The sequence below is a fragment of the Musca autumnalis genome, unplaced genomic scaffold, assembly GCF_047663935.1.
Source record: "Musca autumnalis isolate F117 unplaced genomic scaffold, ASM4766393v1 scaffold_2, whole genome shotgun sequence".
Lineage (NCBI taxonomy): Eukaryota > Metazoa > Arthropoda > Insecta > Diptera > Muscidae > Musca > Musca autumnalis.
In genome coordinates this window covers 62,171,896-62,243,984 of record NW_027411755.1, presented here as the reverse complement: position 1 = coordinate 62,243,984, position 72,089 = coordinate 62,171,896, and the positions used below count along the sequence as shown (strand labels likewise).

At 36.4% G+C, this 72,089-nt stretch overlaps 1 long non-coding RNA gene across 1 annotated transcript; it reads right to left on the bottom strand.

The window, feature by feature from the left end:
* Positions 1–46,654: 46,654 nt before the first annotated feature.
* Positions 46,655–48,015, bottom strand: LOC141392798 (uncharacterized). Its single transcript, XR_012409876.1, has 2 exons — positions 47,458–48,015; positions 46,655–47,393 (listed from the first exon to the last, which is right to left on the bottom strand). It is a non-coding gene; the product is annotated as an uncharacterized lncRNA (long non-coding RNA).
* Positions 48,016–72,089: the final 24,074 nt, after the last annotated feature.

Genomic DNA, 72,089 nt, shown 5'->3' with positions numbered 1-72,089 from the left:
AGTAACCTTAATTCCAAATTCCAAAATTCAGGTTTCTGGCTCTTTTCGATCACCCAAATCCAAGTTGTACTAAATTTAGTACCAGAACTATAACTGAATTTCTCATAATTTTCAAGAATATTATGTTGTTTTGTTTTGTTCAATATTTATTTTGAAAATTGTGAGAAATTCAGTTATAGTTCTTTTGTGGGGGTTTTCAGACTTAAACCACTATAACTTAGCAATTTGTTAACCGATTTAAAAAAATAATATTTTGTTTGAAAGATATTATTCGCCCCTTTAAAAGTAAGAAGGATCAATAGAAATTTGTTGTTAGAAAAAGATATGTCCGTTTAAATTTAAAAATGTAAGAAACCCAGATTTTCAATACTTTTACCGTTATAAAAAAAATAAAACGAAGTGACCCAAACGAACTAAAGGCATTGCCGTTGTCCATGTATCCCAACACGATATAATTTTGCATCAGAACACTTGAATATTTTTCGGGTCAAATTTTATAGCACAATGTCATTTATCGACATTTTCCGAAAAGTTTGCACATTCTTAAGGCCAAAACTGCCTGAAGGAGCGTTCCAATGCTTTTGCTATGTATTAGAGAGTTTTCAATTACTGTCTTGGCTACAATGTTTGTCTTTGTGTTGGATCAAAAGTCTCAATGGTTTGGCTGTTATATGCCAAAATATCCAAAAAACGTCAATAAAAAACTTAAAGTCAAAATCGGGAGGCTCGATTTTCACGGTAGATATATGGTCCAGTGGACTTTTTTGCTCAGTTCAATCCCAGGAATAAGAAACGCGAAGGGCCCATGAAGGTTTTCAAATCGCCCCGGCCTAATATAGATATTCTGACACCGAAGTGTGATAGAACACCAAAAATGAGAAGACACGTGTCTCTCCGTTTTTCTCTATCTCATCAACTTTCGCGGTTATAGGCCTCCAAAGGTTTGAGACTTTGATGTAGAAAGGGTCATTTAGTCAGGACTATATCTTCCAAACCGTTCGGAAATTTGAATTTATCTCGGAGGCAAAGTTGTAGCTCTTGTTTCAGGCTTCATCTGCAAAGTCAAAATCGCCATGGTAAAATTTCTTTTAAAATCTCATTTCTCATCTATTTTCATTTTACTATCTCTTTTTGGAGTCACAACTCATATATTTTCTAGTTTTATAAATTACTAATTTTTGCAATTGTCCTTTGTGGCAATTATGGTCTATAACAGAGAATTTATATATACATATTTTAAATATCTTATAGGATTAATATTATTCAAATACTTTCTACGTTATCTAACAAATGCAGTTGGTTTATTCTATATTTTATGTTTAAATTTCTCTGAACCATGAGAGCGGGTGTGTTAATTTTTCCCTGTATTCATCACTTCATCATAGTTGCAATGCATACAAATGATGAAAGCCAAAGCTATGTGTATTGCTTTGCTTCAGTAAAATTGTATTTAATAACTGCAAACATGTATAAAGCTATGGTGAAAATCAAATATCTTTAGAAATCCCATTTGGACAACAGCTAAAAGGAAAATCCTTTTGAAATTACACATTTATGCCAAAGGCAAATTTCAAAAACTGACATATTTACACTGTACTTTGCTCTCTGGCTATGAAAACGAAATATTCTTTGGAAGTTACATGAAAATTTTAAATATCTAAATGTTGGATAACGTGAAATTCAAGTGAAAATCAAATAAAGTATTTACTTAGCAGTAGTAATATATTTATTTATTTACAAAATTTGTGAATTACATTTTATAACTTACTTTAAGGTTAGTTTGCAAAAAAGAAACAATTGATTTAAACAGGCAGTTTTAAGAATAGCCGTCTGCCGTTTATGATTGTGCGTTCATACACAGAAAAAACAAAAGTATGAATTTGTTTACTAATTCCGTTCATAATTTTTGTTGTCCATAATTTGAACGTCCCCTTTTTAAAGTGAATGGACAAATTTTTTTACTCATGCACACAATACTATTTTTGCAAAAGTATGAATGCTTTTCTAAAATACAAAAATAAATTTCATAGTTTCTCCTACTTTAACCACTATTTTCTGGCAAAACCGGTTTTTGTGCTTTGCCTACAAAGATATATATGGTGGATTTGCTTCTATTGTTTTTGTCTTTCCTCCCCTCCATCGTATCTACACGCACATTGACTGCGTGTCAACAAATCACAACAGCCTAAACAACCACCACTACTCACCGCTACCACACTAACTAACCACCATAGATTTCGTTTGTTTTCGGAAGACACTCACCATATCAATAGCATTAATTCGCAAATACAATTTTTGAATTACTTTAATATAAATGCAACATCTATAAATTCAAGCTAGTGTTGATGGACTCAGTATGTATGTACGTATGGTTCACATTGTTGTGATTTACAAGATACATAATTAATTAGGAAAATCAATTAGAAGAGAACCCTTTAAAAGAACAGGAATTACAAAATTAAATAAAAAACAACTAATTTGAAAATAAAATAAAAAAATAGTTTCATAATAAAATAAAATAAAAAAACAAAAATTTGTATAGAAAAAATAAATTTTTGAAAATATAAAAAGAGTTTTGGAATATAAGCAATTTTTCTTTTTCTTTAAAGAAGATTATTTTGAAATAAATGAATTTGTTCATATTTTGCAAAATAGAATACATATATTACATATTTATGATTCATTCAAAAAATAAACCGGTATTTATTGCTTTATGAACGAGGTTCATAAAATACAAAAATCTGAACATTGGAAAATTTTTTTGAACACTATTCATATATTGAATGAATTTTTTTTCTGTGTATACTTGTATACGGTGTTATATTCTCATATTAGGAATTCTCTATAATTTAAACAAGTTTTCAAAAACTGTCCTGCAGTTTAAAAAATCAATCAACGACTACTCCCACCATGGTTCTGTCAACATTATATGGGTACCAGGACATAAAGGGATTAGGGGTAACGAGATAGCCAACTCCTTGGCAAGGCAAGCCAGAGAGCAAGCTACGATAAGCCTAGATAATGCTAAAAGCGGCGCGTCTAGAGTTAAAAGCATGGGCAGAAAACGCCCATACATCCCTCTGGAATACTGAAGAGAAAGGGAAAAATACAAAAATCCTCTGGGGAAACCCAGACGAGGATAAAACAAAGGAACTCCTTCAAATGAGTAAAAAAGACATTAGTAGACTGACAGGCATCCTTACAGGACACCTAGGGCTACAAGCACACCTGCACAAAATCGGTTGTGCAGAAAGCAGCGAATGCAGAGCATGCGGAGAGGACGACGAAACGTTGGAACACTATCTCTGTCATTGCCCAGCCTTCGCGACGCTAAGAAACCAATTTCTAGGAAATAACACTATACCAGAACTCCACCAAATTAGGGCAAGCGAGTTCAAAAACTTAAGAGATTATGTCAATGGCACAGAATTTCTTAACTGATAAATTTATTTTCTTTTTAATAAATTAAGCAATAAAAAATTTATTCCCCTTAGGCTTCCGAAATTAGAGCGCACAACAGGCCTATACTGGCTTAAGTGTATGCCCCATACGGGCATGTGGCGATTCTTATATTCGCCCCTCTTTTTCAACCTAACCTAACCTAAACAAGTTTTCAAATACATGACCATGATATGCTTCACGACCGTCCAAAATGTTAATAGCATCTTCTTCTGATAGTGTTGCAGATTGAAAAAATCTCGTTCTAAATTCTCTGAGGACATGACACTCTCCTAAGAAATGTTGCAATGTATTATCCCGGTTGAGATTGCATAACGTACATTTACGTTCTGTTAAAATGTTAAAACTGGTTGTATTAAATTTGATCAGTCCACATCGTGCCTTAAAGATCCATGAAATTTGATCACTAGTAAAAGAATCAGTAAAGTATTTTTCTCCCATTCTACAGTCTAACTGTTTATAAATTCTATCTTGGCTTTGATGTTTTAGCCTCAAGTTTTCTTGTATAACTAATTTTTGTTCGCTACCTATAATGCATCTACTAAATAATATCCACTCCTGTTCGGTTGAGGTATTTGGCCAACGTTGAATCGTTGAGCAAGATTTTTAATGTTTTCTACCCAGAATCCTTCTTTTTCGAACAATATATTTGTTAGTTTCTTCGGTAAACGATGTTGTTGATATTTGTACATTATCTGGTGTACATATTGTAAATGAAGATTTAGTGTATATAAGTGACAGCATTGAACTTTAGTCTCGAGCATAAGGACGAGAAACCAAATAGACTACATCCGAATAAATAAAAGATATTTCTCCAGTGTTACAAAATGTTCGACATATCCAGGAGCAGATGTGCCATCGGACCACAACTTACTCGTCGCAAATATACGAATTAAACTTGCATCGAATCGGACAAAACTGCCTCAAAATAAACTGAATATAGAAAAACTTAAACACTCGGCAATTAAAAACGAGCTACAAAACAATATTAATAGACAATTACAACAGTTGAATGAAGAAAATGTGCACACATTGTGGAACAAGGTGAAATATGTTATAAACACGACTGCAAAGAACATTCTGGGAAAGAGAACATCGTCAAGAACATAAGAATGGATTACCGACGAGATTCGAGAACTATGAAATGAACGAAGCAAGTACACAAATAAAAATTATGAAAAATACTGGGAGATAAACAGGGAAATACGATCCGCGACCCGATCAGCCAAAAATGCTCTATTGAATGCCAAATGCCAGGAAATTGAATTCTTACAAAGTATACATGATGATTTCAACCTCCACAAGAAACTAAAGGAATCCGTCGGTGTATATAGAAAGAAAATATCTAATCCAGTTTTAATTAACGAAAACAATGAAGCTGTCTTTGACTTGGATGGAAAGAAGAAGATATGGGAGGAATATATTACCAATTTTTTTTCTGATAACGAACGATCACCTTATGGAGAGGTTTTGCAAATTTCAAGAAGGGGAACACCTATAACACGGAACGAAGTAGAATGCGCTATAAAATCCTTGAAAGATAAAAAGGCTACAAGACCGGACGAAATCCCATCAGAATTGCTGAAGCTTATTGATTCCAATAACGTACAAGTATTAATCAACCTTTTTAACCACATATATAACACTGGAAACTATCCAGAAGAATGGCTCAAATCCACCTTCATCGCAATTCCCAAGATAAATAATGCAAAGAAATGCAGTGATTTCAGACTCATTAACTTAATGAGTCATGCTTTGAAGATATTTCTAAAAATAATTCATAGCAGAATATATACTTCATGTGAAGCACACATGGGAAATACCAATTTGGGTTTAAAGAAGGAATGGGCACAAGAGAAGCATTATACTGCATTCAAGTTGTAACACAGAAATGTAGAGATGTCCAGAAGGATGTGTTCATGTGTTTTATTGACTATGAAAAGGCATTCGACACCGTCAAACATGACAAATTAATAGAAATCTTGAATACTATTGGAATACCAGAAAACGAACTCCAGTGCATTAAAAGTCTTTATTGGAATCAGTCGGCACGAATTGACGTAAGTGGAGAACCCACAAAAGAAATTACCATATCAAGGGGTGTTAGACAGGGATGCCTTTTATCTCCCCTGTTATTCAACGTGTATTCAGAGAAAATATTCCAAGAAACACTCGAAGGAGAAAACATCGGAATCAGAATTCATGGGAAACTAATCAACAATATAAGATATGCGGGCGATGATACGCTACTGGCAGGGAGCATATCCGGTCTACAAAAACTAGTAGAGAAACTGGCACGTGTAAGTGAGAAATATGGTCTTAAAATCAACATGAAGAAGACGAAGTACATGATCATTATCAGAAAAAATCACCATGCTGAGGTGAACTTAAAAGTACAAGGTACAGAAATAGAAAGAGTGAGAACCTTTAAATATCTTGGGATGTTAATAAACGACAAATGGGATGTCTCGAAAGAAATAAAAAGTCGAATAGAGATGGCGCGAGATGCTTTCTGTAAATATAGTAAAACCCTGAAAAGTCATGACATAAACATAACAACAAAAATACGTTTTATAAAATGCTGTTTGGTCAGTGCTGTTATATGGAAAAGAAGTTTGGACGCTCAAATCCTCTGAAGAAGGAAATTTGGAATCCTTTGAAATATGGATTTACCGGCGAGTACTGAAAATACCATGGACTGCGAAAATTTCTAATGACGAAGTACTAAGAAGGATGAGTATAAGCCGGCAATTAATAACAACTATAAAAAGGCGCAAAATAGCGTATCTGGGACATGTATTAAGGAACAACAAATACATAATTTTACAAGCAATTCTGAAGGGAAAAATTGAAGGAAGGCCAGCTAGAGGAAGGAAAGAAACATCCTGGCTCAAAAACATCATGGACTGGACAGGTTATACCAACGAAACTGATCTGCTGAATGCTGCAAGACACAAAGAGCTGACAACCATTATACAATAAGATAATAATTAAAATGCGATAAATATTAAAAAAAGATGAATTGTACGTTCACTTATATCCGAATAACGGATGAGTAAATAAAGAAAAATAAGGACGTACTTCGGTGCAAAACTTGGCACTTTGAGAATTTTCTTCAACATATAACGGTGCATCCTATTGACTTCATCAAAGTAGGAAAATCCTCACACTTGTGCAGCATATGTTTGTATTGCCCTACAAACAGCTTCATAGACCTTTCACTTCATTGGTATATTTACATCTTTCTTTCCCAGGAAATCAATCCATGTTGAATTCATTGCTATCTTTGACTGGCTAGTTCGTTTGCGAATGTTTTTCGTAAACGAGAGCTTTGGAGTAATAGTGACGCCTAAGTATTTGTATTCATTTACAATTTTAATTTCATTTCCGTTGAACGTCCATTTTTCATTTCGGCTCTGCCTTCCTCCTTTTCTGAATATGAGTATTTCAGACTTGTTCGTATTGACTTTCAGGTTCCACTTTTCACAATAGGTTTCAAGGTTTGAGATCATTCAGAAGTCTAATATTCATATTTTGAATAAAAAATACCTCCTTCTAGGTGTTCATTTATATAAAGCGAGAATAATAACGGCAATAAGAGGCAACCTTGTTTCACCCCCGAACTAGTTTCAAAGTATTCCGACACTTCTTCTCCTGTCCAAAACGCATATTCTGGATTGTTGTATATACATTCAAGCAGTTTTAGAAATTTATACGAAACACCAAGTTGAGCTAGTTTGTATATTAAATATTTTCTGAAGACATTAACAAGAGCCGCTTTAAAGTCTACAAAGAAAGCGTGTACTTTTTTATTTTCCTTCTGTTTAAGGTGCACAATTGAAGCCAGATTATATACATATGTTATCCACCCTTGAATAGCCTTTTCGGAACCCTGCCTGGTATTCAGAGAGCACATGATAATGATCAACCCAATCATATAGTCTTTGCTTTCAAATTCCCATCATTATTTTAACAATGCTATTCAAAAAGCGATTCCTCTATAATTTGACGGTTCTGACATATCCCCTTTTTTGTGGATTGGGAAAATTATGGTTTCCTTAAAAGCATTATCGATGCATCGATGTGTATAAAATTTTGTTGTATCTAGCGACCAACTGTTTGTGCTCATAGGGAATTCTGTCCTCTCCAGCCGTTTTGTTTATTTTCACCTTTCTAAAAATACTTCTTAGCTCCCACAAGGTAATTTCACAGTCTAGAATCGGATCGGAGATAAAATTTTGAGCAAGAGCTCGTGGAAGTAGTTTTTAAAACTGCTTGAGGATATTGATGAGCTTATTTGAAATGATTGGTTCCTTATCGTTTTCACTGCTTTCCACCACTGTTTTGAGTCACTGACATTGTTAATCGTATCCCTTAAGTATGTGTTATGATTCTGTTTGTTGATTGTGGAAATAGTTTTATATTTCTTTCCCGACTCCATGTAATTTTTTCTCTTGCATTATGACATTTAAAGTTATACAATAGTTGTTTTGGTGTAAACACTCTTCTGCTCGTTTTAGTTTTTGCTGACGCTTTTATTATGTTTCCAAGCTCGTTTAATGTGATTTCATCTGATCTGCATATAGTTTTATTTAGATTCTCTTGTACACATTCCTGGTATTTGTTAATATTATGTTTATCCCATAAGAGCTTATGTAACAAGTTAAGTTTCTTAATGTTTGTGTTTTCTGTAGGTAGCTTAAGTTTCAGTTTTATTGGTAAATGATCTGACCACGTTTCATTTTCTACAGCAAATTCCTCCACAAGACTTAACATTTCCTGGGATACTGCGCATATGTCATTTACGGATTCTCCTGTTCTATTTATAAATGTAAGATGTCCTTCATAAGATGTCCTCCACGCGTTCTACCATTTAGAATGAGGAGATTATTGTTTGTGCATAATTCTATCAGCAGATTTCTCTTTCTATTTTTATGTTTGTCCTGGGATTTTCGTGTGGCCACACCAGCAGAAAATATCTCTCCGTAAACTCCACTAACTTCTTGTGTTAATTCCCCTATCCTTACATTGAGGTCTCTAATTAGTATAGCATTAAAGATATCGTTTTCTTCAAGAAGTTTACGGATCCTATTGTAGTCGTTGTCCCATATGGTGGGTCTCCAGTACTGAGGGATAATTGTAAATAAGGGTCCCTGTTTAGAGTGAAACTGATAGCAGTTAATATTTTCATGTTCTATAATGTTGTGCTTTATTCCCAATTTTGAAATTGTTTCACTGACTGCCACCAATTGCTCGACCGTATACATATTCTTTTGTTGCTGCAATATTATACAATTGAAATCCTCGGAAATATTTTTTATATTTTCGAATCTATTTTCAATTAAATGGGTTTCAGTAAATATAATTATATCATTATTATGTAAAAAGTTAAAAAAAGATGGGAAAAGATATTTGTTTTCAATCCCGTTTATATTATATGCTAAGACAGAGAGGATTTGAAAATATACTTTTGGGAATGCATTTAGTTTTTTGACTCTGTTTCACGCAGTAGGCAATCGTAGTTAATATCCACAGATTTTATAATATCACCATAGATCTTTTGCAACTCATCTTTTACTAAGGTGTAAACAGGAAAATGAGGTATTTGTGCAGATAGTGTATGGACTGGGATATGTATTTCCATAAAATGTGTACGAAATGTTAAATTTAGGATATGAAATTTCAGTTTTGTAATGGTCTCTCCCGGCTTAAAGTCGATATTGAAGATGACCCATTTATTTAAAAAATATTTTTTATTTAAAGGGAATTGAGACAGAACCCATGTTATATTAATTTTGTTTTTTTTATACCCTCCACCATAATATTGAGGGTATATTTAAATTTGTCATTTCGTTTGTAACACATCGAAATATTCTTCGGAGACCCTATAAAGTATATATATTCTTGGGTAAAATTCTAAGTCGATATAACCATGTCCGTCCGTCTATTGAAATCAAGATACAGCTCGCAATTTTTAAGATAGAGCATTGTAATTTTGTATAGAAGTTGCTATTACTCCTAGGATGTTTGGTATTACAAATGGGCTATAACGGTCCAAGTTTTGATACAGCCCCCATAGAACGGTACCTCCCGATTTTCGGTATTTTGAAAATGTTAGCATCATTATCACACCGAAGTGGCTGAAATTTGGTACATAGTCTTCATTTGGGGTATAAAACTTTCCACATGAAATTTGTCGGTATAAGTCCACGTCTACATATAGCCCCCATAGAACGGTACCTCCCAGTTTTCGGTATTTTGAAGTTTGTGGCCTCAATATTCCTCCGTAATGGCTGATATTTGGTATTTAGTCTTCATTTGTGGTATAAAACTTTCCATACGAAATTTGACGGTAAAGGTCCACGCCTTCATATAGCTCCCATAGAACGGTACCTCCCGATTTTCGATATTTTGGATGTTGTGTCCTAAATATTCCTCCGAACTGGCTGAAATTTGGTATTTAGTCTTCATTTGTGGAATAAAACTTTCCATATAAAATTTGTCGGTAAATGTCCACGCCTTCATATAGCCCCCATAGAACGGTACCTCCCGATTTTCGGTATTTTGAAGGTTGTGTCCTCTATATTCCTACGAAATGGCTGAAATTTTTTATTTAGTCTTCATTTGGGGTATAAAACTTTCTATACGAAATTTGTCGGTAAAGGTCCACGCCTTCATATAGCCCCCATAGAACGGTACCTCCTGATGTTCGGTATTTTGAAGGTTGTGTCCTCAATATTCATCCGAACTGGCTAAATATTGAGGACTGGTATTTAGTCTTCATTTGTGGTATAAAACTTTCCATATGAAATTTGTCGGCATAGGTCCGCTCCTTCATACATATAGCCCCCATACAACGGCCCCTCGCCATTTTCGGTATTTTGAAGGTTCTGGCCACAATAATCCACCGAAATGGCAAAATTTGTATTTCATTTGAAGAATAAAACTTTCCATATGAAATTTGTCGGTATAGTTCCAAGCCTTCATATAGCCCCCATAGAACGGTACCTTCCAGTTTTCGGTATTTTGTAGTTTGTGGTCTCAATATTCCTTCGAAGTTGCTGAAATTTGGTATTTAGTTGTTGTTGTTGTTGTAACAGTGTTTTATTATTATGTTTGTATTTTCGTTCTCCTGTTCAATCTGACTCTGGGTCTATCTCCAGTTCTAGGAAAGTGGCTACTTCGATGGGATGTAACCACAGATCCACTGGAGTTAGATGAGTAGACTTGGCGGGGCAGTTGAATAGGTGCTTAGTATCTTGCGGTCCCTTGCCGCATACTGGACAGATGTATTGCACTATGCGATCGATTCCCGTCCAATAGGAATTTAGGCGACTGCAATACCCCGAACGTAACTGAGCCAAAACGCTCTTGACGCTCTTCAGCTGCGATAGATGGGGGATGTACTCCGGTGACTGCATTCACACAATAATTGCTTATGGCCTTAGCAACTGTGTCCGTGTGAATGCTGGTTCTCTCCTACATATATTGTTGGACCTCCGTCTCTAGAGCATGAATATCCTTCTTGATATGCCTGGGTGTATCGGTGGCCAGCAGATAGTGATTGGGATGGCTCTCACGGTAACACCCGAGCAAGTACTGCAACGATAGCACCTCATTATGTTGTCATACCGGAAGAATCTTTGCCTTCTCATGTAGATGGTCCACTGTAGATTTGAGGAGGTACCCTGTTGCTGTTCTCAGGGCGGCGTTCTGACAATTTTGAATCTTATCCCATTGCGTGTCACATAAATTCGGGGACCAAACTGGCGCTGCATAGCTTACCACAGACCGACCTATCGCTTTATACGTGGTCAACAAGGTTTCTTTATCTGCACCCCAAGTTCTGCCGGCTAGGGACTTGAGGACCTTGTTCCTACATTTCAGTTTATCGCAGATAACTGTGGCATGCGAGGACAACGTGAAAGTGGTGTCGAATGTGACCTCTAGAATTTTGGGGCAGTTTGTGGTCGGAATTCTGCTACCATCGACCCTGAAATTCAGCTCTCTTCTATACTGCGCCGTCCATGCTTGACAGTATCAAAGGCTTTTGATAAGTCAAGCGCCACCATCACTGTTCTATCACACGGCCTATCCTGGTTGAGTCCTCGACAAATATGTGTGGAGATGGCGTGCAGCGCTGTTGTCGTGCTGTGCTGCTTACGGAATCCATGCTGATGATCGGCAACTTGATAGCTATTTCTAATGCTGGGGAGGACTAAGGCCTCAAGGGTCTTCGCTACAGGTGACAAAAGCGAAATCCGCCTGTACGATTCACCTTTGCTGGCATCCTTGCCTGACCTCAGTAGCGGGAGCACCCTGCCCATTTTCCAGACTTCAGGAACAATAAGGGTGGCTAGCGACTATTGAGAACTTTAGTGAGATACTCCACTCAAGTCTCATCCAGATGTTTCAACATTACCATGGAAATTCCGTCCGGGCCCAACTCTTTGCATGATTTAGCGTTCCAGATGGCATTCGCAACATCATACATTGTAAACTATGGTGGTTCATCCTCGGCAGGAAGAGATCTAATGCGACGTAACACTCTTCTCTTCGCCCTGTCACTCTCGGGGTGCTCGGCAAACTGTCGATTAAAGTAACTTGCACACCTCTTCGGGTCAGTCAACGTAACGTCGCCAAACGTGACTGAGGTCCTGTCATCCCTCCTTCCGGGGTTCGAGAGTGACTTAACCGTTGCCCACAATTTACTTATACCGGCTCCAATGTTGCAACTCTTCAGATGATTTAACCACATGTTCCGCTTATGTTCGCCGACCAGCCTGTTAACTTCCAGTGTCAGCTCCCTGATTCTGGGGTCGTCGGGGTTGGTTCGACGAAGCTCATCACGCTCATTTGCTAAACCCGTCGCCTCTGCTGGGAAATTTTGTCTTATTTCGGGTATTCGACCAGCAGGTATATGGAGAGCGGCTGTAGCATTGATGATGTCTCGGAACGTCCTTTCCGCTACCCGAACATCAGAAGGATTAAGATATTCTCTGAAGCGGTGATTGGTGAACTCTCTGAAACTCGGCCAATCAGCTTTCCCATGATTCACGAATGTGCGGCGTTCAGAGTTGCTAAAATCTGGTGGTCTGCTGATGGAGACAATTATGGGGAGATGGTCTGATCCAAGGGAAATGACGGGCTGCCAGGTGACGTCATTTGTCAGACCAGGTGACACGATGGTTATGTCTGGCGGACTGTGACACGCTTCTCTAATTCTGGTAGGGGCGTCAATCTGCTCAGCCAGTGCTATACCCGTCTGGTCGTTTCGGAGGGCCGAATGCCACATCTCACGATGCGCATTAAAGTCCCCCAGGACCAGACGATTATGACCTACTAATAGCGGGCTAATGTCAGGCTTATAATCTGAGATACAGCTATTTCTCGGCGGAATGTATACGTTCAGCAACTCTATCACAGCAGTTCCACACCTGACTGCTATCCCCATATATTCCATGTACGGGTCGTTAGATGCAGTCTCAAGCGAGATAGGTCTGTATTGAACAGACTGGTGCAAAATGAAAGCTTATCCCCCACCTCCACATCTGGTGCGATCCTTCCTTATTACGTTGTAACCATCATAACGTACTGAGCTGTGGTCGTTCAGCATGGTTTCCTGCACCGCCGCGACCTTGATCTTCTTCCGATTCATAAATTCCACTATTTCATCGATCTTACCTCGGAGACCATTTGCAATTAAATTGCAAAAAGGATGCATTTCCTGCGATTGGAACAATAACGGCTTGTGTGAAATGCTGCGCGTTCGGCTCCTGTTGGGGGGACTGCGGGGAGTTTCGTAATCTGACGACGAAGGAGTTTCGTAATCTGACGAGGACGACTCACTGAGGGCTGTGTTCGAGCAGCATGCAGCAATATAGTCCCTATCGTAGTCTCTCGCGTGGGCAAGTCCAGAGTAACCCCTTAAATGCACCCACTCTTGACATCTATTGCATCTCACCGAAGATTAGATCTGGGTGAAGATGCGGATGTGACAAACCGAGCACAAATTTATTGGTCCTGGATTTTCCTCCGTTCCGACACGGCCCAAAAGAATCCAGAGCAGACATCCCGGGATATGCTGTTCCCAGCACAAAAAACGAAACAAATACAAACACATGTACACTGAGGTGGCAGCCGCTGGCCGGAACGCTTATATTGTGTGGTCCCGGGTCAATCCAGTACAGAGAACCCGCTGCCGTGGGATTGCAGGTACAGGTCCCCGCCTTCATATAGCCCCCATTGAACGGTACCTCCCAATTTGCGGTATTTTGAAGGTTGTGACCTCAATATTCCACCGAAATGACTGATATTTGGTATTTAGTCTTCGTTGGGGTTATTAAACTTTACACCTAAAATTTGTGGGTATAGATCCAGGCCTTCGTATAGCCCCCATTGAACGGTACCTCCCAATTTTCGGTATTTTGAAGGTTATGGCCTCAGTATTTCACCGAAATGGCTGATATTTGGTATTTGTTCTTCGTTGGGGTTATTAAACTTTACACCTGAAAATTGTGGGTATAGGTCCAGGCCTTCATTTAGCCCCCATAGAACGGTACCGCTCGATTTTCGGTATTTCGGAGGTTGTGGCCTCAATATTCCATCGAAATTGCTAATATTTGGTATTAAGTCTTCGTTAGGGGAATTCAACTTTCCCCACTACATTTTTCGGTATAGGTCCACGCCTTCATATAGCCCCTATTGAACGGTACCTCCCAATTTTCGGTATTTTGAAGGTTGTGGCCTCAATATTTCACCGAAATGGCTTATATTTGGTATTTAGTCTTCGATGGAGTTATTAAACTTTACACCTGAAATTTGTGGGTATAGGTCCAGGCCTTCATATAGCCCCCATAGAACGGTACCGCCTGATTTTCGGTATTTTGAAGGTTGTTGCCACAACAATGTACCATAATGGCTTTAATTTAGTATTTAGTCTACGTTGGAGGTAAAAACCTTTCCAAATGAAATTCTTCGGTATAGGCACACGTTCCGGTATAGCCCCCATAGAACGGTGCCTCCCGATTTTCGTAATTCTGAAGGATGTGACGTCAATATTCCACCGAAGGGACTGAAATTTGTTATTTAGTCTTCCATGGGGTTATAAAAGATTCCAGACGAGAATTATCAGTATAGGTCCACGCCTTCATATAGCCCCCATAGAATGGTACCTCCCAGTTTTCGGTATTTTGAAGTTTGTGGCAACAATAATCCATCGAAATGACAGAAATTTGGTATTTAGTCTTCTTTGGGGTTATTAAACTTTACACCTAAAATTTGTGGGTATAGATCCAGGCCTTCGTATAGTCCCAAAAGAACGGTACCTACCAAGTTTCGCTATTTGGAAGGTTGTGGCTACAGCAACCCACCGCAATGGCTTAAATTTGGTATTTAGTCTACATTGGAGTTAAAAACCTTTCCGACTGAAATTCGTCGGTATAGATTCACGTTTCGATATAGCCCCCATAGAACGGTGCCTCCCGAATTTCATAATTCTGAAGGATGTGACGTCAATAACCAACCGAAGTGACTGAAATTTGTTATTTAGTCTTCCATGGGCTTATAAAATATTCCAGACGATAATCATTTCTATAGGTCCACGTCTTCCTATATCTCCCATAGAACCGTAACTTTTGATTTTCGGTATTTTGAAAGTTTTAGCCACATTATCTTACCAAAATATCGGAAATTTTGTATTTAGTCTTCTTTGAGTCTAAAAAATTTCCACCAGAAATTTGTCGTATTGATCGACGTTTTGATATAGGGCCCGTAGAACGGTACCTCCAGAATTGAAGTATTTTGAAAGTTAGGCACAATGTTTTACCGAAATTAGTCTTCTTCATAAACGAAAGAAAACTAATTGTTCCATTTTACTTCAATGCAACTCGTGGTAGAGGGTATAACAAATTCGGCCTGGCCGAACTAAACGCCGTTCTAACTTGTTTTTTATTCCGAAGGCTTTTTGGAATGACAAATTAATTTTCTTAACACAAATCTATCTCAAATAACCTTTATATCCTCAACTTCCGTGCATTTAGACTCCAGTAAATCTGTTCACTTGTTTTATAAAGAAATTCCATATCATCCTCACTCCATTCCACTAGAATTCCTTTCCACACAAAAATTCTCATTGTTTTTTCTCCAAGAATGATAATACACATTAATATGATTATAACCTCACAATTTCTCACGAAGGCATTAATCACGAATTTAATTTATTTCCTGGTTTCTGTGTTGAAAGTTTTTTTCCTGTGCCTTATTTACGCAGCCATCCCATTTGTATGATTTTCATTATTCCCAGGATTCGAATGGCTGCCATAATTAATTTTCGTGTTATTTAAATTCTTGATTCATTTATGAGTGCTCCGAACGCTTGCTTTTGTTCTCCATGTTTTTTTCTCTCTCTCCGATGTTATTTCAAGTGTCATCATCGTCATTATTTTCTCAGCCATCAAAATAATAATTGGGATTGTGATGATAATGATGATTTGTGGGAAACAACAGCGTCACTCACGGTAGTCAGTCACATCCTCAGCATCATTCTCATAGATAACTCCTTTTCTTGCGATAAAACACACAGAAGCCATGTGGCACTACTGTTCGTGTTGTTGTTCTTTGCCGCCAATTATGAGATTCATTCAAATTGGATGAGTTTTTTGTTTCTCTTGCTGTGCTACTCTTTTGATGAGTGGCCAGCAAAAGCTACAAAAGCATTGTGTGTAAGTAATTTCTGTAAAAGGATATATTTTCGCATGAGCTTATTCGAGTGCCTGGTGTGTGTATGTATGTGACGGGGGGAGGGGGATGTACGCATAGTCCCTGTAGCACAAAAGATTTCAGTTTCATATCACTTTTTGGCCGTTGATAAAAACCATAATTCATCAGCCATGATATGGTATGGTACTGGCACAGCCTCGCAATTTTCCACTCTTAATGAAATACCAGCCAACAGACAGCAGGCGGCATAACTGGTATCATGGGCAGAAGCAGTTTTTCCCCACACTGGAAGTTTATAATTCGTATAATTAAAATGGTACACAGACGAGTGCTTGAGGCATGAATTCTTAAATTTCAATGCGTAAACTACGAATTTTAAGCAATTTGAATTTTCATTAATTTTTTTTTTTTTTTTGTATTTTGAGGTTTAAGATAATCAAAGTGCTTTATTTATAAATATAATTAATGCCTTAGGACAGACTTCATTACTATGAAAGTAAAAGTTTTAATTGATGAAAAGTTTAAGAGAGTGTTTTTGCGTTTTAAAAATTAACAAACAAATTTTTGGATTACTAACAGCCTGGTTATGGCTTCACCAACATTTATGTACCACCACATTTTAAAATCTATTGATTAGTGCCCTATGCGAAAAGTTCAACCAGGAAGCGAATTAATGTATTTGATTATTAATAAAATATGAACAATACAACGCAAAACAAAAGGCCCTCAGTCTTCGGCCAAAAGAGGGAGCTAAGAATCTCCGTAGGCAGAAATAATAAAAACTTGTGATTGTGATAAATCGAAAAACTGCATAACAAAAAAGCGGGATGAACAGACTCCTGACGTTGGTGCTGTAACAGTGTTTTTATTATATTTTTACACCCTCCACCATAATATGGAGGGTATAAATTAATGGAGGTATAAATTTGTCATTCCGTTTGTAACACATCGAAATATTCATCGGAGACCTTCAGGGTAAAATTCGATATAACCAAGTCCGTCTGTCCGTCAGTCCGTTTATTGAAATCATGAATCTCGCAATTTTTAAGATAGAGCATTGTAATATATTAATCCTAGGATGTTTGGTATTCAAATCGGCTATATCCGTCTACGTTTTGATATATGCCCATAGAACGGTACGGCCCTAATTTCGGCATTGTGAAGGGTTTAGCTTCATCATCACACTGAAATGGCTGAACGATACTGTGACGACGTATTTTCACTTTGAAGCTGGTTCAGCGGGGCCAGGGTCGTCACAAGAATTTATTTGTTATAGGACATTAGAGCGAGGAAAGGCATACAGTTGATTTTTCTTTAAAACGTTATAAACAATCCTTTATTTATTAGTAAAAATTACACATAACAAGACACTATATTGAGCATTATTATACGATGTTTAGGGCATTTCGGCTGGAGACGAAGTTGGGCATGAAGAGTAGTAAAAATTACACATAACACGACACTATATTGAGCATTAGTATACGATGTTTAGGGCATTTCGGCTGGAGACGAAGTTGGGCATGAAGAGGGTAAAATGTTGATGACCGAGCGTTTGTCGCCGGCTTTTTGGCAGAATAGCGCCCCGATGAATGCTGATTACAGATTTGTTGGCATCGTCATTGGCAAGGTAGCGGCTCGATGAATGCTGACGGAAAAATAGTTGGCGGCGGCTTTGGAACGTTAGCGGCCCGATGAATGCTGATGGAAAATTAGATCACCGTGGCTTTGGAACGTTAGCGGCCCGATGAATGGTCAGCAAACTAGTTGACTCCACAGTTGTGTATACGTCTGAAGCCAAGGGCACGGCAATCCTGCACTCAACTCCAAACACACAAATATGTCTAATGCCACACGCAGAGAAAAAATATGATTGGAACAATCATATTCTAAGAGCAAGATAGTGTATTTTAAAATTCCTAAAATATGTATTGTTGGCGCAACAATATATTTTGTGTCATAATGTTTCCTAATAAAAAATATATGGTTGAAACAACAATATATATTTTCAGATTTTTAAAATACACTATTTTGCTCTTAGAATATGATTGTTCCAACAATATCTCTTCTCTGTGTGCAGAGGCACGGCAAGCCCCCTCCGGACTCTGAACACACACACACACTTTCCATAAATATGTCTGGGGCCAAGGGTACGGCAATCCCCCTCATGACTATAAACACACAACACAAACCAATTTCTGCTTCGTTGAGGGCTCGGCAATCTCCCACTTAACTCAACAGACTAATGCTACACTACTTCCACTTTGGCCGCGGGTACTGCAATCCCCCACATGACACAACAGCCATCAACAGACGACTGTCTCGAGTGTCTGTTTGCACCCTCCTTTTATACATGCTGGTGGTGGCTGGTCATTACACCAACACAGCTAACATAGCTGATCATACGCTGACGTTGTCTCGCTTCATTCCCATAGCTGATGACTTTGTTTAATTTAACTATTGAATGCCAGGGTTACCGATGGTCGTTTTACGTACACGCAGAGAAAAAAATATGTTTGATCCAACAATATTCCAAGAGCAAAATATGTATTGTTAACATATTGTTGGATTCCTCATGTAGTATTGTAAATCCAAAAATAGTTTGTGTCAACTGAACAATATTTCTCTCTTTTCTTCGAAAATTTGTTTCTCTTCTCTCGCTATTCGATGCCGTGTTGAAAAAACAATTTTGGTGAGTTGTGGTGTGTTTGTATGACATGCTGCCTTTACCTTCCCAGCAAACCAAATGTCGGATGTCCGACACGTCTGAACAATATCGGAAGCAACGTCGTTCAGATTTCGTTCCGATTTCTAAACGATTTTTCGGAGCGGAAATAGTTCAGATTTTGTACCGATTTCGTTCCGATTTCGGAACGAATGTCGGAAAGAAATTTCCTTTCCGAATTTCCCAAGGATTTTCTTCAGATTTCGTTACGAAATCGGATCGAAATCGATACGATGTCGCTCCGACATTTCGTTCCGAAATTATGTCAACCACTTCATACAACTTTCGTTAAGATATCGTTACGATTTCGGATCAGACATCGGAAGTATCGTCCGAATTTTGTTCCGATTTCGTTACGATGTCGGTACGAATGGTTTGCTGGGTTTGTTTTTGTGTGTATGTACTTGTGAGACTCTTGTTTTTATTTGTTTCTGTTTTGTTTCATTCTTCTTTCCTTTTCATGTTTGTTATGGTGTTTAATTATTCCTTATGTTGTGGTGGGTTCTTGTGGCTTTTTGTTTGTCTTTGTTGTCAGCCAATGCGGCAAACCATGTATTGTGTTCATCAATGATTGCAATATTATACGCGACATTTATATCCAAGTTATGCGAAAAGTGTATATGAGAAGTATATGCACTCAAATCAAAAATTTCTGGGCTGGTTTTCTGTATTGACAATACTTTTTGTAAACAAAATTAGATTATGATAGTTCCTACAATCGGTATTGTTAACGATTTTAACAATATTGCGGAAATTCGAAAGTTGTTTTTGTTTTCTATGTTTGGAACAAAAGATGGTATTTTTGGATTTGGATTACAATGTTTGAACAAAACAAATACATTTTTGGAACCAAAACAGATATTTTTGTTCCAACAAAAGCGAAAAATATTTTTTCTGTGCGTGTAGGTTCGTTAATTTTAATTTTTAAATACAAGTTTATTTATTTCAATGTAAATAATAAATAAAAGATCTTGTAATCAAAAACGAGACTACGATTTTTGATCATTACAGTACTTAGTCTTCGTTGGGGGTATAAAACTATTCCCCAGATTTTTTTTTCGTTATAGGCCCACGCCTTCTTACAGCCGTCATAGAACAGTACCTCCCGGTTTCGGTATTTTGACCGTTGTGGCTTCAATATACTATTACCAAAATGGTTGAAATTTGGCATTTAGTCTTCGTTGGAGAAATAAACTTTCCACCTGAAATTTGTCGGTATAGGTCCACGGTTTCATATAGCCCCCATAGAAGGGTACCACCCGATTTTCGGTATATTGGATATCCAACCGAAATGGTTGAAATTTGGTATTTAGTCTTCGTTGGGGGTATTAAACTTTCCACCTAAAATTTGTCGGTATAGGTCCATGTAGCCCCCATATAACGGTACCTCCCAATTCATGGTATTTTGAAGGCTGTGGCCTCAATATCCCACCGAAATGGCTGAAATTTCTTGTTTAGTCTTCTTGGGGATATCAAAGTTGAAATTTGTCGGTATAGGTCCACGTCTTTTTATAGCCCCTATAAAACTGTATGCCCCCTTTTTGGGTGTTTTGAAGGTTGCGGCATCAATATCTCACCGAAGTGGCTGAAATTTAGTCTTCGTTTGGGGGTATCAAACTTTCCACTTTGAGATCAAAAAACGTTCAGTCATAAATTGGTCAGAATAAGTCCACGTTTTGATACAGCCCCCATAGAACAGTACCTTCCGATTTTCGCTATTTTGAGTGTTGTGACCACATTTTCTTACCGAAATGTGTGAAATTTGGTATTTAGTCTTCTTTGGGGCTAAACAAACTTTTCCCGGAAGTTTTTCAATCTAGGTCCACGGTTTGGTATAGCCCACATATAACGGTTCCTATCGATTTTAAGTATTTTGAAGGTTTTAGCCATATTATCTCATCGATACGACTGAAATTTGTTATTTAGTCTTTATTTGCGGAAAAAACTTTCCACCGAAAATTTGCCTGAATAGGTCCACGTTTTGATATAGCCCCCGCAGAACAGTATCTTCCGATTTTCGGTATTTTCAAGATTTTATGGAGAGACATGAGTAAAATTCGGTATATAGTCTTCGTTAGGGATATACAGCATTACTGTCAGGAATTGTCGGTATAGGTACATATATGCTTTGATATAACCCTGTAGAAGGTACCTCCTGATTTTTGGGATTTTGAAGATGGCTGATATGGTATTTCGTCTTCGTTGGGGGAACAACATTTCCCGATTTTCATTATTTGATGGTTTTAGCCACATTAACCTACCGAAATGGTTGAAATTTAAAACATGTCTACAGAGAATTGTGGGTAAAGATGCACGTTTTAATATAGCTGTCATTGAAGAGATATAGCGGGTTCATAAAAATGGGTAGAAAACTTCCACGCAGAAAATTATCAATATAATTTTATATATTGGTATGTACGCAGTTACCTCCTGATTTTACATATTTTCAGTTTGTGCACGCATCGTGAAAATTGAACGACAGGAACATGGTATTTCCGATTCTGAAGGGGAATAAAACATCGATGTCTCATTGGTATTAAACCTTTTCTAAAAGAAAGTGATATATAAACTCGAGTTAGAATATTTCACTTCTCCTAAGAATAAGCATTGACGTGGCGCAGAATTTAGTACTTTCATAACCGAAAGGAACATAATAGTTCCATTTGACATCAATACAACGCATGGTGGAGGGTATAAAAAGTTCGGACCGGCCGAATTTAACGCCGTTCTTGCTTATTGTTAAACCTTTACCGTTTCTTCATCCTCGTCTGTTGAAAATAATTTGTCAACTAATGTTGTTGTTGTTTTTCTATTGAGTTCCTATAAATCTGCGCACAGTGTTCCGTGTCAGACCTATAATTTATTCTATTTTCTGCAGATACATTGACAATGTGCAACGTTTCTAATATGAAACTACGTTTGTAGTTGTCCTCCTGAACTAAAATATCTGTGTACATCTCTGAAATTAGGTGTGTATCTTTCTTTGGCACATAGCGATTTGTTTTTAGCTTTTTGATCGGATTCGTGGGAAATGAGTCTGGTTTTATGCTTAGTTTTTTGTTGTTCCACCATATTTCTGTTTATATATGTTGGATCCGTCACCGTTGCATTTTATTTTAAATTAGAGTGTCAAAACTCTCAGAAAAACCTATACGAGGGGAACTAGAAAAGTTTGCGGCCTAGACAACACGCAGTGTCGCCAGGCGTCATTTGACATTTTTTTTTTTTTGGAAAGTTCGACAGTTTTTAGTTAAGCGTACATACGACCAATACTTGTGTAGTTTACAGTGACTTGAAGAAATTAGTTTGCAAAGAAAAAATGGAATTTACTTGTTTCACAATTTTCGACGTAGATAATCACGGCAAGAGTACATCGATCAAATTAAATCTTTGTATGTCGATAAAGGACCATCCTATCGCACTATGAAAAACTGGTTTAATGAAATCAATCGTGGCGACCACTCGCCAAAAAAAACGAAGTTCGTGAGGGTCGTCCAAAAACGGTCTTTGTGCCAGAAAAAATTATGCCGTGCGTGAACGGATAATGCAAGATCGCCAAGTTATGTACCGTGAGATAGTGGCATCCTTGTGCATTTATTCCACCAACTAACATTTGATATTGTATGAACACTTGGCGCCCAAAATACGGGTTTTTCTGTCGGATCCCGTGTTGATCGGTGCAAAAGATTTCGAAAAAATACGATCGCGGTGCTTCAAAAGATGGATCCAGGTGACGAATCATGGAACTATGCGTATGAGCCCCAAAAATCTCAGCAATCGCCAGAAGATGCCAGAAAAACGTTCAAAAACCATGTTTTGGAGGTGTCTCAATCAAGCCATTGTAAACTATCCAACATATGGTAGTATGTCAACAGTCCCGAGTACGCTTAGGCTAAAACTGTCAAACTATGCAAAAACAATGTCACATTACGCTTGGCGACACTGTGTGGCCTATCCTTATTTGCCAAAAAAACATTCATATCCTAATTCTACGACCTTTTTATTTGCAATTTTGAATATATGGTATGGTGATATGCGCCAAATTTCATAGAAGGATATTCACTTTTTCATATAATGTTATAAAAAATATAATTTATTGGAAACATTTCGAAATTGTCCAATAACAAATGGGTGCGTCTGGCCAGACTCGTGTGTTACGAATGTGATATGTAATTATAAGTTACATTTTGATTGCATTTTAAAAATATAAATAGACGCATTTGGAGGCCTTAAGGTCTTAAAATTAAAATGTTACATAATTACGAGTACCCGTCATCCCATTAATGTGGCCAATCTTAACTTCAACATCCTTCCGAAAAATTAAATCAATAACAAAGGAAAGTTATAATAATGGGAGTAAAAGTATAAAGCTATCGATAAAGGCAATTGATGCTGATTTATTTGTTTATTTGAAGATGTGTTACAGATTATATTCTAGTCAACATCCTTCGAAAGATGTGTTTTTGTACATAGTTTTCAAAGTTTCTTTCAAAATTTTTGTGAATATTCCATAAATTCAAAGAAAAACAAAACTACGCATAAAAGTTCTTTTTCACATTATTCGAAACCCCTTTTCCATCAGAAGTATTCATTCAATATTCATTGGAAATGAATGACTTCTATTCAACATTATACAAAGGAAAGCTTATAAATAATTTATAAAGGAATAAAGGCTAACCGAAATTAATTACATTTAATGCAATATAATGTTCTACAAAATGATGCTTTGAAAAACATAATTAAAGCAAAAGGCTTCAAAAGACTCAAAACTTTAAATCAAATACCTTGGAATTAGCGTAACTTTTGGTATTTTAATAAATGTTTAAGCCATCAAAGGTTGTTTAAATTTGTGAAATAAAATATTCAAATGATGCTTTTGAAAATATAAACAAAATTAATTATGGCAAGAGACATTTAATTAAATATTCATGTTAGATGACGATATAATTTTTGTTTGATTGTCTTTATATAAATAAATACTAATACTTAAATGCATGCATATTTAATTGTATTCTTTGGTTGCAAAATATTTAAAATTATATGCAACACTCTTTTGAACAAAATGCTTGTAAATACATACATGGTCTGCTCCACAACTGCAAGAATCTTCTAATTTTAACTATTTTTTTTTTTTTTTTGTTTTGTTCTATACCATAAAAGATTATAATTATAATTGTTATCGTAGTAAAAATTTGTAGATTCTTGCAGGTTCTAGAATAGACATATAAATTAATATATACATACATATTTCATTTAAGAAATTGTTTTTTTTTTCCTATTCGCCAAAATGTTTATTTATTACATTTCACGACTCACACTCAGCTGGCCATCCTTACTGCCAATGAATTATGTTCTACAATTAAGTGAACAACAAGAACAAACTAAAAAACAATACGCCAAAATGCCCATAAATCTTAAAGTGGCATTGTTTGTTAAACAACGAAACGCAGTAAAACTTTTCCATTTTCCATCCACTGAAAGACTAATGAGAAGGCAACTGAAAGTAAATCCAACTGACGCTTATTAAAAAATAACAAATATTTAACAAATAACTCAAATGCTTAAGTTTTTAGTTTAGATTGCAACACATGTTTTCAACAGTCAAAGCCTAAAATAATACAAAGTTTTCGTTAATTATACCAGAATTTTGGTATCGCCATTCAATACCAGGTCAACGAGAAATACCAGCTGGACGTCAATTTAGGAAGCAAAGTTTTTTAACACCAGTCTCATCTGCGCCCATGCCCCAACCGAAAAGAAAGCTGAACAGACCAAGGATATATTCTACGAGCGCCTAGAGAGAGCATATGACCGCTGCCCTGGCCATGACATTAAGATTGCTCTAGGAGCTATTAATGCTAAAATTGGGGGGCAAATATCTTTGGTCCCACAGTCGGTAAGCTCAGCCTTCATGAGGTAACATCCTACAACGGAATGAAGCTGAAAACCTCGGGTCGTAGCAGTCCTCTTATAAACCCACAGAACAGAAAAACTGAATTCGATCTACCACGCAAACTTTGGTGTAATTTAAATCGCCCCCGCTCTGTAGGAAAACCTACACAGATTATGTTTCGCCGACGACGGAGCACAAGCGTTTTAAGGACCATGATATGCGAATCTGTACCTGTAATGTTCGCACTCTTTATAGAGAAGGTGCAGTTTACGCATTGGCAGATGTACTTGAAAAGTACAAGGCCGACATTGCTGCCGTACAGGAAATACGATGGAAAGGAAAAGTCGTCACAACAACACCTAAAGGTGGAGCGCATAGAAGGAACATACGACCCTGTCCTGCCCATGACATTAAAGTTATTCTAGCCGATTTTAATGCCAAAATTGGTATGGAGAATATCTTTGGCCCAACAGTCGGGAAATTCAGTCTCCACAGTAAAACATCTGACAACGGAATGAGGCTGAAAGACTTTGCTTCGGCAAAAACATGGTAGTTAGCAGCACCAGATTTAAGCATCTCGACATTCATAAGGGCACTTGGCTGTCTCCGGATCAGAAAACAATAAATCAAATTGATCACGTTGTGATAGATGGGGGACATTCATCGAGCGTATTGGATGTACGTTCGTTCCGAGGAGCAAACATAGACTCGGACCACTACCTTGTTGCAGCAAAGGTACGTACCCGGTTAAACGTAGCGAATAAAGTACGAACAGACACAACATAAAAGTTTGACATCGGTAAGCTGCAATCACAACAGATAGCCACAGTATATTCCACTCAAATGGTCCAATTGCTTAAAAGCAAAGCACTCCTCGTACCGATAACATATCAGCACAATGGCAAAGTATCGCCCACTCCATGCAAACAGTCGAAAAATCCATACTTGGATACCATTGAAAATATAGAGCTACTCTACAATCTTTTCCGCAGGAAAAAGAGAGAAATGGAAAAGCGGGAGTGTGAAAAAATCGAGATGCACATGAGCCAGAATGAAGTCCGAAAGCTCTAAAACATCAAACTGATGGCTTTGGCACAGGCACATCCTCCTGTAGAGACCAACAAGGTTATTTTGTTACTGATACAGATAGTGTGCCCAGGATATCGAAAGAGCATTTTTCCAAACTGTTGGTGTCCAACAGTAGCGAAGACGAAGATAACACAGATCCAATCCCAGAAAATGGTATTGAAAGTATACCGCCCAGCCAAGATGAGGTAAAGTCAGCAATAAACCGGCTGAAGAATAATAAGGCAGCAGGAGCCGAGGGCCTACCAGACGAGCTATTCAAAACCGGAGACGACACGCTGATAAGGTCAGCTAGTTAGCACCATTTGGCAGGAAGAACACGTACCGGAAGATTGGAACTTGAGTATACTGTGTCCATTCGACAAGAAATTAGACTGTATGCTCTAACTATAGGGGCATAAGTCTTCTCCCTATTGCCTACAAGATAGTCTCAAGGATATTATGCGAACGACCAAAGCTTATGGTCAATGAAATAATTGGACCAGACCAATGCGGCTTTAGACCCTGCGGCAAATCCTGGAGAAGACCCAAGAGATGCAGATCGACACCTACCACCTTTTTGTCGATTATAAGGCAGCCTTCGACAGTCCCCTACGCCCAAAGGTATTCCAAGCCATGTCTACATTTGGCTTTGTAAGATGACTTTAACTGATACTAGGTCCTCAGTTAAAATAGGAAAGGGCCCTCTCCGAACAATTCAGTACCAAAAGAGGTTCCAGACAAGGAGGCAGTCTTTCGTTTGGCCTTTTCAACATCCTGCTAGAAAAGGTTATACGAGATGCAAATGTCTAAAGAAATGACACAATCTACAGCAACAGCCACATGTGACTTGCATATGCTGATAACATTGACATCATGGGACGATCAGTTAAGGAAGTAACTGATACCTTTAAGGTGGTCGAAAGAGAATCAGCAAAAGTGGGTCTGGCGGTAAACGGCGAAAAGACAAAGTTGATGGTGTCGACACGCAATGCGTCCATAGAGCACGGACCAACAGAGGAAGTTGGTTCCTAAAATGTTGAGGTAGTAATAGACTTTGTCCACCTTGGCACCGCCATAAACACAACAAACAACTTCAGTTTTGAAATAAAGAGAAGAATTGTGTTGACCAACAGATGCTACTTTGGTACTTGCGCAAGCAGATAAAGCAGTGTTTGTTGTGTTTGAGAGAAAAATTATAGGCTACATCATAAGAATGAGCGATGATGAACCCTCTAAAAAGGCGTATAAATACGGGCCACATGGCAGTACACGCAGAACTGGCAGGCCAAAGCTTCGATGGAGCAAACAAGTGGAACAAAAGATGGAAAGACGCGGTATTCCAAAAAACGAAGCAACAAACCGAGAGAAATGGAGATCTTTTCTTCGTTCGGCTTATGGAACAAATGTTCTGTAATGGACCGGCTAAGTAAGTAAGGTTCCCAGTGCTCACAAAACTTCTCCTTCAAAAATTGGCTACATGAATTAACACGTTTTGATATAACCCTCATACAACGCGAAATCAACATTACTACGTATACGCCTTTGTTGCAACAACTTCAAAACACATTCAAAATGTTGCATGCACATTTCTTTTGCAAATAAAGACATAAAACATTATGTCAAAATCAAAACTTATTAAAAACGACATACATACAACACAATAATTCTGTCGTTATAGTATTATTCCGACTGCATTTGATTGCCATAGCCATCGCTACCACCACCAACTAATTACAACACAAAGTTTTAATTACAACTTATTACTGTTGATTAAACACACTTGTGATGGCGAACCGTGGTTGTACAATAAGAATGGTAAGTTAGGAATGGGCAACCGGTAACACTAACAAACGCCACCGCCTTCCTCTTCCTCTAAGTAATGGATCTAACTTTAACATATACAAAGTAAATGTGGAAATGTTGCTGTTGTCGTTGCTGTATAGTGTAACTAACAGTCAGTAGAACTTTTATTACCCAAATTATGTGAAAGCAACATAGTTCGGTAGCTAGTTTGCCTGGTCGCTTGTTGCTAATTTTATACGTTTGTATTAATGTACGTGTGAGTTAGTTTGGGAAAAGTTAAACAGGAGATTAGTTTTGTAGAATGGTTAAATTAGCTGTGTATGTATTGCAGTTTTGGGGGCTTATTATTGTGTTAATGGAATTAGTCGAGGCTGTAAACATTTTTAAGAACAAATATTGACAAATGTATTGTATTATTATAGCATTTTTCCTTCTTGGAGATGTATTTACATCCTATATCGCTATACGCCCTATACCAGGAATATGTCACAAAGGACAAAGAAAACATTTTGTTAATATCCGAAGCCTGATTTTATATTTTTCTCTAGACCTTCTAGAGCGGAGTTCGTCCTCGTGCTATCATTTTGACTGATGTTCCCAATCGATTCGGGATACTTTGAGACCATTTTGCGAAATCTTGCAGCGGCTTTAACCCCATATATTGCCCTGCTTCACTCGTATACTTATTGAAACTATTCTTGTATAGATCCAAATCAAACTTTTCAGAAGTCTGAAGTCTGCCACCTTTCAGAAATGTGCAAGTATTTCCCGTATAGCATACTTGCAGATTACACTGTGATACAAACTGGAACTCAAAGTCTGGGGGGTGGAATATTTCTTTTGGAGATGAAAGCCCTTGATGAGTATACTAAGAACCCAACAGGATATTTTCGCCATAGGTCAAGTTTCTGAGATATCGCGCGATGAAGTTTTCGATTTTTTTCCTATAATACTTGGGAAAATAGTTCCATATCTCTGTTTGGCGTTGTTGTAGCTTCGTTTTGAGGTGACATGTCTTCAGTCAAATCGATTGGCGAATCTTTTTGTAGAACATTTCATTCTTCAAACTCAATGCCTTCCATGTCCTTTTCGTCCTTTTTTCTGGAACCGTAATGAAAGTACCACAAGATGAGAATTTTCAGCATCCAAATATTCTACAAAAATGTTGCTCAGAAGATTTTAGGTACGGTTCTCTTTGACAACTAATCGACTTTGTCCCGCTTTCATTGTCATTTTTGATATTTATTCGTACTTGATTCAGAATTAAACTATGTTTTGTTTTTCTGTATATTCGTTATTTGTTATGTGTAGGTATGCAGACATAACAATTGGTTATTGCTTATGTAAACATCTGGGGTGCTTCTGAAATATTTACCACAAATAGCTCTTCTAACGATGAACACGTTAATAACAAATAGATAGAGGATAGATCCGGTTATCTCAGTTTTTGAACCGGATATTCCGAGATGAATGGCGAAAATATCCTTTTGGGTTCTTAGTATACTCATCAAGGGCTTTCATCTCCTAAAGAAATGTTCCACCCCCAAAAATGCTGCTGCACAGTGTTATTAATTGAAATAAAATCGAATATGGACTCACCTCTCACACTGCTTCTCCAGTGGGAGTAATGAGCATTTGTATCACAGCCCATTACCAAATGACTTGGTGGATCTAGTACATCATCCGTGAAATTAATGATTTAACACTATCGAAAATCGCTGCCCTGGGGTTTTTCTGTCGTCCAGATCGTCGGAAGTTATGAACTTCATCAGACCGACCAAAGTGCTGGACTTGTTTGATGCCACCATAGGTGTAGGTATATCTATTTATCTGATTTTGTCAAATTCCGAGCTCACTCATAGTTTCTTTAGCGGCAATCGCAGTAGAGCTGGTAAAAAATACTTTGAAATAAAATATCGAAAATTTCTAATGTGGGCAATATCCATAGTTTGCAGGCACTAAGCCGCAGGAGGAGATTAGACTGGTGACTACCTCCAGGCCAGGGAACAGAATCTATTCGATAGATTCCAGAATTCCGCCTGCGAAACATCTCTTGATTGAAACAACAATTTTTTTCCGACTTGGCTGGATCCTGTGTAGTTATCGCAGCTTTTAGACTGTTGACTATCTCCAGGCCAGGGAAAGGAATATATTCGATAGGTAGCGAACGCTTCCCAATGTGAGTGGACTTCCTCATGAAGCAAAGATTCAACCTTATCTCCCGGAATTCCGCCTGCGAAACATCTCCTGGGGATTTGTCTACGTACTTGGAGCAATAATTCACCGCTCTTTTATATCTGTGTTAGGCCTTTCTCCCTCTGGCCTTACTTTTCTTGATGGTTGGAGACGTGAGAAAGTGGCCCATCTCTTTAACCCCAGCAACATCTGTTAAGGCATTCTACCTTGGAAGAACACTGATCTGCTATAGACTTCCATTTCCCTTAGGGAGTTGCTCCCTGATCATCTGGCTTGGGGGAGGAGGACGCTTTTCTGGTTCAGAACATGAAGATCTTTTCTGATGTGTCTGTTTGGCGGAAGCCTATTAATTAAATCGTGACACGGATGCTCACAGCGACAACACCCAAGCGGGTACGACAACACTCAAGCGGGTACAACACCCAAGCGGGTACATCCAAGCAGGTACTGTATCGAAAACATCCTGTGGTGCTGATGCACCGCAGATGGTCCACTTCTTCTTATATGGCGTGGCACACTCCTCAACATGCGTGCATCTTCGGATCTATCACTGTATCGCTGTTGTTGATAAAAGCCGTTCTATCATTCTTCTATCTCGGATTCCAGAGTGACTTAAGCGTTGCCCACAATATACTTAATTCTGTACCAATGTTGCTTTGTTTCAGGTGATGTAGCCATTTTTACCGCTAATGTTCGCCTAGCAGCTCGCTTGCTATTCTCTTTGCCTCTGGTGGGTAGTTTGATCGGTTCTCTGGTATTCGGACAACAGGTATGTCCGAATACAGTGATGATGTCCCTGAAAGTTCTGTCAGCTACCAGAGGATCTGAGGGAATGGGCAGCTCTCTGAAACGGTAATTGGTAAATTTTCTTGTCAATCAGCTTTCCCATGGTTCAGAAAAGTACAGCGTTCAGAGGTTATGAAGTCGGGTGGTCAATGTACGCAGACAATGATAGGAACGGGGTCTGAGCCAAAGAAAATGACGGGTTGCCAGGATACTACATTTATCGGACCCGGTGCCACAATTATGATATCTGGCGAGCTGTGGCAATCTCCTCTTATCCTCGTAGGAGCGTCTTCATTCACCGTGCAAAACGTGGAGCTATCAATTTGACGGCCAGCGCTGTACGCCTCTGGTCATTACCTAGGATGAAATGCCAAACCTCATGATGGACTTTGCAAACTAATATCGGGCATATAACGCAGGGTACAACTATTCATCGGCGGTATGTACACATGAAGCAGCTCTTCCCGGGCAGTACCACTCTTTGCTGCTCATCAATCTCAATCGAGATAGGTCGGTACTGGACAGACTGGTTTATTAGGGATGCAAGTCCTCCTCCTCTTGTGCGACCCTGCCGCAGAACGTTGTAACCATCGCAACGTTGCAAGCTACTTATGACGGTGAGCCTTGTTTCCTAGATCGCGGCGGCTAAGATATTTTTTCGACTTTTCAGAATTTTGCTGACCTTTTTGCGGAGAATGTTGCAATTGATATTGCGGAATGATCTATTTCCTGGCAACTGAAGAACAACTTGTGGTGGTAGATGCTGCGTTTTTTGTTGTTGGGGAGACTGCAAAGTTGAACACACGCTGGGAGATGTTCTGGCGCAGCAAACAGCAACATACCTATCGAAGTAATCCTGGGTGCGTCTAAGGCCAGAGCACCGTCGAAAGTGCACCCATTCCCTACAGCCATAACATCTCACCATTGTTGACATGTGGTGGATGTGGATCTGGCAAGCGGAACAGATCCATACTGGTCCGGGGTTCATCTGTATTCCGTCACGAACCAAAAGAGCTCTTAGCAGTCATTCCGGGATAAATTTACCCTCCCATGTTAAATAAAATACACGAACACTAACACATAATTGTTGAGGTGACGACCCCTGTAGTGCATTTCTCTAAAACATTTTTGTGTTACCGAGAAAAATCGTTAAAATTAGAATGCTTCTAACTTCGGTAAAAACTGAAATTGTTCGGTAGGTTAGTGAAAAGTAGTCGTAAAGTTCTACCGATAGCAACTTTGTCATTGAACTTTTCATTCATAATTTTCGTTTTAATTTTAACGATTTTCGTCGAACATTCCTCAGAGTCAATACGGTGCATAGAACCGGCCGACATGGGATTGATTGTGTCTTTGGGGCTAATGGAGTCAAGTTGACTGACCCGTCGCAGACACCATAGATGTCCGCAAGGGATCCGGACAGGTTGGATGTGGTTTGGTCATGCAGCTTTTGGACTGGTGGCTACATTCGGCCAGGGAATGGAATCGATTCAATAGGTAACGAATGTTTCTCAATGTGAGGGGAGTTCCCCTAAAGGCGGAATTAATTCTGATAGAAAAGTGTGTTGAAATCTTTAACATACCTGAAGTTTCCGAAGTTTCCGTTATAAGGGAGCTATAATTACACCTAGACCGATATGATAGTTTTCGGGCTTTTTTAGATTTTTACAGCCTTTGAGTAATTATCTCAGAAAGTATGGACTTGACCCCGAACAAATATACCGACGTAATAGGAGCAGGGAGGACAACCTTGATGTAGGTTGTCTGAGGGCTGGCCATAAACTTAACATTAGCGAAATCTTCTATTAGCGGTACCTGAAGGTTTGGACCGAAATGTGGACAAGTTCAATTTTATGTATATCTGGAAAAATTTTACGATGTACATTATTGTGAACAAATCAGTTACTCCCTTCGAGAGTTATGGTGCTCAGAAATTATACTGTGCGACAACAAAAAAATGACAAGGAAAACTTAGTAGAATATGAAAGAAGAGCTAAAAATATGAGACACTTGTATCGGCGTTTTTAAAGTTTACATCAGAAAGTAACCAAAGAAGGCGGGGCAAGTTCCGCCAATTTTTAGTTTTTTCGAAATATTCGAGTTAAGATATCTTGGAATAGTAGCATTTTAGGTATATATTGTCTTTGGCAACTTTACAGAGAAGGATGTGAAGAAAATTCTTGTGAAAAATTTTAACCCTAATGCGTTTCATCAAATGGGCCTTTTTCGTCCTTTTTTCGAATATCTTTCGAAAACTCCTTTCATTTCCATTTTACTATATGTATCAGAATACACCTAACCTGTAAATCTTATCTAATCGCCAGGAATCTCTAAAAATGAAAAACACATTTTAGAGTTAAAGTCTAACTTCATCTGAGTTTATTCAAAATTGTCCCACAAAACATAATTTTAGAGAGATGATGTCAAAGACAAAACTATTCTTTGTCAAATTTCACTGTGGAACCCCATAGAAATAAAATGTCTATTCACTTTATATATCATCAAAATATCAGTATCAATTTTGCTTAAAAACATGAAAATTTTCCCATTTTTTTGATGACAATTTGTACCTTCTTTTTTCGAGTTGATACATGAAAGTAATATGAAACTTGGTTCTAGGTGAAAAGTGTCAAAAGAAGAAAAATTCTACACCAAGATTATGGCCAAAGGTGTCACGATTCAGACTTTTACAAGACTGCCTTCCTTCTGACTGCTACACTGGCTACTTGTCGATAGGTGTGCGGCTTGAGCTCGTCGGCATTGGGGGGTGTTCGTTGCAGCCAGGAGAAGAAACATCATGGTCAATATATAATTTAGTTGAACCAGTGTGTTCCCAGAAACAATAGAAATTAAAAAGAAACGGGGCTATGAATCAAAGTTCTCTTTTCAGTTCAATCATTCGTCACTCGCTTTATCAAACATCCGTACCAAATCCATGGTGAAAATATTTACTAGTTGTAAACCTACTGTGACGTAAGATGTTATTTGTCTACCGGCTACCCTCCCACGGTTACTCACCTATAACCTTCCATGACAATCCTTGGCCTGATTTAGGACTGTCCCAAAACCTAAACGATTGATTCAACCACTCACCAAATACCTACCATCCGTTGTTCCTACCCAACCATATTGAAGTTATCTTCAGACATCAAGAGAAATTTCAAATTCAATTTTCATTTTATTCTTATAAAACAATCTTAGATTATCTTATAAATGATTATATACTTATAAATAGGTAATTATATCGATATTCCTATAAATCTTCATTTTAAGTTCGTTTATGCGTTCATAACGAAATCTTAGTTCGACATCATATTTTAAGGGGGAAGAAAATCAATGTGGACCCTATTATAGCGCTATATTAAGGTATTCCTGTCAATAAATTCATAGATAAACTATATCCATCAGGCGAAACTAAAATCTCGTATTGAAAGAAAATATTTATGAATGAATTATTTAAAAACAAATAGGTTTAATTAAGATTTTAATCAACGTTTACATTTAAACAATTTAGAATTTTGGTAAACTTCAGAATTTTGAATCGCTTTTTAAGCGTTGTAACCATGTAGATTTTTTTTGTAAAATTTAGAGTTACGCAGTAATTTGACTGCGGTATAAAACCACCCACAAAAATTAATAAAGCTAGTGTATAATTTATAATTGGCTTATAACTTTAAATTGTAGAATCAAGTATAAATATAATTGAAGAAAATTGCAGGTAAACAAAACATGACATCATATAGGCTGCTCTCCAAATGACCGCTTTGACCGACAGGTCTCCATTTGGTCGCACTCGGCAAAAAAGGTACTTACTCGAGGCTGGTATGACAATTTTAGGTACAGAATATTTGCAAATGTTAAATCAGCTGCTTTGTTGAATGTTGTGTGACGATGAACTCATCTCATGAGGTGTTATTCTCGCAGTTAGTTGATTTCTAGATGATGTCTTTCTCGATGATAAGTGTTGATAATTGATGAAAACTGTATTTTGTTGCGCTCTTCAATGATTTAACTTGCAATTGGTTCAACAACACAACGATGCAAAACGAATCTGGCAAAAACATTTAATTGTGGTATTTCCGTATAAATTCGATGTCAGCGAATCCGATCGCTGTTTCCGTCTTGCCTTCGTCTATTAAATTTGTCGATTTTTATTTTATATAACCGCACTAGCTCATCAGGAGTATTAAGAAAACACTGTTTATTTCTTTTTGTTTTGCTGATATTTGGATTTGTTTCCCAAAAGCTCGGTTTATTTCTCTTTTGTATTGACACTCTATTTATGGTGACTTTGTCATAGAATTCGTAAGAGTGCAAAATCTTTATTTCCAACCGATTCACGTATATTTGTTTTCTTGCTTATGTTGCTTTACGTCAAAATCGAATCACTAATTTCTTCTGTAGTCCTCGTTTTATTCGCTTAATTTTTCTTATAGTGGGATGTGACAATCTAAGTGAAACAAACACAATATCAATGCTATTTACTTTGGAACTTTTTTTTGTTTTGATTTGTCGTATTTTGAATCCGATAGTATATCAATAATTATTCATTTAATCTGACACTTTTCTTTCTCTTTCGTTTTATTACTGAAAAGTTCGTTACTTGTACACAAAATCGGTTCAATTATTTGTTTTGTTTAATGGTGCTCTTGTTTTTATTTTGTGTGCTTTAGCTCATATTTGTACTAACAAAACAACTTCACTGCTTTCGTTTGATATTATACTTTACTTTTTCCTTTTGTTTGTTTTCAGCAGTTTTTTTCAACAACACAAAATCTCTCTCTTTTTCGTTTCTTATTTTCTCTTCGGGTTTGCTTGGCGTTGCCAACTAGATTAATCGATACTAATCACTACTCCTTTCTCACATTTTCGTTAGCTTTGATGGTTTGTTTTGGTTTCTTTCTTTTTTTTTCTTTTTTTTTGTAGTAAAGAATTTGATCACTGTTGGTGCTTATTTTCTTTCGTTGATTTCATCTTTTTCTTTGGTGTTGTTCAACTGTGTTTCACAATCTTTAATCACTGTTTTTCAATTCTATTTCTTTAATTTCTTTACTTTCTTTGGTTCGAGTGATGGATAAAATAAAAGATGTTCACTGTTTATTTCGGCTGTTTGTTGGATTATGAATGTTGCTTCACTATGCACGGATTGTTATTTTGGTTTGCAACGATGATGGCCTGTTGGCTTTATAAAAACACTGTCTTATTTTGGTGGCTTTTGGATGTTTCATAGCATGTTTCTTTTTTTTTGTGTTTTGATTTTTGTAAACATTGAATAATAAAAACACCCGAAATTTCTGTTTTGGTGTATTCTAGTTTTGGTATTGGAGATTATGATGTTATTTTTTCCTATTTTTTTCGAATTTCACCGTTGGAAACAAATACACTTAACCACTCTTTTCTCTCTTTGGCTATTTTAAGTCGGTCTACACTAGCACTGACATATATGGTGTTGTTGTTGTTGCCCTTTCGGGGCAATTTTCTCTTGGCTTTGCTTGAAGTAGACTAATGATGGTTGTTGAGAATCCGTTAAAGATGATGTTGCTGGCTCGCTAGCGGGCACATGCAGTGGTGTTTGAGTCTGTTTGAAAAGAGCAAATTGGCTTATGCTATGGCCACAGACGGTTTTGATGGCTTGACGCTGATGTTGTTAGGGCTCTTTCATTGATGTTTCTGGATAGTTGTGGTGAATCATAGAGGTGTGTTCTGCGGACGATTTTGTGATGCGGCTTCCGTTGAATGTGCGTGTGTGATGTCTTGTCGCTGAAGAGTCGTCAAATCAAAATCTGTATATGAAGGTAATTTTTATTTTAGCGTGCTGATGCTAACTTATGACAAAATGCAACTTACGATAATTTGCGTTTATGAATCTGAATATATTCAAACTGGAACAATGGTTTTGCATATTTTGCAATAAAATATAATTTCGCCGTTCGTATTCTTCTTAAAATTGCAAAATCTGCTTTTCCAATATTTTTTTGATATTATTTTTGCATCCAGAAAAACACGAAATATTTAGTTTATCGTCGTTCTTATGCAGTTCGGTTTATTTATTTGCGTTTACTCCTTTGTCCTCGGACAAGATTTTTATGTTTTTGGCCGATTTGAGTACGGCACATGGCCCTTCCAATAAATCAACGCCACACTTTATTAATTTTCGCCGACCGACAACGACCTTGTTAACACGACCTCGATTCAAACAGGAAAGAAAGTTAAGTTGGTCGTGATTGCTAAATTTTGCAACTCTTGTCCATTTCTCTGTCCACTATACGAACTGCAACCAACTTCAGGTTTGCTATAATTCAATTTTTGCAGAGTCGTATGTAGTTTTGTGATTGCCATTTTGCAATTACTGGATGATGTATCGTTGATCTTTGCGAAGTGGCATTTCACATGACACGGTACACACATCCAAAGTCGGTTTGGAAAAGTTTATCATATCAGCAAACACGATTTGCTGATATGATAAATCTCCACATTGAGAATCTATCATCACCAAATGATGAATACAGGTAGTTGGTCCGGGTATTATGCCTTCAGATCTTTGGCGTGGAATACTCCCTGAGACTTTCCTTGTAAATTTTCGACTTCGTATAGGTTATTTCCGACCTTACGGACTATTCTGCATTTTATGAATTTCTTGCAGAGTTTTGCTGAAACTTGTTTTGAGAAATCCGACAATTGGAAATTCCTCCGGAAGACTTCTTGTCCGACCAAGAATCTGGTTTCTTTACATCGCGTGTTGTATCTTGTCGCATTCTTTTCGTAGGCTCGATGCAAGTTCTTCCTTACTCCATCACGAATGATTTCTAAATATTCATGTCTGCTTTCTATCCGATTTTCAGCATCCTCTAGCAGGTCAAGTTGTCTGGCGAGTTTATATGCCGAGGCATGAGTTATCATGTTGGTTCCAAATAAAATGAAATAGGGTGTAGCCCCAATTGCGGAGTGTACTGACGAACGAAGCGCACATTCTATTTCACAAATGTGTAAGTCCCAATCTTGTTGATTATCATTCAGATAGGATCTAATTGCGGCAAGAACCGATTGATTAACGCGCTCTGCTGCGTTAGCTTGAGGCGCATAATTCGCTGTTCTAATATGCTTTATACCGAATGTGTTTGTCAAATCGGCAAATTCTTTGCTCACAAATTGAACTCCATTGTCCGATATGATTGTTTCAGGACAACCGAATTTATAAAATATTTCTTGAATTAGAAAGTTAACTACATTTCTGGCATTTGCTTTAGCCATTGGCTTTAAGAAAACATATTTTGAGAAATAATCCATCGCAATAAAGATACAACTATTTCCTCTCTTGGATCTCGTATAAGGTCCTAAAAAATCTATATATAACCGCTGAAACGGTCTGCCTACATCAGCTTCACGTCCCATTGGAGGTCGTAAAATTGTATTAGATGGCTTAGATTCTTTACAAGTATCACATCTATTTATAAAATCTCGAATCTGAACATTCATGTGTGGCCAATAAAAATACTCTCTGAGTCTACGAATGGTCTTTGCGATGCCTCCGTGTGAAGTTTTCGGTGGCTGATGCGCATTTCTAATAAGGTCTCTGGTAAGCTCAGTCGGAACCCATAGCTTCCAGGCATGGACTTCCTGATCTGCATTCCCCGTATACGGAGTAGTTCTTTTATAAACGTATTGGTCCACTATTTTAAGATCTGGCAACATACCTTTCTCATTTAAAATTGATTCTCGAAGATTCTTATAATCCTCAGAATTAAAAGCTGGGGATTCTAAATCAATCATAATTCCTTTCTCAATGTCTATTTCATCTAAGGCATACCGCGACAACATGTCAGGTACGACATTTTGTGTTCCTTTGCGATGTTTTATTTCAAAAGTGAATGCCTGGAGTTGTAAACTCCATCTAGCTAAACGTCCAGATAAATCTTTTTGTGACATGAGCCACTTAAGGCTCGAGTGATCAGTAATCACTACAAAATTTGATAACTCAATGTAAGGGCGAAAACGCTTTATAGCTAAGACGACCGCTAAACATTCGCGCTCTGTTACTGTGTAATTTCGCTGCGATGTTGTCAACTTTTTAGAAAAATACGCTATAGGATGTTCTCCTCCTTCACTATCTTCTTGAAAAATAACGGCACCTACGCCTACATCAGATGCATCGCACTGAATAAAGAAAGTACGATCAAAGTCAGGCTGCGCTAAAACTGGACTATTTATTAAACAATCCTTCAACTTGTCGAATGAAGTTTTTGCTTCTTCATTAAATTCGAACTTTTTAGACTTCTTTAAAGTTTCTGTGATGGGCGCTGTGATGGTGGCATAATCCCGAATGAAACGTCGGTACCATCCAGTGGTCCCTAAGAAACTCCTAACTTGTTTCACATTAACTGGATAAACGAATTTATCAATGGCTTTAACCTTTTCGGGGTCAGGTTTAAGTAAACCTCCTCCAACTATATATCCTAAGTATTTTAGCTCACTACAGCAGAATTTAGATTTGTTAACATTTATGGTAAGTCCGGCGTCTTCTAAACATCTAGCTATTTCAGTCAATAACGCTATGTGTTCTTCAAAAGTTGGTGACACTATCAGTAAATCATCTAGATATACAAACACTTTTTCTCTCAGCCTGGCAGGTACGACCCTGTCCATAAGACGGCATAACCTTTGGGCTGCGTTGCACAGCCCAAAAGGCATGACCGTAAAATGGTACAGGGGCCGTCCTGGTACTGTGAACGCTGTCTTTTCTCTCGATGCTTCTGACAAAGGAATTTGCCAGAAGGCATCTTTGAGATCTATACTTGAGATAAAATGAGTATCTCCTAAACGACTCAATAAACCTTCTATATGGGGAAGAGGATAGGCGTCTTTCACTGTAAGATCGTTGAGCTTACGAGCGTCTAAACAAATTCTAACTTTTTCCCCTTTCTGTACAAACGTGACTCTATTGTTCCATGGACTCTCACTCGGTTCGATCACTCCCAGTGAAAGCATCCTATCCAATTCCCCATACATAAGTTTTTGAACTCCTGGCGAAATCGGAAAGTGTTTCTCTTTCACAGGTACAGCGTTACCGGTGTCTATATTATGAACTTCAAGTGATGTCTTTCCTAGACCTTTCTTTAAAAAACATGGAAACAAAGATTTGGTTTGTTCTAAAATAGCTTTCTGTCTATCATTTAAAATATGCATACGAGGGTAAACCTCGGAAACGTCTTCTGCACTATCTTCTGTCGTAGCTAAACTATTGACTTCAAATCTAATCAGGTTAAATTCTTTGATGAAATCAATTCCCAAGAAAAGTGACATTTTCAATGACGGAACCAAATAGAAATCTATTGGTTTCGAGCGTCCATTGAAATGTATGACTGACCTAACACGTCCTATAATTTTATTAGCTTTACCATCAGCTGTACGTATAACTGACTTGTATGGAAAAATAACTAGCTTTGCTTTTTCAACGAAATCTAAACATCCTTCACCTAAACAAGAAACTGTTGCTCCACTATCGATTAAACCTTGAATAGTATTACCATTAATCTTAATCGTGGTATATATCCGGCCATCAGCTTCTTCGCTTAAACTGGCGGAGGCTATTACTTTTCTAATTTCTTTTCGCTTTCTATATCTCTGTCTAGTTTTTGCAATCTTATCGGAAGTTGTTCCAAAAATTCTCGCTTTAACCTCATTATATTTTTCCATGCGAATATGCCATGGGTCTCCATCATAATATTGAACTTCGCTTTCAGTTTTATTGCTAGGTAAATATGAATCATCCCTTTTCAAAATGGATATTTTCTTCGAATTCGAATTAACATAATCGTCTGAGCTATGACCGCTTGAACTAATTTGAGAATCTTTAGATGGTGAGGCTATACTTATTATTGGTTTGGGGTTGTCAGGTTCCTCGAACGATTCTCCACCCCTGATCGAGTAACGTTCGGGTTTCTGTTTCCCTGACAAGAAGGACATTTCGGATAGACAGTGTTGTCATATCCGCATTTATAACAAAAAGTTCTAAGTTTTTCTGAAGTGCAGTCGAAAAAGGTATGACCCTCTTCTCGGCAATTCCAACATATTAATTTTCTTTCCTTGTTAATAGCATCTACATCTTCGAAGACTTTCTGATCTTCTTGTACGAAGTTAAATTCATTAACATGTTTCTGTGGATATCTAGGATTGAAAGTTCGTTGATTGTTAAGCATATTTTCAGCTCTTCTAGCTTCTGCTCTAAAATGATCTAAACTACAAGGTCTGATGGCAAAAAGAAGTTGCATCATCGATGGCTTCAAATTACTCTTCATAATATCAACTAGATCTTGCTCGCCAATGGGATGACGTTGTTGATTTCTCAAATGCAACACAGCATTACAAAACTCATCGAAAGGTTCATTATTCATCTGTCTTCTATCTAAAATCTTCCTTTGAATGTCAAAGTCACTCTCAAATCTATGAAAATTCTTAACCAAAGCGTCTTTTACACTAGCCCAATCTGACATATAATTATGCATCCTTCTATAATCCCAAAGCCACTCTAAAGCTGGACCACTCAAAAAGTGATGAAAATTCCTAAGTACTTCTGACCAAGGACAATTATAATCTGCTCTAAGAGTCTCTACTCTGAAAACAAAATCTTCTACGCTAGGTGTTTTCGAAGTTCCGTCGAATTTAAGACCCCACTTGTCGATACGTCGAAAATTATCTACTGAATGTTCAGATTGATAAGGCTGTATATTTCTAACTTGGCTCACATCTGCGTGTTGTTGAGTTCTATTTGCTCTAAACTGTTGCTCAACCTCATGAAATAAATCGTTATTTTGTCTAGCGGGTGCATATGGATTATAATCGTATTGATTCTCAAAACATATTCCTAAATTTAGATTATTTAAAGCTGGATTAGCTTGAGAATAACGTGCCTGATTAACCGATGGTGGCGGAAAATTCGTATTCGGTAAATTGCGATTCATAAAATTTGTCGGATTTTCGTTATTCGAAGGTTGATTAACTCTATTATAAATCGGAAAATTTGCTGCATTCATATTATTCATAGATCGATGAGGATTTGTTGAATTCATATTATTCGATGTTATTGCTGGTTGATTATGTTGATTTCGCAAATTAGGTGGATATGACATATTTGGTTGTGTTCTGCGTTCAACATATTGACGGTTATTCCATACGTTTGTGCTTAAATTTTCGCTGGCATACTGTTGCGACAGACTGGTAATCGTGGACTGAACAATTGCTGGAATTAAAGTTTCGATCGACTTCAATAGTTCGATATGACGAAGTCCTTCTCGAGCTATATTGGTTTCATTTTGTGAGTTAGCAACTGATTCATTTTGCTGACGATTTTGTCTGTAATCTTGAATAACTGTTCTTGCTGCTTCACTCATGAAATCTGGTGAATTAATAGAAGCATTTGGTGTTAACTGTTGGCTTCGTTCGAAACCATGAAAATCTGAACCAGACGATATTGTGGCTGGTCTTGACGCAGTTGTGTTAAGGACGAGTCCATCAGTAGTAAAAGCAATTCTATCAGCAGAAGAAGTTGCTGAAGGTGTTGATTGACTAGCTGTTGTAGTTGTCGTAGCTAACGTGGTAGCTGTAACGGCTGTTGTAGTTACTGGGGTAGATACGTTTTGGTTTGTATTCTCCATTTTTGATTTTGTCTTGGAACGAGTCTGATACATTATCTGTAGATCAGGCAAAATACGACCGACTTTCGGCAGGTTCTAAGTATCAATTTTTCCAATACTTCACGTCGATAGCAAAAAATGGGAATAAATGACAATAATCGATATTGATGTTGGTAAGTCCGGGTAAAAATTGGTTCGAATAAAATTCGAAAAGTCTTGGCTGGTAAAAAACTGTAGATAGAACTTCGATAGGCTCTTCAGTTCTCTTCGCCTACTCCTACTGTCCTATGGAGTAAACTGTCACACGTAGCGAGTGGTTGTTGTCAGTCAGAATTTCCACAAAGAGTTGTTCGAGGCCTCTTCAGTATATCCTTAGATAAGCATAGAACGGCTTTCTAAAGATATACTGGGAAATCTACGACCAGACAACAATCAGCCCTACGGTAAATGCTCTAACTCCAGGTTGAGCGCTGCCGTCCGAAGGCTCTCCAGGCTACTCGTCCCTACAAACCTTAAGGTACTTCAAATCAACCTCGAGCTGAGATGAAGACCAGTCTTTCGGGTACCAGTAGTCCGGTTCTGTGTACACCCTGTGTGTACGTGAAAACAAACAGATATATGGCTGCTATTTCAGGCCTATATATTTAAATTTAAGAACAAGCAATCGGTAGTTTGAGCCTATCAAACTCCTCCTGCCGTCTTTTTAATGCAATCAGAAAAGCAAATGTCTTAAGGGCGACGACCCTAATCGGAAAATTTTCAACTTCGGTAGAAGAAAATTCAAACTACTAAAAATTTAAAAATCTTACCTTTAGTTTGACAAAGAAATATAAATGATATGAATAAGAAAAAGTAATCAACACTAAGTAATGAAAAACGAATAGTGAAAAAAATGAAAAAAAAAATGGTTAATCAAAACTACGTAATGAAAAATGGATTACAAAAAAAAATGGAGAATGGTTAATCGAGACTATGTAATAAAAAAATGAATTTAAAAAAAATGGTTAATCGAAACTATGTAAGGTAAAATGAATTGAAAAATATGAAGATGGGAAATCAAAACTACGTACTGTAAATTGAATGAAAAAGTGAAAATGGATAATCGAAACTATGATTGAAAAAAAATAAAAAATGGATAATCAAAACTATGTAATGAAAAAAATAGAAAAAGTAATCAAACACTACTAAAAATGGAATAATATTGGAAACAATTACTAAGTAATTTAAATAATTACTAAGTAAATGAAAATATCCAAAACCACAATGAAAATAATAAAATTTGAAAAAATGAAAAAGTGCATAAATTCGGGGATTCGAATTTATCCTACCTTTTACTTCACGGGTTTCCTTTAAAGATGCTTATAGTAGGTACGGTATTTGGTTGGTGAATCAAAAGTTTTCAATTGTATATGAAATTATAAATGGATTATTGTACTGGCGTTTTTATTTCGTAGCTTTCTTGACTCCTTAACAATTGGAGAGAAACAAGAGGATTTGAAGAAATGTTGAAAGTTGTCCCATGTTAAAACTTTGATCAGCGCTGCATCTGACGACATCAACCGTCATCAGTGGACTGCACACCAAATACTAACTATGAATGATAAGCTCCAGTCGCAATTAGCTTGTCTAACATCTAGCCCACTAAGACTTACTGAACTATCAAATCACGAAAAAAAAAATTTGTTGCTACAAGACTGGCAATCCTGCCTGTCTTGGGCTAACAAAACGTCAGGCCGGGCACTAACCTATACTATTTTCATCTCAACCTCTTCAGACATCCTTATCAGTTCCTCACTACCATAAAAAGTGTGTTTAGAAATTTTAGACGATACAAAAACGTAAACCAGTTTAAACCCCCTGTGGGTGCTAAACAGGTTTAGACGTTGTCAATGAATGACATGATTGGCTTTTAAATTAACTCAAATCGAGCTATATTTTCGATTCGTACGCCCCACGTTGGGCGCCAAAAATTATATATTTATATATATATATTACTTATTAACTGTCACGATTCAGACTTTTACAAGACTGCCTTCCTTCTGACTGCTACACTGGCTACTTGTCGATAGGTGTGCGGCTTGAGCTCGTCGGCATTGGGGGGTGTTCGTTGCAGCCAGGAGAAGAAACATCATGGTCAATATATAATTTAGTTGAACCAGTGTGTTCCCAGAAACAATAGAAATTAAAAAGAAACGGGGCTATGAATCAAAGTTCTCTTTTCAGTTCAATCATTCGTCACTCGCTTTATCAAACATCCGTACCAAATCCATGGTGAAAATATTTACTAGTTGTAAACCTACTGTGACGTAAGATGTTATTTGTCTACCGGCTACCCTCCCACGGTTACTCACCTATAACCTTCCATGACAATCCTTGGCCTGATTTAGGACTGTCCCAAAACCTAAACGATTGATTCAACCACTCACCAAATACCTACCATCCGTTGTTCCTACCCAACCATATTGAAGTTATCTTCAGACATCAAGAGAAATTTCAAATTCAATTTTCATTTTATTCTTATAAAACAATCTTAGATTATCTTATAAATGATTATATACTTATAAATAGGTAATTATATCGATATTCCTATAAATCTTCATTTTAAGTTCGTTTATGCGTTCATAACGAAATCTTAGTTCGACATCATATTTTAAGGGGGAAGAAAATCAATGTGGACCCTATTATAGCGCTATATTAAGGTATTCCTGTCAATAAATTCATAGATAAACTATATCCATCAGGCGAAACTAAAATCTCGTATTGAAAGAAAATATTTATGAATGAATTATTTAAAAACAAATAGGTTTAATTAAGATTTTAATCAACGTTTACATTTAAACAATTTAGAATTTTGGTAAACTTCAGAATTTTGAATCGCTTTTTAAGCGTTGTAACCATGTAGATTTTTTTTGTAAAATTTAGAGTTACGCAGTAATTTGACTGCGGTATAAAACCACCCACAAAAATTAATAAAGCTAGTGTATAATTTATAATTGGCTTATAACTTTAAATTGTAGAATCAAGTATAAATATAATTGAAGAAAATTGCAGGTAAACAAAACATGACATCATATAGGCTGCTCTCCAAATGACCGCTTTGACCGACAGGTCTCCATTTGGTCGCACTCGGCAAAAAAGGTACTTACTCGAGGCTGGTATGACAATTTTAGGTACAGAATATTTGCAAATGTTAAATCAGCTGCTTTGTTGAATGTTGTGTGACGATGAACTCATCTCATGAGGTGTTATTCTCGCAGTTAGTTGATTTCTAGATGATGTCTTTCTCGATGATAAGTGTTGATAATTGATGAAAACTGTATTTTGTTGCGCTCTTCAATGATTTAACTTGCAATTGGTTCAACAACACAACGATGCAAAACGAATCTGGCAAAAACATTTAATTGGGGTATTTCCGTATAAATTCGATGTCAGCGAATCCGATCGCTGTTTCCGTCTTGCCTTCGTCTATTAAATTTGTCGATTTTTATTTTATATAACCGCACTAGCTCATCAGGAGTATTAAGAAAACACTGTTTATTTCTTTTTGTTTTGCTGATATTTGGATTTGTTTCCCAAAAGCTCGGTTTATTTCTCTTTTGTATTGACACTCTATTTATGGTGACTTTGTCATAGAATTCGTAAGAGTGCAAAATCTTTATTTCCAACCGATTCACGTATATTTGTTTTCTTGCTTATGTTGCTTTACGTCAAAATCGAATCACTAATTTCTTCTGTAGTCCTCGTTTTATTCGCTTAATTTTTCTTATAGTGGGATGTGACAATCTAAGTGAAACAAACACAATATCAATGCTATTTACTTTGGAACTTTTTTTTGTTTTGATTTGTCGTATTTTGAATCCGATAGTATATCAATAATTATTCATTTAATCTGACACTTTTCTTTCTCTTTCGTTTTATTACTGAAAAGTTCGTTACTTGTACACAAAATCGGTTCAATTATTTGTTTTGTTTAATGGTGCTCTTGTTTTTATTTTGTGTGCTTTAGCTCATATTTGTACTAACAAAACAACTTCACTGCTTTCGTTTGATATTATACTTTACTTTTTCCTTTTGTTTGTTTTCAGCAGTTTTTTTCAACAACACAAAATCTCTCTCTTTTTCGTTTCTTATTTTCTCTTCGGGTTTGCTTGGCGTTGCCAACTAGATTAATCGATACTAATCACTACTCCTTTCTCACATTTTCGTTAGCTTTGATGGTTTGTTTTGGTTTCTTTCTTTTTTTTTCTTTTTTTTTGTAGTAAAGAATTTGATCACTGTTGGTGCTTATTTTCTTTCGTTGATTTCATCTTTTTCTTTGGTGTTGTTCAACTGTGTTTCACAATCTTTAATCACTGTTTTTCAATTCTATTTCTTTAATTTCTTTACTTTCTTTGGTTCGAGTGATGGATAAAATAAAAGATGTTCACTGTTTATTTCGGCTGTTTGTTGGATTATGAATGTTGCTTCACTATGCACGGATTGTTATTTTGGTTTGCAACGATGATGGCCTGTTGGCTTTATAAAAACACTGTCTTATTTTGGTGGCTTTTGGATGTTTCATAGCATGTTTCTTTTTTTTTGTGTTTTGATTTTTGTAAACATTGAATAATAAAAACACCCGAAATTTCTGTTTTGGTGTATTCTAGTTTTGGTATTGGAGATTATGATGTTATTTTTTCCTATTTTTTTCGAATTTCACCGTTGGAAACAAATACACTTAACCACTCTTTTCTCTCTTTGGCTATTTTAAGTCGGTCTACACTAGCACTGACATATATGGTGTTGTTGTTGTTGCCCTTTCGGGGCAATTTTCTCTTGGCTTTGCTTGAAGTAGACTAATGATGGTTGTTGAGAATCCGTTAAAGATGATGTTGCTGGCTCGCTAGCGGGCACATGCAGTGGTGTTTGAGTCTGTTTGAAAAGAGCAAATTGGCTTATGCTATGGCCACAGACGGTTTTGATGGCTTGACGCTGATGTTGTTAGGGCTCTTTCATTGATGTTTCTGGATAGTTGTGGTGAATCATAGAGGTGTGTTCTGCGGACGATTTTGTGATGCGGCTTCCGTTGAATGTGCGTGTGTGATGTCTTGTCGCTGAAGAGTCGTCAAATCAAAATCTGTATATGAAGGTAATTTTTATTTTAGCGTGCTGATGCTAACTTATGACAAAATGCAACTTACGATAATTTGCGTTTATGAATCTGAATATATTCAAACTGGAACAATGGTTTTGCATATTTTGCAATAAAATATAATTTCGCCGTTCGTATTCTTCTTAAAATTGCAAAATCTGCTTTTCCAATATTTTTTTGATATTATTTTTGCATCCAGAAAAACACGAAATATTTAGTTTATCGTCGTTCTTATGCAGTTCGGTTTATTTATTTGCGTTTACTCCTTTGTCCTCGGACAAGATTTTTATGTTTTTGGCCGATTTGAGTACGGCACATGGCCCTTCCAATAAATCAACGCCACACTTTATTAATTTTCGCCGACCGACAACGACCTTGTTAACACGACCTCGATTCAAACAGGAAAGAAAGTTAAGTTGGTCGTGATTGCTAAATTTTGCAACTCTTGTCCATTTCTCTGTCCACTATACGAACTGCAACCAACTTCAGGTTTGCTATAATTCAATTTTTGCAGAGTCGTATGTAGTTTTGTGATTGCCATTTTGCAATTACTGGATGATGTATCGTTGATCTTTGCGAAGTGGCATTTCACATGACACGGTACAAAGGCTAATCACCTATGTCGGTAGGTAAACTTATGAAAATTAATAACTTTTGTTATCTGGAAAATAAGTAAACAAATACCAGTCGAGTTTGCCGACAGAGATATACACTCAGCCTGTTGTGTGAGTTGAGACTTTTATCTATAGACAGATTTAATAAAGGCTACATAACCAAAATATTTTTCCTAAAAATGGTGTAGTCAGGGAATTTCAGAATCTCGTGGTCTTTTTTAGACAAAACAAGTAAGAAAAGTCTATAGTCGGACGGAGCCGACCATGGGATACCCTATACCACTATCCCTGGACAATCGCTCTCCACGGAACTTCTTTTCAATGATTGTGAAAATTTAAATATCAAATATCAGAGATGAATTGTATAATACTTATGACCAAAACCAAAAAGTTATCTAGCATGACAAAGACATTTTTGTAGCAGGAAAGGAAAATTTAGTTTACACAAACTAAAATGTAATGAAACCCACTTATGTAGTACTACTACTTCCGTTGTTTAACCGCTACGTTATTGAAGTTTTTACCAAATTCACAAAAAAGTTTCAGTCCATTTAACCCGCTAAGTATTATCTGATCTTCACGTTGGTTTGTACGCTTCTTCTTCATCATAAACTCCAACTTTGTTTAAAATGTTGCGGGTTATTATTTTGACCTATAGAGCCGCTACAAAATTGGTTAAAATTTTGTTTTTGGTCCATTTCATTCCCTGAACATTTCACGATCATCAGCAAAACTAATCATTTCTATTCTGGCCCAAACCCAACCTCCTTAAAAAATTCTTTACAATCGGTCCATAATTGCGGCCTTAAGCTTGTTTACAATTTTTAATGGACGGACACACATCGCTAAATCGCTTTATCTCGTCGAAATATGAATTTTGGCATAATAAGAGGTCTAGGACAAATATTTCTTGGTGTTACACAAACTTTTGGAGATACAATATGTAGCATGGAATAAAAATGTGGTTCTCTACACGGAACCCATTATATATTAGGCAGTAGGCCCGTTATCTAGCATATGTAGGCTACTTTGCGAAATATATATGTCCTCAAGGAATTAAAATATCGATCATAAATAAAATTTTATATTTTTCATACAAAAGTAATGGTCCATTTCACCCGCTAAAGAATATCAGATCATCATTCAAAATTGTAGGCATCTTTTTCAACCTATACTCTTACCCGGTTCCAAATTTCGTGACTATTGATGAATAATTGCGACTTCTAGCAAGTTTATTATTACACTACAAACAAATAACGGAATATATTAGGCTGTAACTCCGTTATCTGATCATGCACACCAACATAATTGGCATCAATTGAAAGCTCAAGCGTTCCACTTCCAAGTATATCTCACTTGTCCGGAATGTCACTTCCAGGAATTAAGATATAAGCTGTATATTAAAAATTTTACAATTTTCACACAAAAGTTTTGGTCCATTTAACCCTCTAAATATTATCCGATCGCCATCTCAAATTGCAAGCTTCTCCTTTGTGATATACTCTTACCTTATTTAAAATTACGCGCTGATCGGACTATTATTGAGACCTACAGAGCCGCTAGAAAATTGGATGAATATTATGTTTTTGGTCCATTTCACCCGCTAAATATTTCGCGATCATCACCAATAAGAATAGGGATCTATTCTGATCTGAACCCGACCTCCATATAAAATTTCGTGACGATCGGTCCATAATTGCGGCCTGGAGCGTGTTTACAATTTATAATGGACAGACGGACGGACGGACGGACGGACTGACGGACGGACGGACACACATCTCAAAATCGCTTTATCTCGTCGAGATATGAAGATTGGTATACCACATTGGGGGTCTCCGACGAATATTTCGCGGTGTTACATGAATTTTTACCAAAACAAACTTATAATACCCTTTTCCACATTGTGGTATAGGGTATAAATATCGAAACATTTGTGGTACATAACAATAAATGCTTATGTTGTCCTCATAAATTTGACTTCGATAAAAGGACAAAAGTTGGACCAAAATTTACTTCACTTCCAGAATGGAGTATGGAATTGGACCTAATTTTTAAGTTATTCCTTTTGATAATTATGGTGTCACGCCGTCATTTTAGTTGATTTAAAGCTTTGGACCATTCCTGACATAACCATGAAATTATGCACGAAAAACAGTAAACAAGAGCGTCAAAATGTTCAAAATGTCCAATGAAACCTCCAACAGCCCTTTAACCGCATTTATGTTAAACTTTTTTGAGGGAGGTATCCGAAGATGTTGTCCCACATGGACCCTCTTTCTACGTGATACATGTCTGGAAGTAATGTTAGGAAATTTATTGTGGGAGGTACCTGAAGGATTGAACCGATATAATCAATATTCGATCCTAATCTATGTCTCGAAAAAATCGAATTATTGTGCGCACCATTTTAGGGAAATATTTTGAAGTCTTGTGGGGGAAGTACCGAAAGGAGTGGAACGATATGACTTAAATTTGGGACAAAATATTGCAAGATCAAAAACTTGATCCAAATCTGTTGATCTGTTCGAGAGTTACCTTGCGCTCTAGCCAGACAGACGGACGAACTGTGCTAAATCGACTCCAAATTGTTCGAAGGGGGTTTCGTCAAAACATAAGAACATTGTCTCGATGAGGTACATTTTTATCGTTAGCCTAAACTCTTAGGATATAGTCTTTATAAATAAAAATTAAATGTCGTTCGTTGGTAAGTCAGTATTTACACGTTCAAACTGGAATGGTAAATTTCTTCTTGTGTCAATTTTCGTCTTCACAGTCATTTTCTCGTTTGATCATGCAAAGGCAATACTAAGGCGATATTGCTTGTAGAAATTAAACTAAATTTTATTAATTTTATTTTTTCAAAATAATCTGGCTTAATCCTATTGTTGTTGTTTTAGTACTTTAAAACAACTAGTTTATTCCAGGGTTTCGGAGTCGAGGTATTTTCGGCCCGACTCCGACTCCGACTCCAGGCCAGTTTTTTTCACGACTCCGGCTCCGACTCCGACTCCGGGTCGACTCCGAGAGTAAATTCCTATACCACTAAAAATCAATAAAATGTGCACAATATTTTTAATTTTTTCCTAAATTTTGGCCTATATAGGCTAATCTCTTATTTTTTCTGGAGTTTCTGAGTGAAACCGGGCAATTTTTCAAGATGAGGTTTTTGATTTCCCTTACTTTTTGCTGTGGTGATGCTGCTCACCAGCAAAACATTTTAGTATAGTTTAAGAATTTTTTTGACTGACAGTGCAAGAAATACTCATAACTTTTTTAATAATGGTCCAAGTAGAAAACATCTTTTTTGTATTTTTTTGCTGTTTTATCAGCTATCTAATAAAAAGTATAAACATTTTTTGCAAAGTGAGTTTGTATGGAATTTTCGCTATTTAAAATTTAAAATCAATTTTTATCAATGATTGTACTCTTCGATTTTCTTGATTTTTTTTTTGTATTAAACTACGAGTATTTACACAAATTTTAAGACTAATTTGGTAGTGGGATTCGAATGATTACTATTTTTTCTTATTTTTTTAAAACTTGTCAATAAAATTTTTCTTTTATCTCAAAATGATGAAACAATATGTCCAAACAGAGATATAAAGCTATTTTCTTAATGATTGTTGGAGGTCAATCAAAAAATTCATTACGTAATAACTCAGAAATTTCAGCTATGGGATCCTTTGGAGTTCTTAACATAATCAATAGGGACTTTCATTCCGAAAAGGAATTTTACAACCCCAGACCATGACTTCCATTTTGAGTTACCCATTAAAATGTCCCATAGAGACAACAATGTTTTTAATAGAAGGCAAGGATGACTTCTCATAAAAGTAGACTTCTGACAAAAGAGATTAAAAGTCTAATCGTAATTCGATTATCATTAAATTTATTATAATATACCGTTTGCATAAGTCCGTGCGGAGTTTTTTTTTTTCTTTTTTTCTCCCATCGGACGCCTCCCCAGGTGGTGGATAGGGGAAAGCTCATCAGATATGACGGGTACCGCAAAAATAAAATATGTGGGGCGAACCAAAAATAAAAGGAAAAGGCAGCGTCTGATCGAGATTCGGCGGCAGCAAACAGCGTCTGTACTCCATTGGAGCGGCTGAAAATTAGATGAAAAACTATAAACCCTTCAGAAGGCCACGGGAAACCACTGAAGTAACTCTCCCATGAAAATCATACAATATGAACAACCAACAAAACACACGGCCCTCAGTCTCCGGCCAATCGAGGGTGCTAAGAATCCCCGGAGGTAAAAACAAGAAAACACTGAACATTGGAACATGGAATGTCCGAAGCTTGTATGAGTCTGGAAAACTTAACAATACTATCAATGAAATGAACAGACTTAACATAGATATATTAGGCGTTAGTGAAACATGGTGGACGGAATGTCACACATTTAAATCCCAAAATGCGTCGATATACTCCTCAGGAAATATGGAAGGGACACACAGAAGAGGTGTAGGTATCATCGTTAGCAAAAATGGTGCTGGCTGTGTTGCTGGATTTGTTCCAATGTCCGATAGGTCAATGATGATAAAAATAAAAGGAAAACCGCTTAACTTAAACATTATTCAAGTATACGCACCCACTTGTGATGGAAACACAGACGAGGTCGAAAAATTCTATGACGAAATCAATAAATTGCTAAAAATGACGAAATCACATGAAATTACAATAATTCAAGGCGACTTCAATGCCAAAGTAGGAAGCGAAGAAGTATGCGGTATTACAGGAAGTTTTGGTCTCGGCGAAAGAAATGAAAGGGGTGACAGATTAATACAATTCTGTCAAGAGCATGGAACTACAATCACTAACACACTATTTCAATTACACCCCAGAAGGCTTTATACGTGGAAATCACCACAGGATAACAGAAATAATATAGTGCGTAACCAAATTGACTACATTATGATAAATAAAAGATATAGGAGCTGCGTGACCAAATGTTCAACTTACCCAGGAGCAGACGTGCCATCGGACCATAACCTTCTGATGTTAAATATCCGAATAAAACTAGCAACAATACGAAAAAAGAAGACTAGGGTAAGAATTAACTGTGAGAAACTCAATGATCCAATGATTAAAAACGAGGTGAAGGACAGCATGAACAAGGAACTAGGAAGGATCGACATGAACGATTTGGAAAACCTCTGGTATAATGTGAAGGGCACAATATGTAAAATTACTGAAAACTCCCTTGGAAACTGCAATAGAAAAAATAATGAGGAATGGATGACCAATGAAATTTTAGAGCTTCGAGCAGAACGCAGTAAATTTAAAAACATTGATTACGAGAAGTATTGGGAAATCAACAAAGAAATTCGAATAGCAACTCGTGCTGCCAAAAACACACTGTTAAATAGAAAGTGCCAAGAAATTGAACACCTACAGAATGTGCACGATGATTTTAATCTTCACAAAAAATTGAAAGAAGCGGCCGGAATTTATAGGAAAAATATCCCCACAACGCTTATTGATAACAACAACCAGCCAATTTTTGAAACAGAACAAATAAAGAGCCATTGGAAAAAATATATTGAAGAATTGTTTACAGATGAAAGCCGATCCAACAACGAAAATGTTAATATCAATATTGCTGGAAATCCGATAACTGAGTCTGAAGTGGAGCATGCAAATATAACTCTGAAGGACAAAAAATCAACAGGACCTGATCAAATACCTTCCGAAGTGTTGAAGCTAATAGATGGACGCAATATACAAATATTAGTAAAACTCTTTAATAATGTATATGATACAGGCCAGTACCCACATGACTGGTTATTATCGACCTTTATAGCAATACCGAAGAAGATGCATGCAAGGAATTGCAGTGAGTACAGACTGATTAGCCTCATGTGCCACATCCTAAAAATTTTTCTAAGAATAATACACAAAAGAATATACCCCATATGTGAAAAGGCTATGGGAGAACCACAATTTGGATTCAAAGAGGGCATGGGGACGAGAGAGGCTTTACTCTCCATGCAGATACTGGTGCAGAAGTGCAGAGATGTCCAGAAAGATGTTTTCCTTTGCTTCATAGGTTATGAAAAGGCTTTTGACACAGTTCAACACGACAAGCTAATAGATATATTGAAAGATATTGGAGTTGGGCAGAAGGAAATAAGATGCATTAAAAACTTATACTGGAGTCAAACTGCACGGATTGAGATAAATGGCGAAACTACGGACGAAATTATTATATCAAAAGGAGTAAGACAGGGGTGCATATTGTCTCCTATGCTTTTCAACATCTATTCCCAAAAAATATTTAAGGAAGCCGTGGAAAATGAAAGAATAGGTATACAAATACATGGACGAACAATAAATAATATACGATATGCAGATGATACCGTAATAGTAGCTAGCAGTCTACCTGGTTTACAAAGGCTCGTAGATAAACTTACAAGGGTGAGCGAAGCAAATGGCCTAAAAATAAACATTAAAAAAACAAAATACATGGTTGTGAGTAAGAAAAATGACTATTATCACACCACACTAAAAATTAATAATAAAAATATTGAGCGAGTCACTAATTTCACATACCTTGGAGTATTGTTAAATGAAAAATGGGACTCTTCCAAGGAAATCAAACGTCGTATAGAGATGGCCAGATATGCATTTTTCAAATACAAAACAGTCTTTACAAATCACGATATAAGCCTCTCAACAAAAGTCAGATTCGTGAAATGCTATATCTGGTCCGTACTACTTTACGCAGTTGAGACATGGACCATTAAAATTGCAGATGAGAAAAAACTTGAATCCTTCGAGATATGGGTCTACCGAAGGATTTTAAAGATACCATGGACTGATCATGTAACAAACCAGGACGTTTTACGCAGAATGGGTTTAGATAGACAATTGCTGCGACATGCCAAAGCTCGGAAAATTGCATATTTGGGACATCTGATGCGAAATGAAAAGTATAAACTCCTGCAAACCATCATAAAGGGCAATATAGAAGGAAAAAGAGGAAGAGGCAGGAGAGAATTGAACTGGCTGAAAAACATACAAGATTGGACAGGCTGCCATGATGAAAGAAGCATGATTTCGGCGGCAAAAAATAGAGAGCTGTTTATGCCTGTAGAATATAAAATAAAATAGCATAACACATTTATAATAATATTGTATGATCGCTTATATCCGGATAACGGATTTGCAAATAAAGAAGAAGAAGTTTGCATAAGCTTTCTTATAGCTATCTTCTAAATTCCTAATGATTTAAAAAAAAATTTGCTGTCCCGAATTTAATGTTATATTTCCATAACGTGGAAAAAATTTTGCCCGGAGTCGGAGTCGAGTTATTTTTTTCGACTCAGACTCCGACTCCGACTCCAGCAAAATTGCTCGACTCCGACTCGTAGACTCCGACTCCGACTCCGACTCCGAAACCCTGAGTTTATTCATTAAAATTAAATAAATACATATGTATATGTTTACTATTAATTTTTACAGATAATTTTTTGTTCAATTACACTGTGCAACAAAATGGAGCTCAAATTCTGGGGGGTGGAAAATTCCTATTGGAGATGAAAGCCCTTGGTGAGTATATACAGAACCCCGAAGGACAGATTCGCCGTGAGTCGAACTTTCGCGATATGGCGTGATGAAGTTTTTGCTGTAGACCTTAAAAGCCATCTGGAATCAGCGTTATATCTTTTTTTGCTGTTGTTAAGGCTTATATTTAAGATGGCATGTTTTCAGTCAAATCGAATGAGGATTATTTTCGTAGAGCACTTCGACCTTCTAACTCGCTTCCTTCAATGTCCTTTTCGTCCTTTATTTTAAGAGCCGCTATAAAAGTACCACAAGATGACGTTTTTCAGCTTCGAAATGTTCTGCAAAAATGTCGGCCAGAAAATTTTAGGTACGGCTCTCATTGACAACAAATCGATTTTGTCGCGTTTTCGTGGTCGTTTTGTGCATTTACCCTGTTTTTGTTCAGAAAAAGACTATATTTTGTTTTTCGTATATTCGTTACAGAACTTACAAAAACACAAAACACAGTTTTTTTCGGAGCAAACAGGGTTAAATGCACAAAACGACCACGAAAACGCGACAAAATCGATTTGTTGTCAATGAGGGCCGTACCTAAAATTTTCTGGCCGACATTTTTGCAGAACATTTCGAAGCAGAAAAACGTCATCTTGTGGTACTTTTATAGCGGCTCTTAAAATAAAGGACGAAAAGGACATTGAAGGAAGCGAATTAGAAGGTCGAAGTGCTCTACGAAAATAATCCTCATTCGATTTGACTGGACATGTCATCTTAAATATAAGCCTTAACAACAGCAAACAAAGATATAACGCTGATTCCAGGTGGCTTTTAGGGTCTCCAGCAAAAACTTCATCACGCCATATCGCGAAAGTTCGACTCACGGCGAATCTGTCGTTCGGGGTTCTGTATATACTCACCAAGGGCTTTCTTCTCCAATAGGAATTTTCCACCCCCCAAAATTTCGGTTCACAGTGTTATTTTTCATCCCAAAAGTTTTTAATTCAAATGTATGCGTTGTTGTTTATTTGCCGGCGGAGAAAATAAAATGAAAGCAAATGCAATAAAATCTGGAATGAATAAAGAAACAAAACAGAATTTGCGAGTACAGGGGTGTGTGTCTCACTCTTATTCCTCTCTACTCCCTCGCCCATAAACTCAATTTTCTTTCCCATTAACTTTGAACGTCTAAACATCGACTAATGGCATCAGTTGAGAACGGCTGGACCAATTTGGATAATTCTTTTTGCGAAATGTTGGCCACGCCCATTTTTTTCAATTTTCAAATTTTATCTTTTCTACAAAAACTAATAATCCGGTCCATTAACTTTGAACGTCTAAACATCGACAAATGGCATCAGTTGAGAACGGCTGGACCAATTTGGATAATTCTTTTTTCGAAATGTTTGGCCACGCCCATTTTTTTCAATTTTCAAAATTATCTTTTCTACAAACACTAATAATCCGGTTAGCGGGGTACTTCCCCTATGCCCTATGTCTGTAAAAATGTTATATCTTTATAAGTAAAAATCAAATGTCGTTCGTTGGTAATGGCATCAGTTGAGAACGGCTGCACCGATTTGCATAATACTTTTTGTGAAATGTTCACCATAACATGACTTAGGTTTGTTTATGCCCACTTTTGCGCCCACTTTTTTCAAATTTGAATTTTTGACTTTTTACAAAAACTACTGAAACGATTTTCCTGAAATTGTCAGGGAATGTGCAGTGATGGCCCCCGGTAAAAATAGGCTACAAATATAGTTGAATTAAGGAGCCGGCGGGGTACTTCTCCTATACCCTAATTTTTAAAAATGCTATATTTATAATTATAATAATTACGAATGTATCCGTTTGTAAATTAATTTTCGAGAAAATTGTGGTTGTTTCTTTCATACTTATTTTGGACCCAAAGACTTGACAGCGCGCACTTTGTAAAATATGATTAATCTACAAAACTACTAAACCGATTTGAACCGATGTGTAGGGATGGCCCCCAGTGAAAATAGACCGCATATTTTGTTTGATATTTAAAAAACGCAAAATGTTCAATATTTTACGTATTTATCTATAATCTAGGTGGGTGCCACCGTGGTGATTCCCAGGTCAGACAACATCAAAATTTTCAACGGTGGCAAAATACCCCTCAGTGATGTTGGCGACATTTCCTGAGTATTTCAGCCATGTAAAACTTCTCTACAAGTGGTGCCTTAGGACACGTCGTTCGGACTCGGCAATAAACAGTAGGTGCCATATCATTGAGCTAATATGAATAGGGGTGCACTCATTGATATGTGAGAAGTCTCCCCTGTCCCATCTGGGATGTTTATGGAACAATTATATATCTATAATCTAGGTACTTCGTTTGGGCCTAAAGACCCGACCACGAATACTTTTTATACCCTCAGCATTTATGCTAACGAGGGTATATACACTTTCATACGGGCAAAATGTGCCTCATCGAAATAATGGTTTTAGACCCCAAGTATATTTGGACGAAATGTGTTTCAGACAATTTGGAGTCGATTAAGCAATGTCCGTCCGTCTGTCTGTTTGTCTGTCTGGCTGGCTGGAGCGCACGATAACTCTCGAACGGATCAACCGATACGGTCCAAAATTTGGCTCTCGTAATATTTTGTCCGAACTTAGTTTATGTTCGAAGATGGGTTATATCGGTCCACTCCTTGCGGTATCTCCCCCAAAAAAGTTCGAAAATGTTCGGAAAATGTGTACGTACGATAACTCTTGAAGGGAGTAACCGATTTGGTCCATTCTTTGCAAATCGTGAATTGTGTACCAGGCTTAGATGAGGTTCCAATATGGACTAAATCGGTTCACTCCTTCGGGTACCTCCCACACAAAATTTCGGATAAGTTCAGTTTAGGGCCTGCTCTCGAATCGCTTCGATTTTTATTTTAGGAAATTGTATTCACTGCCCCCCATACGACGCTACAAGTTTCATTAGGGGCAAGTCCATACTTTCTGAGAAAATAGCCTGAAAGTTGCACAAAACCCCTTTGACACCGTGTGAGGTGGTTGAAGCGCAAGATAAACTCTCGTACGGATCTGCCGATTGGGTCCAAAATTTGGCCTTAGTAATATTTTGTCCAAACTTAGTTAAAGTTCGAAGATAAGCCATATCGGTCCACTCCTTCAGGTACATCCCCCACAAAATTTCAAAAATGTTCGGAAAAATTGTTCGTACGGTAACTTTTGAAGGGAGTGGCCGAATTGGTCCATACTTTACACATCCTAATATATCTGCCTGATATAGATCAGGCTTAAATATGGACTATATTTGGCCACTTCATCCAGTACCTCCCAAACAAAAATTCGGATAAGTTCACTTTAAGATCTGCTATCGAATCACTTTGATTTTTGTTGAAGCAACTTGCATTCGCTGCCTCAATTACGATGGTATAAGTTTTTTCAAGGGCAAATCCACACTTCTTGAGCAAACAGCCCGAAGGGTGTAAAAACCCCCTATGGCACCATATGAAGTGGCTGGAGATCCACTTCCATAATGGACAATGTCGATCCATTCCTTTAAGTATTTCCTCCGCGAAACTTTTGCTCTTTATTCCTAATCAACGTTTTTCTCGGTTCATACGCCCAAAATTTTCAAAACCCTCTAAATACATAAGTTTTTTTTGGGAAAAAATTGTTTCAATATACACAGGCTGAGGGTATATCTCTGTCGGCCAAGCCGACTGATACTTTTTTACTTGTTTAAATATGTTATATCTCCAAAACTACTGAACCGGTTTCCATGAAATTTGAAGCAAATGCTCAAGTTTGCCCTGAAAATGTATACTCTATGAATATCTGAGGTGGTGGGTACATTCAGCATTAATTTTGGGAGACAATGGGGTTGTGTCCTTGACCTTAGGTACACTTTTTTAAATGTGTTATATCTTGAAAACTGATGACCACCACCACTCTCTCCAATACATTATTTTTTCAAAACTACTGAACCTAATTTCATGAAATTGTCAGAAAATGTTCAGGAATGTCCCATGGTCAAAAATGCTATAAAATTGTTGAGGAATTTCGGGGGGCCTATTGCTTTATAATCGCTATATTTGCTTAACTTATGAATGCATCGGCTTGCAAATTAATTCTCGAGACAATGGTGGTTGCGCCCCTGATCAAATATTCTTTTTTGGTGCCCGACCACGGACAGTTTTTAGGTATGTTATATCTCGAAAACTAAAGTAATGATTTTCATGAAATTATGTGGAATGTGCCGTGAGACATCGTCGTTATCATGCTCAGCCATTTGCCTGATTCGAGAAAAACTCAAGTTAATGTTTTAGTCCATAATTTTTGTAATTTTTTGTTGTTTTGACCCTCTGCGAAGTTAAATTGAAGCTCCGCTCCCCAAATACTCTCTCTCACACACACAGGAGGCAAAAAAGTATTAAATTCCAACCAAATCTGCATATTTGGTTGTCTAGAAACGCCATTAGCCCTCTACTCCTGTCTCCTGATCCTTTATGGACGCAGCCAGTGCAGGTTGCAGAATTTTTGAATCTGGTTACAGAGGAACCGGATGACAGGATAAAATATACGAAGGAACATATTTCCATTCACCCAACCGATTCCTGTTTACTTGTTTTCATTAAAATGTATTCAACTGCCAATTGCCGCAATTGAATCTGCTGTTTTCAATTATTTTTGACTCTCTTAAATTTGTCTGGGTTTGATTTACCAAATTCCTTTTGATTTACCTTCATTCTTCCAAACACAACTAACATTTCATCCGCTTGACTTGTTACTTACTACCCAACACAGAATCATTCAATTGTTTTCATTCTTTCTTAACCATTATTACATCTCCGCTATGGTTTAAGCAGTAGTTGCTGCAGATAACAACAACAACAAATTATTTCAATAGCTTTAGCATCAATGTTGAACTAAAGTATTATCGACTTTTGTTCTTCTATTTCATCTTCATTACAACATTGTTTTCCAAGGCATTGGCGTGGCGTACTCTTAACTTTTGGCATTAGGTTGGTTTTTTTTTTATTCGGGATGTTCATCATCATTTGCTTCCTGAGTAAACTATGTACAGTAGAGTTGCTGTCATTACCTTGAGCTTGGACGAAGAAGACGTATGACCGGCCACGTGTAGTTAACTTCTGGCATGTTTGCTGTTCCAGTTCCTTCGTGCAAATCTCAATGTATGTACGTATTCTCTTCTTAGCCTTCTAGTCGCCTCGCCGTTCAGTTTAGTTGAACAATTACGCTGTCGCCTCACCACGGTTATTCCGTTAGGTATGCCAACTGGCTGGCTGACTGGCTAGCTGGTAGATGATGTCTTTGTTTTATTGCAGAAAATCATTGCTTCTAATCTTCAATTGTTGTGATGCTGTTGTTGTTGGCTTCTTAAAATGACTTGCCCAAGTGGTCGACTATAACAACCAATGAATGGTCTATGGCGTCCATAGTGATTTGGTGGCAAGTGACTGGTTGCAAGCTCCCTCAGTTGTTGTTGCTATTGCTGGTTTTTATTTTCTTGCAATATACAATGTTGTATTAAATAAAGCTGTTTATTGACTAGCTATTAAAATGCTCGACCCAAAGCTCGTTTACTGAAACATCATCCTTGTCATTATCATCGTCATCAGCGTCTTCATCATCATGTCTTGTACAGCATTTGGTAGCATGGGGGGAGGCATTCAAACGGAGTTTGTTTGCTGTATGCATTACTTGGTATTCGTTTTGTTGGCTTGCTTCTGGTTACATTGTTTGCTCATTGCTGCAGTAGATTGGCATTTCCTTCATTACTGTCTGGAGAATAGGACGAAGTCATCGCAATTGGATATTTATTTTAAAATATATGTTATCTTAATGACGTTTAGAGTGCATTTCGCTGTTCAATTGTATTCAATTTGTATTGGGGTTTTAAGCAGGAAATGAGTATATGTAAACTTAAAATTGGTATATATATGGTAAAAAACCAAAAATGTTTTACAATCGATGAATCTGAGTTTCACCCATTTAGAATTCGCGAACTGTTAACATATTCTATATAGTAATATGAAGCGTTTTAGGAGGAATCTCATAAGGTCGACCATAAAAAATAATTTTCATGGAAGCTGTGTTGACACCAATGTATACAAATTGGTAAAAATGGGTTGAAGCCAACAAGTTTTTTATGTTCCCTTGCGATTTCTGCCTTAACCTTACATTTTATAGAACTATGACCGAAGAAAGAATCACAGAATATTCCATGGACTACATGATACTGGTGTATGGTTTTGCGATATATCCACTGTATCCACCTTAAATTGATGCTGACATTTTTAAGCCGGAATTTCGGGGTTTTTTGAATTTTTTTAATAATCCGGAAGCGCAACAAAAGAATATTCTACACTCGTAATATGATTATAGAACTCGTGCTTTTACGTCGTTTAATGTATATCTCATGAGTGTGCTCCGTACAGCATCCTAGTATTTGGAGTCTAAAGGCCAACATTTGATGCGTAAATTTTCTTAAAAACCTATTTTTTGCATTTAAAATTTACAAGTTTCATTCAATTTCTTTTGAATCCATCGTGAATTTAGTTTTTTTTTTACGCGACGGAACTACTGAGCTCTTCCGCGATCGAATCCAACCACTAAAACCGTGGATATACATACCTTGGAAATAGGACAATCAGCAAAAATATATTTTGACAAATGAGCGTATAAAGCCCCGATTTTCTTTAAAAATGTTTACATATGTATATGGAATCCTTTATACGCGATTATAATATTTTCGAAAACGCGTGTCATAAATTTCACATACATATTTTCCCACAACATCCCTGAAGGGACAAGGGAGACTTCTCTCAAATCAATGAGTGCACGCCGATTTATATTGGCTCAATGATATGGGACCTACTTTTTATTGCCGAGTCCGAACGGCGTGTCTTACGACACCACTTGTACAGAAGTTTTTCATGGCTTAAATACTCAGGAAATGTCGCCAGCATTACTGAGGGGGAATTTTGCCGCCGTTGAAAAGTTGATGTTGCTTGGGCTGGGATTCGAACCGCACACCTTCTGAGTGCAAGGCGGACGTGCTAACCATTGCATCACGGTGTCATAAATTTTACTCACAAAAGAATGTGGAGGCACATCCGCGGTTCTTGAAGAATCTATTTGAAATAGGTGTATATTGGCGTATTTTTGATGGGCGCTAATGAAACCGAATCGTATGCACAGTGCGCGACTTTTACCCACTTTAAGGTTTTTGGCATTGTGAGATGCAACGGACGGCATACAATTGCCGCTGAGTGAAACATCGAAATATGCATAGATATTGAAAGAGATTGATTCGCTGTATCGAAAATCGGATGCGCATCAACCGACTTTAACTAATTCGCGAATAACAGGCTTTTTAATTTTCATATTTTTTGAATGATTGCAATTTTAATGTTACTCTTAATTTCCTGTCCCTATAAGTTTTCACAGTAAGCATTTAAGCTTTCGCGATAGTAAACCATATTTGTTGATGAAGTTTTAGCAGTATACATTAGTTATTGTATGGGATTTTAGCGAAATAGTTGGAGTCCTCCAAAATATTTTTTTCTAATTTTTCTAATCGAACCAAAAAATATATTTTGAATAATATTTTAACAATAAGTTTTCTCTCGTTCGTTGTTGCTACAATATGCAATTTATATACCCAATCTCTATACTTTTACCCCCTGTTTTTGTAACTTTTTTTTGTTCTTTCGTCTATATTCGTAATACTTTAGGCATCCATAGCTCAGCCCCCAGAATACATACATACATTCAAACATAATTTTTCGTATACCAGTTCCATATATCGTTAAGAATTTCTCATTTAAAATCAGTGCTCTACATTTACGCTAAAGCGAGTAAATCGATCTACAAAATTTGACAATTCGTGTGAGAAGAATAAAAAATTTTATAAAATTTCATATCTTTCTACACGCAGAAAAATTTATGTTAGAAATATGTTTGGATCCAAACAAATTTATGTTTGGGACCGGTTGCAAACAAATATATGTTTGGATCCAAACATAGTACGTTTGGGTCCAAACAAATATATGTTTGCAACATTTTGTAATATATTTCAATTTGATATGTTTGGGTAAAACATATTTTTTATGTTAGAACATTTTTTTCATGGGTGGAGAGAGGATGTTTGTCAATGAGAGTAATAATAGTGCTCTCGCGGCTTCGAAATGCTGTTTTATAATAAAGAGTTGTGTGTATTGTATAATAGCGACGTAGAAGCGAAGAAGGGGGCTTTGGTGCTTTGATGGCGTGTATGCGTCAAACTCGTGTGTTTCTTGTTTTGTTGTTGTTTACAGCAGGCGAAGAGGATAAGAAGAAATGGTATGAATTACTTTGTTTTTTCTTTCTTCAGTGTTTTAGTTGCCTTTGTAGAGTCAAGACGGTAAAGTGAGTGAATAAATCAGTGTTTTGTGTTTTCTTAAAGAAATTGTGCTTTTTAGTAAATTAAATGCCCAATACATTTTATAATTGAATCGGAAAGTTGAATGGAATTATTTTATTAGACAAGGAAGAAATCGCATTTAATATTGGTCTTTACATACATACTTATGTATATTTGAAATATGGCATATCCATATTTATTTATTACATTACATAATCATTTGATTCTAGATGCCGATTCCCCGCTTATGATTTCAACTATGAGGACAATTTGTTTTATTTCACAAATAAGAAGAAGCGTTCAACTACGTTTCTATATATTTTTCCTTTTTAAAAGTGTGACTATTTACAAATTATTTCAATCAGTTTTTCATTTATCAAAGTGTGTTATGTATTTCTTTGGAATTTTGTATGTACCTATGTGTTTGTTGTTATTTTGACTTTCAATAAAAAACCACAACATTTGTGTGTATACTATAGAGATAGCCAGTGAGTTCTTACTGAGAGCAAGTGAGCACACATTTTAAAGTGTTTGTTTTTTTGTGCCTTTTGGGATTGTATTTTTGTGCACCCAAACATATAAAATGTTTGCATCCAAACATAAAATTGTTTCCACCCAAACATGTCTTTGTTTGCACCCAAACATATATATCTTTGCACCCAAACATAAATATCTTTGCACCCAAACATATATATGTTTGCACCCACACATATATATGTTTGCACCCAAACATATATATGTTTGCACCCAAACATATATTTGTTTCCACCCAAACATATATTTGTTTGCAGACCCAAACATATATTATGTTTGGGACTGTTGCAAACATATATATGTTTGCTGCAAAATATGTTTGGGACATATGTTAGAGAGGCCGGTTTTTTTTGCGTGTACGCATTGTCTATATTCTGTAGATATTTTTAATTTATTTTTTAATAGTTATACGGATTCTGGGGGAGGATAATTAGGATTTACTTCAAGAATACATTTTCTAAATATTAAAACATCTACGAATAGATATGGAATGCTGTTAACGATTTAAGCATAATTTTTCTCATAAGAACCAAGAAGATATTTTTAAATATTTTTGCTTTGATTGAGAATAAAAATCGCTATAATTTTTGCGCGCATCGGATAATTTTGTGAACGCGTACAGATTTGAAACCAAATTTTAGTCCCGATTTACATTAGACGAGTTTACTTTAAACATGCCTCTTGCGTTTATAAAAGGCAATTCTGTTCCGACAAGTTTTTTTTTTCAAAACAATGAAAATAATGTCAAATACGAACCATTAAGGAAAGGTTCAAAGTCGGGCGGGACCGACTATGTGATACCCTACACCACTGTGAATATGTAAAATATAGGAGATATATATCAATTTGAACTGATTGATGAACAAATTTCATCAAAATTTAACAGATCGGTCGAAAATATATATGGGAGCTATATCTAAATCAGAACCGATTTCGATATAATTTGGCACACTTACTTCTAGACCGAATTCAGTCAAATATTCCAAATTTCATCAAAATCGAACCTATATAGCGTGTTTGGTGCAGCAAACACGTCAATTTGGCCGAAAATATATATGGGAGCTATATCCAAATCTGAACCCTTTTCGATGTAGTTTGGCCCATTTATTTTCGAACCAAATTCTAAATTGCATCAAAATCGGACGTATATAGCGAGTTTCGTGCAGCAAATACGTCAAAATCGCCGAAAATATATATGGGAGCTATATCCAAATCTAAATCGATTTTAACCAACAACAATAGCTAAAAAAATTATATTACCGAATAAATCGACTCAGAAAGTGATTATATGTATATCCCCAAAAGGAACTATGAGTCTATTTCGTTTCCTTTTGTATGTTACATACAAATGCACAAAGACATAATATCCCTTACCACAGTGTGGTGTAGGGTATAAAAATTAAAATAAATTGCAAGTAAAATTTCCTAATGTAAATTGGGACTTAATTTTCTTTTCAAATGGAATCACAAAAAATGGTTTTTACCACCCTGTAGGAAATGTCAATATTGAATCTATACTGGATAACTAGGATTTACATACTTCACTATTTTATTTATTATTTTTTGATTTCCCACGTAAACAAAAATGAAATTACTAAATATTATTAACGATTTATGCATAAATTTTCTCACAACATATTTTATTTTAAACATATTTTTAAACATTTTTTCTTTAATTGAGAATATAAATCGCTATAACTTTTGCGCACATCTGGCAATTTTGTGAACGCGAACCGATTTGAAACCAATTTTTTAACCTTTTTTACCAAAAATCGTATATGTGCTCGCCAAAAAAAAAATTATTTTCTTTTCAAATGTAATCACAAAAAAATGGTACCACCCTGTAGGAAATGTCAATAGTGAATCTATACTGACATTACATGGCAAAATTACCCAGGTAGTGGTATCACACCAGCTGATCGAATATGAAAAGTCAAATAACTTTATAAAAAAAAAAATATTTATGTTGTAATTTCCCCAACAACATAAAGAAAGTTTTAACATAAAAATTCAACATTTTACGATGCCACTACCTGGGTAATTGTGCCATGTGACATTGTGAACAGTACTACTGACAAACTGTAGACAACTCATGTAATTTCCTATAGACATTTTGTATGATCGTGTCATTCGAAAGTCAGTAGTTACTGAGGGACCATGTGTTGACATTGGAGGTTGTGAGTCAGTAGAGACATTGGAGGTGGTGAGTCAGTAGAGACATTGGAGATAGTGAATCAATAGTTCATAAAGGGTCATATGGAGACACTGGCATGAGATTTTCACTATTAAGTTTTTTGGCCTACTTTTACAGATTAAAAAGCTATATAGTACGTCTTATAATACGATGAACTTACACGTTTGTTTAAATAGAATAATTTAAAAAAGCATATAATATTGAAAATGCTAAAAAATACAAATTTCGTATTACATTTTTTTATATCTTTATATAAAGGGCTAAGCTTTAGATTCCCCACAAGCACAAAATTAGTAAATAAAGCTAATGTTTTCAATGCTGGCCAAACATTTTAAGATTTAAATTTCGCATTTTTTTATTTTCTTGGCCACAAGATTTGATGCGACTTGTCTGCTTAAAATATCCCTTCTTCTCCTGCAATTAAAGTTTTATCAGGCGATTTGGAATTAAAAAGAATTAACATGTATAAATAAACAACATGTCCTTAAATTTGCTTGCCTATCTCCCAATCGATTTTTGCTACATAATACTTCAACATTGTAACTCATTATTAGGTCTCTTCGATAACTTCGTAAGTGAGAAGTATTTGCATGTTCTTGATAGTACTTGCAACTACTTCTCATTTCTCTTTTATTGAACAAGTTTGATATCGAACAGCGTTTTGTAAAAGTTTATACGTTTACTTTCGGGTTATCGAACAGAACTATTATGTCGTGTCCAAATATCATGTCCAATCTTCTCTAAAGATTCCACAAAATGTCTAATTGTCGAAGTTTTACCACATATGTATGTTGTCACCCGCCGCAGAATTTGAATTGTCTACTTTTATACCCTCCACCATAATATGGAGGGTATAATTAAATATGTCATTCCGTTTGTAACACATCGAAATATTCATCGGAGACCCTATAAGGTATATATATTCTCGATCAGGCTAAAATTCTAAGTCGATATAAACATTTCCGTCTGCCCGTCCGTCCGTCTGTTGAAATCAAGATACAGCTCGCTATTTTTAAGATAGATCTTCTTTCGAATAGAAGTTTCTATTACTCCTTGGATGTTTGGTATTGCAAATGGGCTATATCGGTCCGTTTTAATATAGCCCCCATAGAACGGTACCACCCGATATTCCGTATTTTTAGGGTTTTAGCCTCATTATTAGACATCGGATTTTAGCATGTTTTTTATTTCTTATCCGATTGGACTCAAATTTTGGATCTAGGCGTTTTGAGGGTAAATTTTTCGATATTTGGGGTCATATCAAAAATATGCAAAAAATATGCAAAAAATATGCAAAATATATGCAAAAAATATGCAAAATATATGCAAAAAATATGCAAAATATGCAAAAAATATGCTAAATATGCAAGTGTTTTTTTGACAAAAATCGTCAATTAAATTTAGAAAATCATCAAAAAAAGCATTCTAAATTAAGTTTTCTGACGTTTAACATAGTTTTTTGCAGATTATTATGTTATTGAGACTCTCCAGATATTCCGCCACAGCAATAAATCTAGACTAACAAGACTTAAATCAGTTTTCACAAGGTGAGAAAATGTCAAATAACCCAGCATTCCTATTACAACTAATTTGCTTCCTATACAAATGTAGATAGATAATGGAAAAATTTCAAAAACTCAATCAGAAATGTCAAAATCAACATGTCCAAATATGGTGATAGTTTCTAATCGGCCAAAATTGGCTAGCAAAAAACAAAGGAGCTAAAGTTAGTCATCGCTATTTTTCTTTAGATAAAAGCGAAATTTTTTCTAGTTTTTGGAAAAAGGGTTCGTTTTTTAGCTCAAAATGGGAAAAAGTACTAAAGCACCATTTACGATTCCAGGTTCTGGAATATAACTATAATTAGCAGTATACGTTTTGAATATCCACATATTAGATTTGAATATATTTTATAGTGTTTAGTCCTATATTTGTGGTCAAAAAGCTTCTTTGGAGAAATGCTCTAACTGCCGCTTTAATATTGATGACATGGTTTTAGTTTAATGCACTAAAAATACATAATTTTATATGTATATTGTAAGCATACAACCGCTTAATGCATAATTGGGAAATTTTCACTCCTCGGCGAAAAGTAACGCATTATTTTTAGATTTACTTTTGGCATTTTTTTTGAGATGTGTATTATTTTATTGTTGTAAAATAATTTCAGCTTAATTTCGGGTTTTGTTGTTTTCAAATTTTTAAAAACAACAAGTTTTATTTAAATTGGGATGTAGTTAAAATTGATGCGAAGAACACCAAATGATTAGTGCAAAATGACATCACTCAGAAAAACCACACAATCGCGTGGTAGTGGTAAAATAAGTCAAACCCTTGGAATTATCTTTAACATGGCAAACCCTCACATATTTCTGCTAGAAAAGCATTTGGAATGCTAAAAAATATAGTTCTTTCATTCCTGCTACAGGAAAACAATTTTGATAACACAGTCGAAAAGAAAATATACAATTAATTAACTTATACCTGACCATGTACTCGATAATTTGAACTAATTATTACAAATGCTTTGAATTTGGACAGTTGTTTAATGGAGGAGTTGCTGTAAAAATTGTTTCAGCAACATTTAGAAAAAATTATCGAGTACAAGGATATAACACCTTTTATAACACATTAGTCTTGTTGTCTAGGATATAAATAAATATATTAAGAAAAATATTCGCCGCAATATTGTCATTAAAGTTGCCAAAGGCACTATACACCTAAAAGGCAAAGATTTCAAGGAATCTTAATTTTCAAAAAAATTAAATTTCACACTTGTCCCGTGTTTTGCTTACATCCTGATGTATACTTTAAAAGCGTCATATTTCTAGCTCTACTTTCACAATCTGATTGGCTTTTTCTGTAATTTGGGAAAATTGAGTCTTGTTGCATGGTAAATTGGTAAAAAGTAAGGAAAGGAACAAATACGGACAATGCCCGTATTGTCGTATAGAAAAATCTCACTATTTTTAACACTTAGAACACGTATAGTATTATATAACTACCACGAGTTATGTAGTCATTGAAAATAATTTATTTTCTTTACTATTCGTTAATCCGGACAATTTGATAATTCGGACACCGCCGAAACCTGTGGTGTAGGGATTATCGAGATTATACTGTATATATGGGTGCAATATCCAAATCTGAATCGATTCTTACCAAAATAAACAGGGATCGCCCTAGGGCCAAAAAATCTCCAATTTTTATGCGAATTGGTCTATAAATGTGACCTGTACTATGTTTTCAAAAAGACCTGGCCAGATGGATAAGTGTGAATCTATGCAGATCATCAAAAGGAACTGTGGGTCTATTTCGTTTCCTTTTGCATGTTGTAAACTTATTCACTAAGACATAATACCCTTAGAGTATTAAAATATAGTTATCAGTGCAATCATGAATAAAAATTCCGTGCATAATTTGTTTCCTTTCCCAAATTTCACAATTTTTTTCCATATTTATGCCCAAAAAGGGAATATTTTTGTCAATTCGACTAGAATATGCCACCATGAAGCGAATCTAGTAGCTTTCAACTTTTAACAAATATTGATTTTAAAAGAGTTTCACTTTCTAAAATTATTTTCCGTGCGGAAAATTCGGAGGGAAATATTCATGATTGCCCTGTATATGTTTTTATATGTTATATGTTTTTAGTAAAAAATGAAAGATTTTATGTAATATTCAATATTGTCTTAGTCTTAATTTCTAGCTCATTTGTTATTCTGTCAGCCAATTTGGCCGAGCAGAAACTATCAACATATTTGGATACGTTCATTTTGACATTTCTGATTGAGTTTTTGAACAAATTTGTATTAGAAAGCAACTTATGTTGTAATAAAAAGGCTGGGTTATAGGAAATTTTCTAAGTCTTTTAGTCCAGATTTATTGCTGTGGCGGAATAATAATCAATAACATAATAATCTGCTAAGAAATCGACGTTTAACGACAATAAACTTAATTTATAACACTTTTTGATGACTTTCCAAATTTAATTTGACGATTTTCGTCAAAAAAATTAGTTGCATATATTGCATATTTTTTGCATATTTTGCATATTTTTTGCATATTTTGCATATATTTTGCATATTTTGCATATTTTTTGCATATTTTGTGCATATGCAAAATATGCAAATATGCAAAAAAATAAAAAATATGAGCCTGTCATTGCATTCAGTTTTCTTCAAAACGAATTTTGGTCCAATCAGAATTTTCGTATCTTTATTAATAAAAAATATGCAAATATGCAAAATCCGATGTCTACTCATTATTACAACGAAATGGCTGAAATTTGGCAGTTAGTCTTCGTTGGGGGTAAATAACTTTATCCTGGAAGATTTTCGGTATAGGTCCACCCCTTCATATTGCCCCCATAGAACGGTCGTGATTTTCGGTATTTTGAAGGTTGTGGCCTCATTATCACACCGAAATGGCTGAAATTTGTTACTAAGTCTTCGTTGAAAAAATTTGTCGGTATAGGTCCACCCCTTCATATAGCCCCCATAGATGGTATCTCCCGATTTTCGGTATTTTGAAGATTGTGGTCACAGCAACCCACCGAAATGGCTAAAATTTGGTATTTAGTCCTTGTTGGAGGTAAAAGGCTTTCAGAATAATTCCGCCGGTATAGGTCTACATTTCGATATAGCCCCCATAGAACGGTACCTCCCGATTTTCGTAATTCTGAATGTTGTGACGTCAATAGAAGCATACCTCTTGATTTTCGGTATTTTAAAAGTTTTACCGAAAAATCGGAAATTTGTTATTTAGTCTTCTGTTTCACTTGTCTTTTATAATTTCTTTTGCTCATACTTGTTGTTATTAAAATTATATACTAGGCCGGGGCGATTTGAAAACCTTAATGAGCCCTTTGCGTTTCTGATTCCTGGGATTGAACTGAACAAAAAAGTCCACTAGACCAAAGGTCTACCGCTAAAATCGAGCTTCCCGATTTTGACTTTAAGTTTTTTATCCAAGTTTTTTTGACATTTTAGCATATAACGGCCAAACCGTTGAGATTTTCCAATATAAAGACAAGAATTGTAGCCAAAACTGTGATTAAGAACTCTCTAATACATCGCAAAAGCATTGAAACGCTCCTTCAGCCAGTTGTGGCCTTGAGAAGGTGCTAACTTTTCGGAAAATGTCGATAAATGGCACTGTGTTACAAAATTTGACCAGAAAAATATTCAAGCGTTCTGATGCAAAATTCTATCGTGTTGGGATCCATTGACAACGAAAATGCCTTCAGTTCGTTTGGGTCACTTCGTTTTATTTTTTTATAACGATAAAAGTAGTGAAAATCTGGGTTTATTACATTTTCAAATTTAAACGGGCATATCTTCTTTTTCTCACAACGGATTTCTATTGATCCTTCTTCCTTTTAAAAGGGTGAATAATATCTTTCGAACAAGTTA